Source organism: Borostomias antarcticus, assembly GCF_949987555.1.
Source record: "Borostomias antarcticus genome assembly, chromosome: 3".
NCBI lineage: Eukaryota > Metazoa > Chordata > Actinopteri > Stomiiformes > Stomiidae > Borostomias > Borostomias antarcticus.
In genome coordinates, this window is record NC_140236.1 from 9,980,276 (window position 1) to 10,032,788 (window position 52,513).

The 52,513-nt window shown below is 45.2% G+C and overlaps 3 protein-coding genes across 6 annotated transcripts; 2 read left to right on the forward strand and 1 right to left on the reverse strand.

The window, feature by feature from the left end:
* Positions 1-1,084: 1,084 nt before the first annotated feature.
* LOC311307571 (uncharacterized protein) lies at positions 1,085-12,948 on the reverse strand. 2 transcript variants are annotated; one of them, XM_084436392.1, is made up of 7 exons: positions 12,703-12,948; positions 6,282-6,503; positions 5,950-6,007; positions 5,455-5,533; positions 4,669-5,228; positions 3,617-3,757; positions 1,085-3,498 (listed from the first exon to the last, which is right to left on the reverse strand). In XM_084436392.1, exons 2-7 carry the CDS (start codon positions 6,413-6,415, stop codon positions 2,947-2,949), a joined length of 1,524 nt encoding a protein of 507 aa, XP_084292518.1. In that variant the 5' UTR covers positions 6,416-6,503; positions 12,703-12,948; the 3' UTR covers positions 1,085-2,946. The 2 variants fall into 2 exon arrangements, with proteins under 2 accessions (XP_084292518.1, XP_084292517.1); XM_084436391.1 differs by having other exon boundaries at positions 6,282-6,510.
* An 8,574-nt stretch (positions 12,949-21,522) lies between these two features.
* nkain5 (sodium/potassium transporting ATPase interacting 5) lies at positions 21,523-24,482 on the forward strand (the record flags this gene model as incomplete). The annotated part of the gene is made up of 6 exons (XM_084436348.1): positions 21,523-21,576; positions 22,615-22,752; positions 23,179-23,259; positions 23,693-23,890; positions 24,156-24,216; positions 24,427-24,482. The coding sequence occupies 6 exons, from the start codon at positions 21,523-21,525 to the stop codon at positions 24,480-24,482; spliced, it is 588 nt and encodes a 195-aa protein (XP_084292474.1).
* A 1,798-nt stretch (positions 24,483-26,280) lies between these two features.
* On the forward strand, positions 26,281-36,687 carry ythdf1 (YTH N6-methyladenosine RNA binding protein F1). Of its 3 annotated transcripts, none has more exons than XM_084461792.1 (6): positions 26,281-26,694; positions 27,045-27,069; positions 27,505-27,599; positions 27,693-29,381; positions 29,721-29,765; positions 34,030-36,687. In XM_084461792.1, the coding sequence occupies exons 1-6, from the start codon at positions 26,668-26,670 to the stop codon at positions 34,054-34,056; spliced, it is 1,908 nt and encodes a 635-aa protein (XP_084317918.1). In that variant the 5' UTR covers positions 26,281-26,667; the 3' UTR covers positions 34,057-36,687. The 3 variants fall into 3 exon arrangements, with proteins under 3 accessions (XP_084317918.1, XP_084317919.1, XP_084317920.1); XM_084461793.1 differs by having other exon boundaries at positions 34,333-36,687; XM_084461794.1 differs by having other exon boundaries at positions 27,520-27,599.
* The last annotated feature ends 15,826 nt before the right edge of the window (positions 36,688-52,513 follow it).

A 52,513-nucleotide genomic window follows, 5' to 3' on the forward strand; every position in this document is an offset into this window, starting at 1 on the left:
AGTAGGCCTATCACAAGACTGGAGGGATAGATCTGAGATCTGTTTCAGGGGTTATATCCTTCAGACTGGGTGACACTGTGATCATGGATGTCATGCGTTGCACGCTGTATCCTCCAAGACAGCAAAAGACTCGCCTGCCCACGTGACTACTGCCTCAAGGTTAAGCTGTTACTATGGAGACAAGTCCACCAATGAAAATCCAGCAGACGGTTGCAATGTTGACTGCAAGCTTTTTGTTTTAAGTGTGACCTATTTTTTCCAACAGCTAGGCCTACTCAGACGCAGACTCCACTACTCACGCGTGCACACATACGTGCTCTCACATGCACATGCCATGTACATACGCGCGCGCGCACACACACACACACACACACACACACACACACACACACACACACACACACACACACACACACACACACAGTATCAAGAGGATGCTATTTATAAGGTTGTGGTAGAGCATAGGCTACATGTGCATAAAATAAAAAATGTCGGAAATTATGCGAATTAAATCTCATAGCAAAAAAAGCTTTTAAATGAGCAGGAGATACAGCAGATGTTAATGACACTACGCATCGACATTAGGCTGTATGAATGAGAACAGGCCTTGGTGAATAACTTGTTAGCAGGTTATGATTATGAATGACAGATCATCACAAAGGACACAATCATTCTAACATCTAGCCTACTAAAACACATTAAGGCTTTTATTAAGCCAGTGTTGGCCTTTATGGAAAAATTACTTTTCCTATAATAAAAGTCCTCTGTCTTGTACATCCTTTGTCTTGTATGCAGCAAAGACAGGGTTTTTCATAGCTGCTTCTGGTTACTGGAATATTCTTAGGACGAGCATAGGAAAGATTGCCGTGTGTTTGATTTGACACTTTTCATCATTATTTTTGGAACTCTTTTTTTAAATTTATTTTAGAACTCTCAAATTATCATAGCTAGTGATTAGGCTTTTTTGGAGACCAGTAGACTGTGCTGTGGTCTATTAAATCTGTTTTATGGCACAATAGTTGGATTGCAAATTGAGATTATGCAAGGAGGACACGTGTTTGTTTGTTTTTTTGTTTTTTTTAAAGTGCCACTTTATTACAAAAGTATAAACTTGACTGACATGTTCATGAATAATAATCTTGATATAAAACATTACAATCTTTTGCACATAGCACTTAATTACACGCGTTGAGTACAAGACCCTGTAGTCTGAATAGCAAACACACAACATTAGCTGCCACATTAAACTTAGCTGGGCTTTCAAAGAACACACCATAGCTTAAATGGCTTGAAAAAGAACAAACGAAACATCAAAATTCACATTGTAGCTGTTTTTGCAAGTTTTGTAACCAGACAAAGTCATTCCGAAAACACAATCAAACATAATAGTAAAAGATAGATTTCTTGACACCAATGATATATTTATTATTCTTTCTCTTGTAACATACATACACATTGCATCAACATACAGAATAATCACATTGTGCTGTGGGGATATTTGGTCAAATGAATTCCTCTTTAGTGTCCAAGTTTAGATGACACAATAACACAACTTTTGTATCTTTGTAGATTTGTTATAATCTTGCTGTTGACTTGCTGTTGTATTTTTTAAGGACATCACTGACAGAGAGAGAGAGAGAGGGAGCGAGAGAGAGAGAAAGAGAAAGAGAAGAATGCTCATGATCATTGATAAGCCTGCCTTGCTTAGAGTTTGCTACTGTAATACTCACCTGTTCAACCAGCTTCCAAGGCTCCAGCAAGGAGCAAACCCCAGTATCAATGCAGCATGATGACACAGCAAAGACTAGCAGGCTGTATGTTGATTGGTCCACCCTGTTCAGACTGAGGATGGGGCATGGGAGAGAGGTCCACCTGTCTGACCCAGCAGTTCTGACAGTCTCCTGTTAACAAGCCAGGAACCTGCTCCACTCACCGCCTCCATCCCAGTGACCAAACATGTGCTGAATGCTAATTAACATTCTGCTCTCGAAGAGAAACAAAGCAACACTAAAAATAACTAAACAATCAACAACGCAAAAATAAATAAAAAAAATAAACCATTCAATATAGGTACCACATGACAGTGCTTGATTTTTTTTTCTTTCTCTTTTTTTTTAGCATGCAACTTTTAGCAGGCAAAGTGCAGAAACAGGATAGACAAATTAAAAGACTTCATTTACAGACGGCAGTGGAGACAGTTTTCTCGTTCATGTAATACTGTATGAAACCAAATATGAAAAGGGATGAAATATCTGGTCTATTTCCACATGTGAACATGGTCAAAATTATCTTCATGGGAGGAATGCAAAATGTGTGCAATTTTGTTAACTATACTCTCATTTTACTCTTGGTCCCTGAGCATTCAAGTATTTTTGATTAAATATTTCATTCCTTTAGATCGTCATTTTAATTCCTTTCAGAATCCCATCTTGACCGACTACAGGGAAGGTCTGCCCCAGACGGATTAAGTGCTACCAAAGAAGGAACATGATCCTATTGTGCTAATTCCTAATAGGGGTCCAAGTTCGACCAGGACAACAATACTCTTTTATCCGCTAAAATGGAGGAAGAATTTAGGCTTTTCCCTTCAATTGTGCTTTGCACAACATTAAAACAGAAGTGCTACTATCACCCATTACAGAATCACCCTCTGCAATCGCGTTGTGCTCATTTCATCATCGTTTTTCTACCTTTGGATTCCTTAAAAGGTATATGATTGCACCCAGGGCCTCTGTAGCCCGGGTCGTCAACCCCGTTGACCAGCTTTATCGCCCTAAGGCCTCGGTGGCCTCTGGAAGGCAGGATGTTGTGACTCGAATGTAAACAGCATGTGTGAGTGAGCATGAGACGGTTTCTCCACCTGCTCTCCCTGTGCCGAGGAGGAGGAGGAGGAGGAGGAGGAGGAGGAGGAGGAGGGGGAGGCGTGAGGCCACGGCGGTCGCGGCCTCAGAGCCCCGTGACGTACATCTCCATGCCGTCGTTGAAGGTGAAGATGGTGGTGGTGCTGGATGTGGTGGAGCCCTGCTTCAGGTCCCCGATGCTCTCGTACAGGTTCTCCCCGGGCAGCAGCAGGGCCTTGGCCGGCAGGTGCTGCAGCTTGGGCGTCTGCTGCGTCGGGGGCGGAGGAGGGGGCTGCTGCTGCTGCAAGGGCTGCTGGGACTTCTTCCTCCTGGGCCGCAGGGTGGCGCAGGTGTTGGGCGGCCTCTCCCGCTGCTTCCAGGCGCCGCCCCCGCCGCCGTCCATGGGCTCGTAGGCCGCGTCGCACTCCTCCGTTCCGAAGGACTCGTAGCAGTGGTCGTCCAGGGCGCCCGGGACGCCGCCGACCGCCTTCCCCTCCAGTGGGGCCCAGGTCTGGGGCTTGACCACCACGCTGAACCCCCCATCTCGATCCCGGTCGCCGCGCCCCAAGGTCCGGAAGCCGGGGTTGGCCGGCGGAGACCCAGGCACGGCTCTCTTCTTCTTACTGGTCTTGCACACCTTGGAGTACATCTCTGCCACCTGCAGCCAAACAGGACATAGCCTCAGTACAAACCCCGGAGATGTGAAAGTAAACATTAAACACACACACACATACCCGGTAACACAGACACAAACAAACACATGTAAAAAGACCTACCGCAGCAGTGGACGGTTGTATGATATTCTCTCCACTGTGAGGACTGAGAGGGCCTAAAGGCTTGTTTTGGAGCATGGCGATTTCATCGTCCTCCGGAGGCTTCCAGATGTACTGCTCGCCATTACCCATGAACACCGCTTCCTGTGAGACAATCAAAGGGGGGGTGGGGGGTGGGGGGTCAGTCATCAGATCTGGACCACACGCATGGACATAATTATGCACCTCATTCACAAACACACACGTTCACTCACACACACTGCACAGTTTGTTTCAACGCCGTGAACTCTTGTAACACCTCCGCCAGAAGACATATACCATCTTGTTTAAGGCAGTCTGGTGGCTGCACTGACACCAAGTATCCACAAATCACACCGCTAGAATGAGAGGCGCTCCCATTAGCAGCCTTCTACAGCTCTACAGGTGGTGTGTATATATATTTGTGTGTGTGTGTGTGTATACACACACACACACACATATATATATATATATATATATACAAATACACCACCTGCAGAGCTGTAGAAGGCTGATATATATCAGTATGTATGTACAGCATCTAGTGTCTAGACCATAACAGTGGGTGTTTATGCAAAACCGTCGTTTCTGGATACTGTGCTATTGGGGATACACATTTTATTGTGCCAAAACATCATGGTTACCAACGGGAGATTAGAAGTGCATTTGTACTACATGTACATTTCTCAGAATGGGAGGCGGAGCTTGTCTTGTGGGAGGCGGTGCTCCAGTACTATAAGCAGCATTGTCCATGTATGCCCTGCAAAGGCTGTTTCAATGAATTGCGTCATCCATACCGCCATCTGCTTTGAGTGAGCAGCACTGCTGAGAAGGCAGAGTACAGACCTGAAATCTATAGAGTAGGCACTAATGCACACACACACACACACACACATACACACACACAAACACACACACACACACACACACACACACGTTGTACACACTCCATGCATTTCCATCAACTGGGCTAACTCGCAGCACGTGGCGAATCTCTGTTCATCACCAGCGTCATGCCGTACGTTCGTTGCACTGACCTTGGGGAAGGAGGGAAGGTTGAAGGCCTCCATGTTCTTGCGGGGCATCTTCTGGCTGTGGGGGTGCGGCGGGGGAGGGGCCGGGTGGGAGGGCGGGGCGTGGCGTGGGGGCGGGGCCGGCGGATCCCCCATGTCTGTCCCGCTGTCCCTCTTCTGGGGGGCCTTGTCCGCCTTGCGCAGCTTCCGGACGCAGGCGTACTCCGCCGCCTCCTGGGGGCGGGGCTGGGGAGGAGCCATCGCCTGGGCAGCCGGCTCCGGCTCGGCGATCCCGCCCTCCGCGCCGTCACCGTCCGGGTCGGGGGGCGCGGGGGTGTTGGCGGGGACGGCCGGCGGGGCCGGGGTGTCCGTCTGCCCGGCCCTGCCCACCATGGCGTAGAGGGTGTCGTCGGGGCGCTTGGGCGAGGAGCGGTGGCCCACCTCGGAGTAGGTGTGCTCGCCGTCCTCCCCGGCGCCGGAGGGGATCTGGGGCAGCTGCCGGCCCTGGGAGCGCAGGTCCGAGTTGGACCGGCGGCTAGGCAGCAGCAGGAGGTCCATACTGGCCGGGCGGTTCTTCTTAGCTTCTGTAGAGAGCACACGGACAGCGCCACACAGACCGTCATCACACCATCCAATCAGAGGAAAGGCCGTTTGGCGTACTTGGTGCTGGGTACTGACAGGAGGCTAAGGGTATGAGGATCGTTCTGTTTCGGGGGTGAAGATGGTTCTGAGGGTTCTGGACTGAGAATGTGTCTCTCGCAATCGATAGACGGTGTGAAACAAACTACAACAAAAACACGTTGGACTCACTCTTGCCGTTGCAGTTGAGCTTGTTCATCTCAGTGTCCGACTTGCTGATGGAGCGCAGCTTGGACTGCCTGAGTATACCCTGACAACACACACACACACACACACACACACACAGATCCACTATGTCATAACCTGACAACACACACAGATCAACTGGGTGTACCCTGACAACACAACACACACACAGATCCACAATGTTTACCCCGACAACACAGCACACACAGATCAACCATGTTATAATCCGAAATATAATCCGGAAAAATTTCAAAGGGCAAACATGTCCAAAGATGTCACTGGACGTGTTTGCCCTTTGAAGTTTTAGCCCGATTTCTGCGATTCCGTCTTCCATGTAGGACAACAGCTAGTGATTTTAAAGGCCTGTGCACATCATTTAAGCATTAATCCAAATAATATCAACTGAAACAAGGGTGACTGTCTCCCTGAGGTGAGCGTTCTCGCCAGGTTGAACGGAGCGTAAAGGCCTGTGCTGCTCACCATATCCATCAGTCTGTGTTTGCCACCCTCGCCAGAAACATTGTGCGTCTTCCCTTTCCTACACAATGAAGAAAAACAATGACAGTATGTTAAAAAATACTACCAGCACAGTGTGTGTGTGTGTGTGTGTGTGTGTGTGTGTTTATGTGTGTGTAGATGTGTGTCTCTGTTTTTTTGTTTGTGTGTGTGTGTGTATAGATGTGTGTCTCTGTGTGTGTGTGTGTGTGTGTGCGTGTAGATGTGTGTCTGTGTGTGTGTATATGTGTGTGTGTGTAGATGTGTGTGTGTGTGTGTGTGTGTTTGCGTACAGTGCGAGTGCCAGCCGGTCTCACCTCTGGCAGCCCACGCAGAGCACCACGATGAGGATGGTGACGACGAAGGCCGAGGCGGCGGCGATGGCGCCCAACAGCAGAACCTTGCCGTAGGGGGGAGTCGTGAAATTCAGCCCGTCCTGCATGGAGGCCATGTGGGAGAGCAACCGCTCACTTGCTCACTCACATACACACGCTCACACCCTCACACACACATGCACACAGGGGAGAGCCGCAACCTCCCTGGGATCTACCAGAGAAGAGAGGAGAGAGAGAGAGAGAGAGAGAGAGAGAGAGAGGGAAGGAGAGAGGGAGGCTGGTTCATATTCTAATCATCAGATTTTTGTTTTTAAACAGGAGCACGTTGAATAGCAAGCCTGCACAACTGGGGCAAATAAATACCGAGTTACAACTTGGTGAAAAGGAACAAACTAGTCTCGCATAGACAGATCTATCTCCACACTTCGTTTACGCTGACATATTACCATTCTGCAATAGGGGGGAAAAAAACGCAGTATTTCTTTAAACCAATCACAGTCGTCTTGGGCGGAGCCAGCCCCGGACGCAGCGACGGTGCTCTTGCAAAATAGTCTGGATCGAATCTGATTGGTGCCGAGAGAATCTCTCGGCCCGAATCAGATTAATTTGCGTCGCCAGTCTCGCCACTGATTGGGCAGTGTGACAACGAATGACAAGGTTTATTGCCAAAACCTACATCCGTTGAGTCAGACTAGGAACACACCAACCACTGTTCCCCAAAGCCAAGAAACAATTAAGTCTGTTTTTGTTGTTGAATAAACACAGGCCGTACGGAACAGCCGTGCCAAAGACTCCCACTGTGACAGGACGCAGAAGTGGGCGACAGCACAGTCCCGACGCTCTCCTCAAAGTTGTCATAATGGATCAAAGTGTCGTCCCTTGGTACCGCTGCACAATAAACATGGCGTGACATGAAAATAAAAAAAAATCCTTAATACAGTCAATCCTCTCCCTGCCTGATCTCACTGCAAGTGGACGTCTTTCATTTATGTCCAGCACAACGCAGGCAAACCTCCAGCCTCTTCCCCCCTCATCCCTCTCCCCCTCATCCCCTCTCCCTGTCCTCATCCCTCCCGCCTCTGGTGTGTTCTCTCTCCCCGACAACTGCTCTGTTCCTCTCCCCGTGGCGTCTGTCTCTCCCCTCCGGCTTCTGAGGGTTTGAGGGAACCTTGATTTCCTAAGTCCCTGGCTGATTCACACGCATCAGGTAGCTCACCTGTCCACAGCGAGACTGAGGAGGCGGTGGAGGCCGCGTGTCATCGTTCCCAAGCTAGAGCGGAACGCCAAGGAACCATCGCTCCTTTGATGGGTTGTCTCTGTGTTTTAATTGCCAATTGCTAAGACGTTAGTGTAGGTGGTTTGATGTGAACCGACGGACCACTTCCCTCTCTCTCAACCCACCCCTTTTCCCAACACCCACAGCCAAGCACGCACCCACAGCTTAACACACACACAGAATTTCACTAAGCTGTGTAGAGTCCCTGTGTGTCTCAACCTTAAGCCAGTGCGGGGGGGAGGGGTGTGAGTTATTGGGAGTCCAGTGGAGGGGTATGGTTGTGTGCTTGCATCATCCATTCTCATATAGAAACAGATGAGGTTCTGAATAATGTACCACCATATGGTAATATAGGGTTCCACTTAGAGATCCTTCTCAACCCAGACAGCTATATTTATTTTGTACCTCCAAGTAAACTGTATGGATGTGTTACTGATGTGTAGGCTGCTATATCTGTTTATGTGTCCAGGACTGAGTACAGTGTATGGGGTTTGCTTGTCCATAAATGTCTTGTGTTCGTTTGGGCACAGAGGTAGTTAAAAAGGTGCCCTGATCAGTGTGGTGCCTTTTTAAAAACCTATGTCCCAATTTAGTATGCGCTAACATGGATGGTATTGTAGCTCATTAGCATACTAGTCAGTGGTGATTCCAAAATGGCTGAGGCAGCTCAAATAAATTAGCCTTAGCATTGCAGTGTGGTGATCTGGAGGGTCCTATGAGGGAATATTTTTACATTGTAAATTAATGGAAGAAGAGAATGTTCTCATGCCTCCAAAAAAAAAACCAAAAAAACATGTTTAGTCATCTTCAGTACAGAGTGCCCTAAACCCAAGCACAAACACAAACTGTGCCCTTCCACGACTCACAAATGAATCAAGGGATTTATGAATATTAATACAAGTTATTAATAGACTTTTTTCCAACAGAAGACATCCGCCCTACGGTGTTTATACAGTTCATAATGCAACAAGCACATCCAAGTGAGTGACAGAAGGAAATGCCCTGGAACACATCTACGTCTTCACTTTAGCTCCTCACGCTAATGGGTAACACAACAATAAACCGCATGTCATTTATTCACACACATACTGAACATGGCATTTAGGATGTTGTGACGTTTGCTCAAGAGCTCAGACTTGCTTTAGAGCCTGATCTATCCTCAACTGATTTGATCCCCACAAGGCTCCGGGTTATCTGAATGACACCTCAATCCCATGAGATCCTCCGATAAGGCTACACGCTCTTCGTTCGAAAATGCGTCCAAACGTCATCGTGTCTCTATTCGGACTACCTGGAGGACGGAGCGCGGCGGAGGGGAGGAGGGGGACGAGGGGAGGAGGACGAGGCGGGAGAGCGTAGAGGCGGAGGGACAGCGGGACGAGGGACGGGGAGAGAGGGGCGGGAGCGTCGGTGTGGGCGCGCGTGGGAGGCCCCCGGCGGCGGCAGGTGTTGGAAGGAGCCCGAAGGAGAAGCTGCTGACGAGAAGACGAGCCTGACACGTTTACACTGCCGGGCTCCCCCTGCCTTCCCTCCTCCCGCCTCGGTCTGTCCACCTCCCCACCCTTTCTTCTCTCTCTCTCTCTCTCCGTCGATCCCCTTGCTTCCCCCTGCGGTGCTCAGGCAGAGTGACGCCTCAGCACTGCGGTGTAATCTCTGGCCCTGGAGCAGCTTTTCCTCCGAGCCAACCGATTGGACGTTCCCAGAGCAGAGCAGCGAAATGGCCCTCCACCAGCAGCTCGTCCTCCCGGTAAACAAAGGCCCTCTCCTCCAAAAGCCACGGAGGGTGTCATTAGCCCCCTCGGTCAGACTGTGGCACTGGCAAAACGCTCAACCCTTCCATATAGATCTAGAATACTGGAGATGTCAGTTTTGTGTCATATCACTCATAGGATGCGTGGCCGTGCGTGGTCCTGTACCTGCGGGCGTACCTGGGGGAAAGAGCCAGCCGTGCTGGGGGGGTCTGGAGGCTAGGGGATGGGGGGTGGGGACGGGACTGCTGGGGGATCTGGAGGCTAGGGGATGGGGGGTGGGGACGGGACTGCTGGGGGATCTGGAGGCTAGGGGATGGGGGGTGGGGACAGGACTGCTGGGGGATCTGGAGGCTAGGGGATGGGGGGTGGGGACGGGACTGCTGGGGGATCTGGAGGCTAGGGGATGGGGGGTGGGGACAGGACTGCTGGGGGATCTGGAGGCTAGGGGATGGGGGGTGGGGACAGGACTGGAGAATGAAGATGCTGGATCGTTATTCATCATTCAGCTCCATCCAAACTGCCCTTCCTCTGCTGAAATCTAGGACTTCGGTAAATAAAAACAACAATGTCCAAACACCCTCTCTTCACCTAAGTAGTTTGCAGAGGAACTGGGGATGGATGGATGGATGGATGGATGGATGGATGGATGGATGGATGGATGGGTGGGTGGGTGGATGGATGGATGGATGGATGGATGGATGGATGGATGGATGGATGGATGGATGGATGGATGGATGGATGGATGGATGGATGGATGGATGGATGGATGGATGGGTGGATGGATGGATGGATGGATGGGTGGATGATGGACGGACGGACAGACGAGGGTTAGTTGGAGAATTAGGTACAGGTAAGTCAGGCATGCAACCTCAACTTTAACACAAATGGAAAAGTGTTCCAAAAGAGGACCACTTTCACATCTATTCCACTTTCATGGGGTAGTACAGTCAATCAAGTCATTCTCATTCACATGTCCATATACATACAGTACAGTATACTGTATGATGAAAGACATCTGTGCTTTCCTTGGAGGTGTGGTAAGGTGCTGTGTAAGTGGCAACAAAGCATGGCAGTCAGGGGCAACGCTAGAAATGTTGGGCCCTATGAAAGAATATAATATTGGGGCCCCAAAACCTAGACCTTATGATGACGATGATGATGATGATGATAATAATAATAACAATAATAATAATTAGAATTATTATTATCATTATTATAATAATAATGGCTTATGGGGCCCCTGGCAGTGCAGGGCCCTTGGAATCGTCCTAGCTTTTCCCCCCTAACAGCTCCCTGATGACAGTGTCTCTACATTATTGATATCAAGCCAATAACATCCTATGATGAGTTATATAAACACTGGGTTGAATCAATTTTGGTCCAAAAGTATAGGAGGTACAGTATACTATGGAACATTCCCCAGTCTTACTGGTGGTAAATGGTAAATGGACTGCACTTATTTCGTGCTTTTATCCAAAGCACTTTACAATGGCCTCTCATTCACCCATTCACATACACACACCAATGGTGGAAAACTGCCATTCAAGGTGCTAGTCTGCTCACTGGGAGCAATTTGGGATTCAGTGTCTTTTTCTAAGGACCCTGCAACATGTGGACAGGACAGGAGCTGGGAATCGAACCCCCGACCCCACGATCATTGGATGACCCGCTCTACCTCCAGAGCCCCATCAGAGATCTTCACCTTGATGTTAGGATTGCTGTTACACTTCCAGAATGTCCTCACAAGTCACCACCCAGTCTCCAGTGGAAACGTCAAGGGTACATTCATGTTTCCTATTGGTTTCTTATAATGAGTGTTGATGGTTCTCCCTCTTCACAATAATAAGCATAGCAGCATCTGCTCGGGTCCTGATAAAGCCATTGGTAGTTTATGAGCACAGCCTTCCCTGTGAGTCACTCCTGATACACACGTGCACGCACGCGTATAGGCACACATTTTGTTGTTGTTAGGCAGCATCTGTTGGCTATTGGATGTGAAGGGGAAACCAATGTCTCTGTTTTGTGTGAGATTGTATGAGAATGGGAACTGGTTCCAAATGTTGGGACATACGTGTCTGCATTTCCGATCTATTCATCCATAGGCAGGCTACGAATAGGCTAATTAAGAGAGTTGCGGGCGGTACAGCTCTGCCCACTTGACTGAAGCGAGTCTCTTTCATTGAGCTCCAATTGGGTTGCACGTGCACCCACTGGTGCTGAAAACCTAAAAGCATAAGTGTTAGCCAGCCTATAGCTAACGAACCCAAATTCTCTATTTCATTTTTTCTTCTACGGATAAGCACATACGCAAAGGCGCTGCATAGAAAGGGGTCGTTATGTTTCCTCTTCAGCCCCTCACTGAGAGTCAATCATACAGGATTTGTGGTTTAATGACTCGCGCCCATGCTGCCACACCGCGCCTAGACTGAGCTTTACCGTCTCATCAGCGAGAAAGGACCCACATCTCAAACTGCGACGGCTATGAGGACAACAGGTTATTAAAATATAATAATAATAGTAATAATAATAATAATAACAATAATAGGCCTAATAATAATAATAATGCAGAGAAGCCTCAGAATAATAGGAGCCGACAGCCATACCTGGGTGTGAACAGAGGGGAAGTGATGCAAGTCGAATTTGGCGTGCCCATGTAGCCAATTTTGCAATGAATGTCATCTTCAGCCCTGCTTAAAAGCGACGCTGTTCTCTCAGCATCACTTCCAACGAGCTTGTGAGACACGGAGCGGTTGATCTCCTCGCAGACATGGTGATTAGTCCACGGTCATCAAGGCGTTATGAATCGTTTCAAGATCAAAGTGGAAATGTATACGCGCGTTGTTGAGTCCCTGAGGTCAGGTTGCAACGCACACGACAAAGACAGCCCCCCACGCCAGCTTTTAGGAGGGGAGGGGAGGGGGCAAAACATTAATGATATCTGTCTAATGTTAATGATCTTATCTTATGTTAATGATTCACAGAGTCGACTCGGAATAGCATACATAGCATAGGCTACCAATTAATCGGAAACCGTCGCTTTTCATGTTCTACGCATGCAATTACCATGAAGTCCCCTGATCAATCGGTTTATAGGACGTCGAATCACAAAAGGCAATGCAGTAACAGAATGTATCTTGCACACGTGTCGGTATTAAACGTATAACCACAGAAAATTTGGTCTCGGGTCTATGGACACAAATAATCTACCTGTGCAAACTGCTTGAGCAGGCCAAACAGAGATCCAATATATGAATATGCTTTTCGACCTGATGTATATTAAGAAAAATCTATAATCTTGGTATGGGAAGAGATGGGCATTCTCCCGCTGACATAGCAGACATTTGGGCAGAGCATTGCGCTAGGGACGCATACTCACTCAGCTCAGAGATTCGGGAGGCGCGACGGACGCGCGGCATCCACTCCGGTCGGTTCCTTCAATTTCTGCTTCCACTCGGACCGTGCACTCTCCGCAAGCATAATCAATCAAAGTCGATAGCTTGGGTCTCGTGCGCAGGAGAAAAAACAAATGCAGCATTGCATTGGGCATCATATATGGCGCCTCCGACCCCTCGCGCGCCCGGTCAGTCACCTCCGTTCCCGAGGCAAAGAGCAAGCAGGCAGCGCAACTATGTTCCTCTGTTACGTGGAACCGTCAGATTCTCCACAGATGTTCAAGCCCCCTCCATTTCAACACTCAATTCCTCGGCTCAACACTAGTTCAGTGTGACAGAGAGAACTGGAGACCCCCAATTATGTATTTGTCGTTTTGCGTCTAGCGTCATCATTCGGAAGGGCCGAGAAGTGCCGTGGTGATTGTGAATGAATGCGTATACATGAATATACATTCATGTGAATGTCTTATGGTCTGTGGTAATGTCCGCTGGGCAATTACATAGGCCTATATGGAATTATGGATTTTTTTTTATTTTTTAAGTAGGCTATATAGCCTACGTGGGGGTTGAGATTACAGTGTCACAAAAAAACAGGTTAGACCCTATTCCTTTTGGCCATCTGCAATGGATAGTGACCTATCAGACCTACAATCTGATTAGCCTATAAAAAGCTATGATCTTTATATTCCCAGCCTCGGGTAGGCTTACTATAATAGGGGAAACTAGCCTTTTTCTTTGTTTTCGTGTCAGGCAAAAAACTAAAAATTCAGCTCGATTTCTTGTTTTCGTTCTTACTGACCAAACGGAAAACAGACATTAAGCTCTATTTCCCCTTTACCCGTTTTTAATAACCAAACGAAAAACAGAACCAGTTTTCACTGACAAAACGGAGTTACCACTCAATAGCCTATTTCGTTTCACTGGTGGGTGGGCCTTCAGCGCTTCCTTACTTTTGATTGGCTAGTGTGCCCTATCAACAATGTTTTCGCTGTATGCTTCAAAATAAAAGTTTGGTTCTGCCGGTAGAGGTCTCTTTGCCTTTAGATAGATGGTTAGATGAATAGGCTATATAGATTGGAAATTGTATCGGGAAATTGTATGTATATTACCAAACATAGATAGACAGACCGAATGCACCAAAAGTAGTTACAGAAAATGACCAGCAGGTGTCGCACTGTGTGAACCTATCAGTTAAGTTTAGTATGGCTCATTGACACATAAATACTGTATAAATTAAGCTCCCCACCCCCCCCCCCGCCCGGTTATATACGCAGAGAATTTCACCATCAAGAACTCCCGAGGCCCGGTCCTCCATCTCTAACCCTGCACTGAATGGCCAGCCTGCTCTCTGGTAAATACATACCATTTTTAATTCATTTAAACTAACTCAACTTTAACATTATTGAGTTGAATTGCTTACATTGTTGAGGCACCTGGCACCTCATACAATCCAGATTGTGTTTAAGCACACTGGAACATACTGTGCAACAGCCCAACTCAAACAGTAGATGAGGCAACAAATAGAGCACCATTGGCTCTGACAAATGATGTTCTCTTTATAGGTTTACCCAGAAGGCTGAGGGCAACCAATTATCTTTGGGATTGAGACTTGAAGGATGCCCTTGATTTGGTAAAGCTGATGTCCTAATGGCGGACCCAGGAACCAAGCTCGGCTTCATCTTATCTTTGTGCTTTGTACAGTATTAATATCACAATCATGTTAAAGCAAAACCAGAAGTTGTTCCTCGCCATTATCCGATCTAAATAAAAAAACAGGAATGCATTCATCAGGCTTCTGTACCATTATGCAACCTCTGATGTTAGTAAGTGACCATGGTACAGTATGTGTAATATCAGTTACATATTATCATCATGTATCTCAATGCACCTCAAGCAGTGTGTAATGCTGGGATGGGCAATATGGACAAAATCATATCTCACATTGTTACCTAAAATTAGGTCATGCCTGTTACTGTTATTAATAACATAAGGGTTTTGATAAAGAGGTACTAGTAATGTCAATGTGACTGCTAAACATGTGAATCAAAATAAGATTTATTTTGGCCAGGTAGATTTTCATACATACACGTTTTTTGTGCGTGGCTGGCCAGCCGCGCAGCTAGTATAGCGTTTGTCAGGTTATCACTCCCTCCCTCCCTCCCTCCCTCCCTCCCTCCCTCCCTCCCTCCCTCCCTCCCTCCCTCCCTCCCTCCCTCCCTCCCTCCCTCTCTCCCTCTCCCTGGCACCACAAGAGGCAGTAGTCCCAGCACACCAAAATCAAGAAGGACACCAAAATCAACCTGCCGATCTCTTTGGTTAGGTGGCCCCAACTGGGCAACATACAGTAAGACCCATCCCAGTCCCAGCTTTAAACTCTGTGTGGGAGCTGGGGTGAGGGGGCTGTTGGAGGTGTTGATAGGGAGTGATCAAGAGGAGGAGGAGGAGGAGGAGGAGGAGGAGGAGGAGGAGGAGAGAGTCTCTGGGCTGATCTTCCTGCTCCTCAGCAGAGTGATGTAGAGGTTGTCATGGCTCCTCTTGATGTGCATGTGGAGGTAGATCTGAGAGGCGTGGGAGCAGGAGAACGCCTGAGTCTGGGACAACTCTGACTTCACTCCTGCAAGACAGAGAAAGAGAGAGAAAGAGAGAGAGAGAGAATTAAAAAGGATTCTCACACCTGCAGTACAAGATCAAATTCAATGATTGCTAGTGGTCGGAATCACAACCGTGCCAAAACCTCAGATTGAGGAGAGGAGAGAGAAAGAGACGTAAAAGAGGTTCTTCTGGCTGAGCTTGAGTGATGGAGAGCGACAGAGGAGAGGAAAAAGACAGGAGATGAGAGAGGGCTGTAGAGGAGAGCTACCTGGACAGCTGCTACTAGGCTGCTACCAGACATCTTGTTCTTTCAGCCGTAATGAAAGAGGTGGATGAGAGAGAGATGGAGGAGAGGTGCTCTTATTGTCCCAGAAATAGTTGAAGGAGATGCTCTTGACCGAGGGGGCCGGGGGGGAAGGGGCGTTGGGGGACTGGTGAGATGAAGTTGGGTAAGGGGGGATAAGAGAGGGAGGGAGAAAACAAAGTGGATTAGATGAGGGAGGGAGGGATGGAGAGGAAGTAGATAGAAATCAATCACTTGACTCTCTTTCTGATGTGAGAACAAAGAGGCGTCTTATGGGAAAAAAAATACTTTTTATTGAACATTAATCGATGAATTCAGGATCATCAATCATCGCCCCCACTCCTTCTCATACCAAGGAGTGGCCTCCTCCTATCACCTCCCCCTCGTAGGGGCCGTAGTAGGTTCCCTTAGCAACCGCCTCCCCACAGTTGAGAACCCCCAGCCCCGCCCGGGTATCCCTGACCTCCAGGCTGTGTGGGAGTCCGGTATGAAGGGGGGGGGTGTGAAGCTCAAACTCCTCCATGAAGAAAGACACTACTCACAGTATGGAGGGGGAGAAGAGGAGAGGAAGAGGAGTTTAAAGAGATAGATGAGAGAGAGAGAGAGAGAGAGAGAGAGTTGAACAAAGGTGTGGGTTGTGATGGGGGGTGTATGTTTGCGTAGTCGAGGCACTGAGGAGGCTGGGTGTGTGCATTTCAACACAGCAGATTTGTACTTACAGTTTTTGTTCACAGACCTTGTGGTTGACTGTTAGGTTTGGGTGGAGTGTATGCGTGTGTGTGTGTGTGTGTGTGCGTTTACCTGCTTTGGTGGTGCTCCAGGAGGAGGGGGCTCCATGCCTGAGCCACTATGACTGTAGTTATGCAGATTCGAGGGGTCTCCTGGGCTTTGCTCCAGGGGCAAGTTTCCAAAACGGTAACAGTGATCACAGAGAAACTTTCTCACAAACTCAGCCCAGTTCCTCATCTAGAGGTGATAGCATGTGCATGACACTGTGTGTTACCTCAGTGTAAGGAGGGTAAGTACAGCATAGCCTCCCAGTAGTGTGTGTGTGTGTGTGTGTGTGTGTGTGTGTGTGTGTGTGTGTGTGTGTGTTACAGAGCATGAGGGGGACTGAATGCGTCAGGGCCTCTGAGAAGAGAGCGTCCACTCTTGGGTTTATTTTGGGTCTGTCTGGAGAGCAGATTTTGGACCCTGATTGTGGGCAACAGTTATCTACTGTTTGTTGTTGGGCAAATGTTAGAATTAGCATTATCATTCACTGTAGCATTTTCAGAGTGGACAGTATCAACATTATAGATATATGGAAAAACTCTTGTGAATGTGTGTGTGTGTGCATGTGTGCAGGTGTGTGTTAGTGTCAGGGTGAGAAAACTGTCCTTCAATCCTGTCCAGCTGCACTCTGACCTTCTGTGGACTCTGGTTCACTGTTAAGAGAGACCATGTTCCTGAGCCGCTATATTTATCACCAACAAGATCAACACTTTCCTCCAGACTCTTCAACCACACCCAGGCTCCAGTCACTACTCTTCAACCTCAACATCCCAGCTGTGTGTCCCTGAGTCAAAGCCCTCAGAGCCCAGTACTACAGCCCTAGTCAACCCTCTCTGGGAGCCTGCTGTGTCTCAACATTGTAGACCACAACGGTCAGATCCTCAGACAGGATGAGACATCGGTGGGCAGTGTTGGGGTCCAGAGTCACAGGAGCTGAACAGCAACTATAGAAACATGAAGCTGAGGAGAACATACCCATACTGCCGTGTTTATAAACGTGAACATACCCATACTGACGTGTGTATAAACATGAACATACTGTACCCATACTGCCGTGTGTATAAACATGAACATACACATACTGCCGTGTGTATAAACATGAACATACCATACTGACGTGTGTATAAACATGAACATACCCATACTGACGTGTGTATAAACATGAACATACCCATACTGCCATGTGTATAAACATGAACATACCCATACTGCCGTGTGTATAAACATGAACATACCCATACTGCCGTGTGTATAAACATGAACATACCCATACTGCCGTGTCTATAAACGTGAACATACCCATACTGCCGTGTGTATAAACGTGAAAATGTGCGTCTTTACGTTTTTTATGCATACAGGTACATGGTGTCTCCATTGGATGCCACTGTAATGAGGTTCACTCTAAATCACTCACTGTATTGAACCATGTCCTTCATCTTTTCCCAGACTCTGAACTGAACTACAACTTGCCCAGGTACTTAGCCAAACCTATCAGAGCTCATGGAACGTTCCCTGGATCTGTGCAGCGTAACCTGGCCTCTGGAAGAACATTCTGGAGTCAGTGCTGCTGTGGGGTTGGTTGGTTCACAACTATGATGAGCACTAATGGATGAGTATGAATATGTTATTAAAGTGTCACTCCACAATGATACATACAATTCACTTTATTAATGTACAGAATGGAATACAACATTGCAGACCACTGGACAAACAAACATACATACAAACAATATACCAATAGTGAACTATGCTTAGATACTGTAGAGGAGGCAGCTTACTTACTGTAACTCTCCATGGTTGCTTTGAAGCTCTGCAGATGAACATGAAAGATCATTAGAAATAAATATTTCTAAGGACTTTATAATAAGTTGTTTCACCTGTATTTAATTTAATGTAGCACAGTCCTCACCTGCAGGAATGAGACGTCATCAGTTCTCAGCTCCTCCATGGCTCTGATTGTGTCTGAGAGTGATGTCTCTCTCTAATAGTCTCCTCAATCTTCTTCTTCATCATCTGACTCTTCTGCTCCTCTTCCTCCCTCAGTGCAGCTATCCTGGTTTTCTCTTCATCTTGTAGAAACTGGTGAAGCTTCTCAAACTCTGGACACAAGAGAGAAGAATATACTACTACTGACCACCAAGTCAACATCTTATTCAGAAATCCACATGATGGAAGGAATCTGTATGGACTTGTAACATGGTTGTGAATATATTGAGTTGATGTTCGTCAAAATAAGTTGTGGAATTGAGTATTACTTTGTTTAGATAGGAAATGATTAATGTTCTGTTTTGTTTCTCAAGGAGGCCATACATTTTAGGTTTGACTGTTGTTTGGGCGCCCCCTAGTGGGCGTGGTTAGGCTGTTAGGTATATCAACGGGTAGCTTTCTCGCGCCCTTTCGTCAACATCCCTGATGAGTATGGTAGGTTGATATTGTGCTCTGCCCCACTTTTTGATTTCGTTTTACAAATACATATGGTCAGAAGATTATATAATTCCATGCACATATGTTTCTTTCATGTTTTCTTTTGATTATCGTTCGGTTTTGTCATGTAGGCCTATTCTGTAGTTATTTTATGTTTGAGAACAAGGCTATTAGCTAGGCTACTATAGCTATGTCTCGCATGCTGCCATTGCCAACCACATGTTGTTTTGATTTATTTACCCACAACTTGTATGCTTTGTTCTGTATACTATCATAATTATAATTTAGTTTGTATGTTGCAGCTTTCTGACTGCTCTCCTGTAAGAAGACCTGACACAGGTTCTTGAACAGGCAGTTCCATGGTGGATTCTCTGTTGAAGACTTTTCCCTGCACAGTGGACACGCCTGTGATCCCTTCTGTCTCCAGATCCCTGCAGACAGGTTCTACAGAAGCTGCGGAGAGGAAAACAGGATCTTTAAAGACGTCACAGCACACAGAAGAGGACAAATCATCTTCAGAGAAAGACAGTTTAGAAGACATTTTATGTCTGTCTCTGTCCGCCTCCTGTACGCTATTGGCGTCTTTTTCTGTTTTGAAAACCTGAATGTTGCCACTGTTGTTGTTCTCTACTAGCCTAGTTCCTGTTTGTCATGTGGTTCAGGGGTGGAGCTCTCTGCACCCTACTTCACATACACCTCCCTCTCTACTAGGAAATTAGAACCAAATCCAAAATGCTAAGTACCGGGTACCCGTGAAAAGAAAAAGAAGAAAATCGGTTCAGCTGCTAGGTTCCTAAACGCGATAACCGCTTATTATTCCAAACAAAAGCTACAAATCTGCAAGGATGTAAGTAGCAATCTGCCAGGACCTGTACGTGACTACGCCACGCAACCGCGTAGCACGCACGGATACGTCACAACAGTGTCAAAGATGGACCGTGGTAAACGGTCAGATGTGGCTTCACTTCAGGAAAGTAAAGACAAGACAAAATGCAGTGCATGTGGGAAGATAATTGGCTCAAGTCAGGCTCGCATTAGATCTGACCAAACAAGGCAGCATGGCGTCTGAAAGACAATGTTTGATTGATTGAAAGAGAGGAATAAACAGAGCAGCGTCCTCTTCCAGAGGTAGTGGTCTCTCTTGGCTCCTCAGTGTAGTTGACTGGATCTATCTATCAGGTTGACCTTTGACCTCTGCCTCCTCAGACACTCTCAGACATGCTTGACTCACACGGACCCTTTGAGATCACAAGGTCAAGGGTGTGGCCTCAGTTTTGTGAGTGGGTCCAGTAACGTGTTGACTGAAGTCCATTGAGTTCAAGAGGTTGATAAAGTCCCTGACCTTTGAATCACCCTCATTATCAACATGCAGATTAAAATAGCCTGTGATGATAATCGTATCATAGTTTGTGTAGATGATGGACAGGAGTTCAGAAAAATCTGCTTAGAAGGTTGGACATTGCTTGGGTGGCCTATACACAGTAACTGTCAGAACTGGAGGCTGGCACTTTAAAATGACAGCATGATATGCAAAAGAGGTAAACTCATCAAAGGAAATGCTCCTGCTGCTCAGTATCCACAGCTATGGCGGCCATCCCTCCTCCTTTCTTCCACTTCTAGTAGACTGAAAGAAACTATAGTTGGGAGGAGGAGAGGCTTCAAAAAGGGCAGCTGACCCATTTTCATTTAGTCAAGTTTCAGTTAAAAACACATGTAACTCACCTGTGTTGTAACAGCTATATTATAACTCTTTTGTAACAGGTCTATCATTACTCAACTGTGCTGTTGTAACAGGTCTTCATCTTTTTCTCCTCTCAGTTTTAATGGCGGATCGTGAACCAACATAAGGTGCATGCCGCCACCTAATTGAAACAGGTCTATTATATACCAGTGCTTTTGTAACAGGTGTATTATAACTCACCTGTGATGTTGTAACATGTCTATTGTAACTCACCTGTGCTGTTGTAACATAGCATTATAACTCACCTGTGCTGCAGATGTGCTGGGGGGCGGAGTAGCTTTCTGGAACTCTGGTCCCCTGGCAGGGGGTCTGAAGCTCTGAGGGGGTGGGAGTGTGTGTGCATACAAGTGTGTGTGTGTGTGTGTGTGTGTGTGTGGGAGGGGTGACGACAGATAAAGCAGTTCCATTATATCATAAAGGATAGATCTCTCTCCTCTCCCAGATGATGACACTAACAGTAACCCATGTGATGGTGGACTGTTTGGTTTCATTGGGGTTAGCCTTTACAACTTAATTTTGTGTTTGTAAATACAGATTTTTATAAGGTATAAATAAGTGAGTAGGCTAGAAAGGTTGAGATAGCCTAATTGCTGATTGACTTTTTAAATTACACTGAAGTAGGCTAAACTTACAAAAGTTACAAGATGAACCTGGTGAATGATTGGGCACCACCACCTACCGGCTGATTTCACTAGTGCACAGGGAGTGAACTAAACCCCCACCTCTGAGGAGAATCAGAGACGAGTGAGTAGGTCTACTATTATCTACCCTCCCCCTCCTCGCTTGAACACAGGATAGCCTACGTGTTTTCCTCCCCAGTCTGTTTTGTGCCCGTGTTGCGAACCATCGAGCCTATACTCGCACACATTGCGTTATGAATTTGGATATGGGACTTTACAATTTGCCAGTCAGAAATTGAAATAGTTGTAATCATTTTCCTGGGAGGATTAAGCGTCTTGGACCGAGAGAATGGGGTGCTGCTCGGGGCGCTGTGTGCTGATCTTTATATGCACCCTCCAGTTGGTGAGATCATTTTCCTCTCGTGATGCTCCGACATTCAAAACACACCTGCATTGCCTCGATGCAGTTTTCTTCCTTTTCTATAGAAAACCATAAACTATAAAATACCATCACATTTGCTTGATGCTGTTCAGAAATAGTTACCTACAACCTGGCACGTTTTTGTTTATTTTATCAGCCTATTTTATATTACTAGCCGAACAGAGTTTAAAAAAGTGCAATATAGGCCTATACAAGTTTGTGTATTATGACCTAAAATTGTAATTGTCTGTATATTTATATTCGATTATAGGTTGTTAATACTGAACAATCAATCGACCAACCAAAACAATCAGTTGATTTGAATTTATACATTTCCGTCCCTTCTAAATAAATGAGACAACAGTCGTGAGATTGAACTATTGAGGTTTCTTTTTCTTTTTTAAATGTTGGAAAATAATTTCTTTGCTGGAAAAATGCATTGCAATTATAGCTAGTGAAACGTTTATTCATAATCAATTAACTATAGGCTATTTATTATGAATAAGACTATATAAGAATATTTAACATTCATTCATACCTCTGATGTTTCATTCCATCCTTTCTCACCGCGTCTGACCTCTCCCCATTTTGGTCAACACTGAAACCACATTAGAACTCAGAAGCGTGCGTGTGTGTGATCACTTGTTTGAGGAGCAAGTTGTGCAACCCCCACCCTGAAAGGCTGCTCCCACGTCGTCCCCATTCTTTCATCTTCACCCCCCCCCCCTGCTTGACTGATTGAGGGGTGACATCAGAGGACTCTCTGCCTGCAACATGCTTTGTCCCCCGTGGCTCTGTAACCTTGACAACTCATGGGGAAAATGAGTGCAATGCCTTGTGGGATACAATGGAGTAGATGGTTGGCTAACAGGGCATAAACACAGCTCATAATCACGTTTTCAGATTCATTTCATGTGTGACAAAATTCTTGAAGCCGGGTTACTGAAAAAAAAAGTTTCTCCCATATCATCTACCCATCTACTCCTCACTCTCTCCTCCTGTCTCTCCTGGCGGCCACAGATAACTGCTCTGGAGAGGCAAGTCTTCGACTTCCTTGGGTACCAGTGGGCACCTATCATGGTGAACTTCCTGCAGATAGTCATGGTCATCCTGGGACTCTTTGGTACCGTCCAGTATAGACCACGCTATGTTGCCATGGTGAGTAGCATCTGCCCTTATCTGCACGGTCAGCTGGCTGACATCATTGACTTGATAGCATTTTGTGAGGGATATATCAGCTCAGCTGCTGTTACTGTTCATTTCGAATTATTTAATTTCTGAGGTTGTTTGATGGGCATCTCTAACTCAGATTTCGACATAATGGACATTGGACATAATAGATATAGTGTATCAATATACCATTATGTATGTTATGTCCATAATGTTGATAATGTTTGAGTGTATTATGAATATTACCTGTTGATATTTAATATGTTTTTTTCTGCTTTCTTATTTTCTACTCATTGTATAGGCCTCCTATAATTGCACATTGAAGGATAATTTACACCTACTGTAAGAATTTCACTCAATAAAGTGACTTGACTTCTCTAACATAATTTGATCCTCTGGTATCTTCATCCTCAGTACCTGCTTTGGACATTGCTGTGGGTGGCCTGGAATGTGTTTGTCAGCTGTCTGTACCTGGACCTGGGAGGCCTTTCAAAGGTAATGGTCACATGTGTGTCTTAATAATTAGAGACCCACTACTGACTGGTATGTGTTCCTGTAGCTCCTCCGCACAATCTCACAACAGCTTTTTCTGCAACACAACAGAGATCCACACGTTTCTGTTGGTTATTGCTCAAAAATGGTAAAATAATCTATATGTTCTAAAAACACTCTTTAATAAGATGTTTTTATCCTCAGTCCATTAGTACTTTTAGTCACTAAAATATGATAAAATAGTTGTGCCTTAGTTGTGATCTTACACAATGTAAAGTTAAATTATGTACAGTATATGGAAAGGTTGAATAATATAAGAGTTTAATAATGCATTAGTGAATCTTTGTAAGCCAATGTCATTCTCTCTTTACATAGCAATAATGCACCATTAGTGCACTCTACAAAATTAATTGACAAGTATGGTGTGCCATTGTAGGACAGTGATGTTTTATCTGTGGGAGTGTCCTCCCATCGTTCCTGGTGGAAAGACAACGCACCTAGTTGTGAGAGCAGAGACCTCCCTGCCACTGGGTGGCAGAGTCTGGAAAACCCAGAACTCATCACTGCTCTGGGCTGCTGGCTAGAATACCAATACATAGAGGTCCTCCACTGCATCGTGCAGCTCCTGATATCTGTGAGTACACACACACACACACACACACACACACACACACACACACACACACATCAGCTCACATGGCCCACCACTTTTCATGTCTACAAAGCACAAACATTTACATGTACACAAAATGTGCATCCACAGGTTTTATCAATCATTGAGATTAATTAGTTTGTGCACATTTAAGTGTATTAGTTTTACATATATGCCAAATGTAAAGGTTGTATATGTAGGCCTAGGAAATGTGATGCTTAACTGGTCTTTGTGCTTGTCTCTACAGCTCCTGGGATTTGTCTATGCATGCTATGTAGTCAGCAATTTTACAGAGGAGGAAGACAGCTGTGCGTATTATATTCTAGAATATTCTGTCAACACACAAACATACAATTAGCACACATAACATTACATACAATCAAAACAATATACAATCATGTACAATCAGTATTATTCACGCCTTGTTTTATAGTTGTTCTTTTGATACCATTATTGCCCTTCATGAGTTCTCTATGATTTTGGTTCTCAACATCAACATTTTGTGCCCCCCCCCCCAGTCAATTTCATTGGGGAATTCCATCATCCTTCCAAACCATCTCAGCTTATCTTTTAGTTTGTAGACTGTAAGTATTAAGTAACACCACTTGTTCATGATGAGACACATACTGTACACTCACTCAGAATAGCTACCTTAAAAGGACAAATGTGTGCTATAGTTTTATTTATCTTCCCGTACTGTATATATGTACAGTGTAGTATCAGTGTGTCCTGTGACTGCTCATTTATCTTAACTTTCATGCTTTTTTTTAGACTACAAGTAAAGACGGAGGTTGGAAGGAGCCAGCAAGAAGAGCAGAGAATGAAGCAGCATATGAAATACTGTACAGGAGCTTGGGATCAAATACATGCTCAAATAGAGTTAAAACTTCATATTGTTCTTGAAAAGTTTTAAATTCTTCTGTCCTGTACACCAGCACTCTTCCCACATACTAACACCAGCTGCTGTTAACAGACGTGTCCTAAATGGTCAACATGACCTTTGGAGAAAACTGATATTATTATTATTGATACATAATATGCATATCAGTGCATGATACAGAAGCACTGGCAATAGATTTGTGCATATGTAGCCGAGATGAACATGGATTGAAACCTATGCCTAAATCATGTGTTGTGTGCATGAGTGTGAGAAAGAGAGAGAGAGAGAGAGAGAGAGAGAGAGAGAGAGAAAGAGAGAGAGCAAAGAAATACTGTACATCTCATCACTGGAGCAACATTTTATGAAATTATCTGATTCTAGCAACCAGAAGGAAAGCTGAGAGAAATATTGTTGTAATCTCCATGGTAATGTGATGAAAATGAGCTCTTAAATGTCTCCTATTTGTCTCATAGGTGACATTTGTATTAATGTAGTTAATTTATGTGGTTTCATTTGAAAAGTGAGTATAAATCATGTGAACTGTGAGCACTTCTGTCAGCCTATGTTTATGATTTCATAGAGTGAATAAGTCCTGTTAATGTTGTGATAACATTATAGACGAATCACAAAAAAAAAAAAATGTTGTCTATTATAACTCCTGATCACAAGCCTTCTCAGACATCTCAGACAGATAGACACAACATTAATTTTGGACCCACCCACATTTTTTTATAAGGATGCATTCATAGTCCTTCATTTTTTTTGCGGGGGGGAAACAATACTTTTATACCAGACCTTTCTAAAAGCTCTGTGGGTGTATTATTATTACTACTACTATTATTATTGTTGTTGTTATTATTGTTATTATATTTTAAAGTAATAATTTCTCTACATAAAATTGAGGTTAGCAACTTATTTCGATATTCTCCTTTTTTTGAATATGAGTAGAGAACAACTCCTATAGAACATCTCAATGGATTGCAATTTTCAACCATGAACAGAAACTGAATATCCTACAAATCAATAATCAATATCGAAAGAAGAACCCAGTAGAAATTACATTAATTAGAAATCATCTTGGTTTTAGAAAATAAATGACTCCACAGAAGACAACAGCGAGTAGACCAATCGGACAGGCTTGGGCTTGACTGAAAAAAGTGGCTGCTTTCAAACTGAACACAAATGAATGCAAGATCATTATGCCTCCATCAACAATTTTGAAATTGATCAGATTTGCTTATGGACATAATTAAGGCAACACGATCGCACATCATTGGTTAACGCGCTTGATCGTCGACGCGGCAGCGCAAGCGAATCGCTCTCACATTGCTGTGGAAGAAACGCGCTTAGGCTACCGCTTACCGCACCCATCCCAGAATGAACTTACGATGTTTGCCGTATTGTCGCCGTACCGCGCCTGGTTTGTCGTCGCTGACGTAAATTTCCTTCACTAAAGGGCCCGGATGAACCTGCCATTGGGGGAAGTGAACAAGTGAACAGGGCCATCAAAGCACAATAACTGAAACTTAGCCAGTAAAGCGGGGGTTATAACATCCAGAAACCTTACTGGGTTAATGCCAACGGCGGACTCTCACTTTAGTACCATCGGGATTCCCTCCAGGTTGGATTCAAGTTGAGACAAGGACACTTGCAGCGTTGTGCAGCAGGGGGAACTGGAGTTGGAGCTGGCAAGGCTGCTGCTGACTGTAACGTAGGAAGCAAGACAAGAGCTTGTACGCTTAGCGAGAGGCCAGCTAGCTACAGCAGTAGCTAGAGCTAGCTAAGCTAGCTACAAGGATCCGAAGAAAACGCAGTCTCTGCGGGGAAGACGACCAAATCAAGGGCCTTGAACCGAATCTCGCGGCTTGCTTGATGAATAATGTCTGCCACAAGTATTGATCCTCAGGTAGGCAGGCCGTGTTTTGCGAGTAGAATTCAATTCACTGTCAAGGCCTCGGTTTTTATGGCTGGGAAAAGGGGGATGTGCGTCCAACCTATCCAAGCCTACAAGCAGAGAACTTCAGTCAGCTAAGCTAACAGTTACCTCGCTAGCTAGCCAGGCTACCCAGTGCTAGCTTGCTTTCTAACGTTAGCTAGCTAGCTGGCTTGTTGAATTTGACAACTCAGTTGGCGACACCAATCATATTTTAGTTAGATAGCTAGCTAGCTAACTAGATGTGTTTTAAAATAGCATGTACGGACTAACGACGTTTCTACTTCTCCTTATTCACATGTCTTTTTCTCATGGGGATGAAGACGTCAAAAGGACAAGATGGTAAAGGTAAGCATTCAGCTTGCTCCCCGTAAGCTTGTCTGACACCAGATAATATGATGTGTTAACTAGATAACATCAGCTAGCTAAATGTTCCGTTCCTGTCTGGCTATCTAACTAACGTTTTTATTTGATATGACCATATCGTATGCCGATGTAATTATGTCGTTGTTATATCATTGTTATAACTCAATTCAACCCTTTAGTCTTGTTACACGAGGAAATCCATTTTTAAATTCCAGACATTATCTAGAGAGCTCACTCGGGATCCATTTTCCTGTATGCATATTTAACATAGACCAGAAATCTATAACCGACATCTAGCTATTTATTTGCTTGTTTGGTGTGAAACGAATCTTGTGTGTTCATGTTTGCTTGTTTTGTGTGAAACTAATCTCGTGTTCATTTGATTTGACTATGTTAATAATCCCAACTATCACACAGTCTTTCCGGTTTCAGTGCAAAACGGCTCCCTCCACCAGAAGGAAAATGTCCACGATAACGACTTTGAGCCATATCTCACTGGCCAGTCCAACCAGGTGAGAGCAGACCGCTGTCTTCACCTACATACTTTCTCATATGTATCACAGTTTGCTTAAATGTATTTAACATTTCTATATTTCTTTTTGTAGAACAACAGCTATCAATCCATGACCGACCCCTACCTATCCAGCTACTATGCCCCCTCCATCGGATTCCCCTACCCTCTCAGTGAGGCCCCCTGGTCCACTGGTGGGGACCCCCCTATCCCCTACCTGACGCCCTATGCGCCCCTCAGCAACGGAGACCATCACTTCATGCATGACACCGTGTTTGGCCAGCCGGGGGGGCTCGGCAGTAGCATCTACCCCCACAGGTTTAACTTTTTCCCAGAGAACCCGGCGTTCTCAGCCTGGGGCACCAGCGGGACCCAGGGCCAGCAGACTCAGAGCTCTGCCTATGGGGGGAGCTACAGCTACCCGCCCAGCTCCCTGGGCGGCACGCTGGTCCCCGACGGCCAGACGGGGTTCCACAGCGACACCCTGAGCAAAGCGCCGGGCATGAACAGCCTGGAGCAGGGCATGCTGGGGCTAAAGATAGGCGTCGGGGACACGGCGGGCAGCGGCGGCTCCGGGGTTAAGAGCGTGGGCTCCGTGATCGGCGGCGGCAACGTGGCCGCGGCGGTCGCCGCCGGTAACGGCGGGACGCCTATCGGCATGCCTCCTCCCAAGCCTACGTCCTGGGCCGCTATCGCCAGCAAACCGGCCAAGCCCCAGCAGCTGAAGGCCAAGACGAAGCCTGGCATGCCCATGCTAATGGGGGCGCTGCCACCGCCTCCCATCAAACACAACATGGACATCGGTACTTGGGATAACAAAGGGCCTATAACTAAGGTGGCCCCCCCACTGCCCGGCCCCCACCACCAACACCAACATCAGCACCAGCAGCAGCAGCTCCACTCGCACGGCCACCCTCACCTCCCCCACGGCCTGCCGCCCCCCCCTCAGCAGTCCCTTCAGTCGGCCCAGTCCCTGGTGCAGCAGATGACCATGCAGGGCCCGCCCCCCCCTCCCCAGTCCTACCAGAACCACACCTCGGCCCCGCCCCCGCAGACCCGCTGGGTGGCCCCGCGCAACCGCAACCCGGGCTACGGCGGAGGCGGCATGGACAGCGGCGGCTGCTCCTCCGGCGTCGTCGGGGGTGTGGGCGTGGGGAACGGTGGCGGAGGAGGAGGGGGCGTGCCCCCGGGAGCCGGTCCTCTGGGCGGCATGGCGGAGTCTCACCCCGTGCTGGAGAAGCTGCGCGCCGCCCACAGCTACAACCCCAAGGAGTTCGAGTGGAACCTGAAGAACGGCCGCGTGTTCATCATCAAGAGCTACTCGGAGGACGACATCCACCGCTCTATCAAGTACTCCATCTGGTGCAGCACAGAGCACGGCAACAAGCGTCTGGACGGGGCCTTCCGCGCCATGAACGGCAAGGGCCCCGTCTACCTGCTGTACAGCGTCAACGGGAGCGGCCACTTCTGCGGCGTGGCGGAGATGCGCTCGCCCGTGGACTACGGCACCAGTGCCGGCGTGTGGGCGCAGGACAAGTGGAAGGGCAAGTTCGACGTGGACTGGCTGTTCGTCAAGGACGTGCCCAACAGCCAGCTGCGCCACATCCGGCTGGAGAACAACGACAACAAGCCGGTCACCAACTCCAGGGACACGCAGGAGGTCCCTCTGGAGAAGGCCAAGCAGGTGCTGAAGATCATCGCCAGCTACAAACACACCACCTCCATCTTCGACGACTTCTCCCACTATGAGAAGAGGCAGGAGGAGGAGGAGGAGGTGCGGAAGGTGGGTCACGCTCTCAAACCGCGGTGCTTAGGTGTTGCGCTCTCAACACACCTAGATGTGTTGTAAGGGACTTGGCCTCAACTGGGTAAAAACATTTATGTGGCTATGTTTGTTCGTTTTTTGTTAGTCATTACGGTTTGAAGCTGTGTAATGTGGCTTATTGTCTGACAATGCCTTCATGTGTGAGGTCAAGTGTTGTGTGCTGGTCAAGTAATCTGTACGTCAAGTGTTGTGTGCTGGACTGACTCTCCTTCTGTCTCTCTCCTTCTGTTTCTCTCTCTCTCTCTCTCTCTCTCTCTCTCTCTCTCTCTCTTTCATATATATCTCTGCTATTGACAGAACTTCGAGCCGGCGCCCATCCAGACCCGGTCTCGGCTGGATCAGGTAGAGAACCAGCTTCTTTGTCTTTTTTTATCAATAAATTGTAATAAACTGTTTCATGGAATGTTTATACTCAAAACAATAACACCACTTTGGTCCATCTCAACATCATGTTTGCCGTGACGATAACACTGTCAAGTTACAACATTAGCAGCAGTAGCTAGTTAGCTAGCTAACATTAAAAATGACAAACAGCTATTTATTGAGCCTACCAAAGGCTAAACAGTTGAGATATGTAAATAGTAATCCCACCACTAAACAACAAGGTCCGAAAGTTAATTTGGTTGTAGAGTTGCTCAGCACATCTACCATCCGCTGGTGCCGGACAATATGATTACGAAGAATGCAAAAATAATGTAAAAAGTTGAGGTCCGCACTGACAGCTGCACCAAGGGATATTTATTACTTGAGGACAAAAAACAATGTTTCGACCCAAGGTGGGTCTTCATCAGTTAACCGAAAGTTATTTTGCACATTTTGAAAAGGTTTTTGACTTGCTAATGTTTGACTAGCCCATTATCATAGATTGTTGTTTTTTGCCATGTCACCTGATGCAGCGGAAGCTTACTTAAACCAAGTTGTTGCCCTAGTGACCAAAAATCCCATGAAAGGGTATATAGTAATCTAAACTAAACAGTAGAGCTGTCAAACTATCAAAAAAAAGAATCTAATTAATTACATGATCGGTAATTAATGAATCTAGTTAATGGCAAATTGATTGCATATCAATTTTTTGCTGGCAAAAGCCCCCAAGAGAATGAAGTGTTGTGGTCTGGTGATTGTGCAGATAGCAGACTTTTACTGTGCAGCTGCACTGTATTACAGACTCACGTGAGATGGTGACCGAGGGGTCGACTGGCTCAATCAAAGACAGCGGAATTGGCGAGGAGTGAATTCGTTTGACCACTCATAGAGACTCTTGCTAGAGGCATTTTGGCTGGGATTACTATTGAGTTATAGGAGCTGATTTTAAACCTGAACTGCCAGGACGCTAGCCAGCCAGTTGCTGGAGTCAAAGCACAGGCTGTCAGCATTGAGATGAAAAGTTAGGCCTGAGCTGCTCCAATGCCAGGTATGCACATTTTTCTTGCAGATTTTGCACACGACCAACTTATTAACTGTCCCATCTGGGAGTTTTTTTAAAGTTAACTTTTCGTTTAAGTAGTGATGCTTTTGCATGACATATGACCCTACGGGTTAATTCAGGTCCAAATTAAGTTTGTTGCTCCAATAATGTTAAATCAGAAAATGATTTCAACTGTGCCACCTACAGCTAGACGAAACAAGATTTTTATTAACACATTAATGTTTGCATAATTAATTAATCAATCAATCTCATTAACGTGTTAAATTGACAGCCCTAATTAACAGTTAACCTTTTACATGACATTTAGGTGGAGAGGCATATTGGTTCATAGGTTAATTCGAATGTGTAACAATTTCCATTGTTAAAGTGAAAACATACTATTATGCTGCGTTCCAGTTGTATCGGAAACAATTAATGTCAACTGAACTCTGTTTTCCGCCATTTTACTCCGGGGAGAAAATCGACCCCGACCTGATCGACTTCAGCTGCTGATGTCAAATCATGATGGCTGCTCCGCGCATCAACAATAAGTGAAATCTGTAATAAGACTGTTTATTAGCACTTCTGTCTCATTAAATCAGCTGTACACAGTACTGTATGTACAACGCATTTAACTGGTACATGAAGTCCTCCTGGGCGCCAAATCACGACCTCCGACACAACGGGAATGGTGTATTAGACAGCTCTTGGTTACCAGCACCTATACATGAGCCATTATCACTTAAACAGTGTTACATGATGGGCTAATGTCATGAGTTTTCTGTTCAGACAAATCGATGAAGGCTACAAGGCATTGCCATTTTTAAAATAAAAGTTATACATCAGTGAGAATTGACCCCCCAAAAAAATAGTCAATAACTTATCATCGGTTCTTGATTTAATGTTTGTCCATGCAACAGCGTTGGTGACGTCCATGTCACATCCTCCCTAAAATTAGGTCTAAATTAGATCTCATGTCATCCTTTCTGCATGGATGCTGCAAAAAGCTTCTTCCTCTAGTTTACTTAGTGAAAAAACAAGCTCCTTGTGTATCCACGTTACCTCTATGACCAGCAGTATTGGGCCATTCTGGAGGTGGACGAGGGTTGAGCAGAGCTCTCTTAGGATTTCTCTCATTACCCTGGCTGTTCAAAGTTTTAATCGTCAGTTTGTAGGCCTAATGAAAACCAATTTATTCTACCCATGCCATTCAGACAGTCTATCCATGTTTTCCAAACTTGAAACTCTCATCTCATTCAAAACTAACGAGTGCAACAGAATGTCAAGGCCCATATTACGCAGTGCACAGCTCATCCAAGAAGGCCTACTAGAAAAAAACAACTTGAGGTATCCCATGCATTTCTTATTGATATTCATGTTAATGTGTTTTGGCTTTATTGACCCTCTATAGATACACCTCCTAAAATGTCAGTATAGGATAGACACGTATTATTGTTAATAAATACACTAAGCATATACTTCAAATTGCCTTAAGAAGTGTTTGCCAACTAGCGGCACTAGTTGGCAAACTGGTGGACTCGGTAGTTTCCCCCATTCAACTTCTAAGGTGGCCGGTTTGATACCCGTATTTCGGGTTCTGGGTTGGATGGATGTAGGCCACGAATATTTGAACTGGTGGTTGTACACTGAGCCCTTTCAAGGCCTGTATGTGTTTCGTTCATAGTCGGAACCTGCGGCCCATATTGAGCAAAGCTCACCCCCACAGACCTCTTATGTCAGACTGTGAGCCTGTAGACAATGTACCAGCACTCACAGCAAAAACCCAACAGGGTATTTATTCAATAAAAATCATAATAAAGGCATGGGTGCCCACTCTGGACGGACGCTTCAGCACTGGACTATCTTCAGCGTCCAAACAATGACAAACAAAGGAACAACTCAAATAGTAGGCAATACAGGTGTGACAGGTGACACCAATGAACACTGATTAAAGTCACATGATTCAGGCTCTCATTTGAAACAAAGGTAGTGCATTCTATCCCCTCTAGGGGCTCACAAGAAACAATAAATGGAAACAATGTCCAATGGTACTACATGTGAAAGAGAATGCCTTAAGTTCACTAGAAAAAAGAAAATAGAAAATAAGAAAATAAAAGGACAATGAATTAAAAATAATGAAAAACAAATAAAAAACATATACAATCTGGAGAACAGGCAAGAATATCTCCCTGTCTAGATCACAAAAAACAACCTAACAATAGCTCCTCATTGAGTCCCTATGTATCCAAAAAGCTTCACGCTTTAAAAGCTTATTGTCTCGGTCGCCCCCCCCCCTCCATAAAGGAGGTACTGTTTCGATGCCCTGAAACCGCAAAGTGCATCATGTCCTACTGTGTTAGTGTCCTAGAGGTACAGGTGATTTGTCATTCTTATTCCTGATATTACTCTTGTGTTCTGTAACTGAGACTGTGAGCCTGTTTCATTCAACTGTGCCTCACCCATGTCATCATGTAGACTTGCAAGCTTTTTTACATGTCCGAACGTTTGTAACTAAATGAAAGGATTTGGTGTAGTATGATAGATATGTAACTTCTTTGACCATAGTGTTACATTTGCCCTGCGTTATCAAACTATGATTGTACTGTAAAACAAATATGAAGGTTAGAGAAAAAGGCATGACATTATTTTCAATGGATTCCTTGAGTGTTGTGGTTATTTTGAGTCCATCCCATATTCGGTCAATGTTTCAGCTCGGTCTATGCCTCCCTCTGCTGTCCGTATTGTGTTACTGCCACCATATATGCTAAACAAGGTGTAATAACAAGCACCAAAAGAGCTACTAAACACCTCAAGCTCTGAACTCTTTGGATTTAGAAAGTAGGCTAGATGACCCCCTGAGTAGAATAGACTACTTTTATTGAGACACCAAGCATAGTTTTATGTTTATTTTTTTTATTTTTTTTACAAATTGTGGTGAACGCCCCCAAGTGGCGGATTCTGGTACATGTGACAGGAGCCAAATGGGTCGATCTAACGTCCACAACTACTAAATCGCAACACTATCTGATGAATTGTCTGAGACGTTTTTGTTTGAGTACCTTCTTTAGAGGATGATCAACATGGTGCTGAGCACCAGAAATAATGGGAGACTCAAAATGTGTGTCCACCAGATATTTAGTTTATTTCACAAACCATTTGTTTTCTATCTTTCTAATTGACCTTGTGTCCTCTCTCCCACAGGAGCGTCAAAACAGGAGTAAACAGTAGAAGACATTTATCCTTGGCTTGATCAACACTTACACTAGGATGTATGATTTAAAAAGACAGAAGAATATGAAAATACAAACAAGCCCTCTTCTTTTCTATTTAATCCTGGTGAATCTCTGCCGCTGTCAGGACTCGTGCTTTCTGCCCCAGATAACACCCACCACCTCTTGTGCAGGGATAACAAGCTGATTCCATGTATTACCTAGCCAACACCACACTGTTTAGTTGAGACTTATGATTTTGCGTTCTCTCCATCTTGTACTTTTCTCTCGTCAGACTGGGTGTGTCTAGTCCCCTCCTGGCCCCTCCCTTCTCTCTCTTCAAATTGAATCAGGGTTTGACTGCACCACGGAGGAAAGAAAATCTGCCACTTTATATTTCAATACAATCAGGAACTGATGTGTCCTGCCCCTGTTTGTCCATTGGGGGGCGGTGTTGCCATTCTTCAGAGGTTTAACTGTGCCAACAGGGTTGGAGAATCCCGAAGGCAACGTCGGACTTGGAACTGTGAGATAATAAGACTTCAGTGGTTTATCTATTTTTCATTCAGATCAACAAAAATATATTTTTTGGCTGACTACTGACAATTTTCAGTTCAGAAACCTGCTTTTCTGGAGCCTTAATGTTTGGTTTTCTAGTTATTGATGACTTCTCAAAAGAACGGCTCTACAACTGACAGTGCTGGAGATATCAGGGATAGCGTGAAGTCACAGACTCGAGACTTTTCAAAGGAGGAAATGCTAAGACCTCTGGGAAGGAAATAACTGATGTGTTCTCAACAGCGGAATTCACGATTTGGATCAAAAAATTGTACTATTTACATCCCTCACACCCCTCTGCTTTCGTTTCTTTTGATAAATGATGTTCGTCTTGAAGGGGTGTTGTATGTTACATAGGGAGATTCTGTTTGTGTACGCAATCCAGTCTGAGAGAATTGTAGCACCCACCATTTTAAATTAATTGTTTTATAATTAGAATTTTCAATGTAACTGCTACATTTGAATGAATTGTTTGTTGCTTTTTTCTTTGGAAATCACATTGGTTATTTGTCTATTCACCATTATTCTGTCTTAATCCTTTGTGTTTGTTTTTTCTTCTCGAATTTGGTTTGCTATAGTCTATCATGTCCTTCGTAATGCTAAGCTTTAACGTAGGAGCCTATAGTCATGGAGAAAGCCTAAAATGTATAACCTGAAATTAATGTAACTGATTTACTATCAAGAGTAAGAAAAAAAAAACAAGAATGAAATATGGTTTCTGTGTGTTTTTGTTGTTGCTGAAATTAGTTTGTGTCTTTTAGAATTAAGCCATTGATTAATGTATGGAGATAGAATCAGGTATATTTGGAATATTGAGAGGAATTATTTGGAGGTTGAGCATTAAAAAACAATAATTGTAGAATGCAATCATGCAAGCAGTCGGTCCTGATTACAAGCTGTTGAAACCCAGACCTTGTTGTGAGTGATTGACTAAATGGTGTTTTTATTCTTGCAAAAGAACTAGGCAATGATCTTGTCTTTTTGTCACTAGTGTCAGAACAGTCAAATTCCCAGTCCTACCCTGCTCAGAGAATGGCTTAGATACACACCTCAGTGCAGTCCAGCCTGGGTTTATTACTTTCTGGATGGTGTAAGGTGTAGTATATATCTCTTAAGTGAAGGTGTGTATTGGATTGCACATGCCGTGTGTGTATGCGTGTGTGTACACTTTGGTGGGATGGACTGTGTACCAAATAGACCCTCAGCCCAAACTGTATAGACATTGGTCCCCTATCTGAAAGGGGTTTTTGAAGGTGTGTGAGCAATATGTTTAAAAGTGCATGTATACCAATTGAACCATCTATCCCATGCCATGGTTACGGGCTGCCAAATAGTCCAGGGGATTCTCTGCATCAGGTCTGTTATCTGTGGTATTTATTCTGTCCAAAAGTGTCAGGTCTGACCATACCCCTTATAACTTAGTTGTCTGGTATTTATTCTGTCCAATAGCTTCAGGTCTGACCATACCCCTTCTGACTCTGAGGTGAGAGAACAGCATCACGTCTCCTGAGGTCAGTTCAGCCGGTGTGACTGATTCACCTCAGCCCTCTCAAACTGCTGTGTTTGTCTTCTACTGGCCAGTGTAACCCCCATTTGGGAGAACTAACCAAGATTCTAGTCGATGGGACATCAAGAGGGCGTCTCAGCATGTTTGGGCTGAGTGGGCTCTCACTCTTTATCGTCTGTTCTGTTCTTTCAGGGAAACCCAGTAGCAGATACTCCTTTCGGTTTATCATTATAATGCACCTCAAATGTGAAGGTCAATTTGGTCTTGATGTTCTGGCTCTGCTTCTGTCTCCCAGTCACCACCTGACCCAAGTCAGAGCGGGTTAGATTAAACGCTCCGTTAAGATGCCTCCACTGTTGTCTATGCCCTCAGAAGCATGAAATGGTTGTGATGACTAATAATAGTACAGGACTTGCATACAGTATACCTGCTGATACTTGATAACTGTTTCAAGATGTTTGCGCAATAGCAGGCCACGTGTATATGGTTATAGAAGAAATTATATCAACAGTAAAGGAGTTAAGACAAAATACTAAAGATTAATGAAAATGTATTATATAGACAAGCAACTCAAATAGGCCATATTTGTATGGATTTTATGTTGATAAATCTTTCCCCTTTAGAAGATTTCAAGCCTTAATAAACAGTCCATTCAGCAAGCATTTTGTTGTGGTCTCTGTCGTTTGGTAATTTGGGTTACAAACCGTAAAAAAATGGCTCCTGTGTTCTGCTGCTACAATGTCTTTCGCCTATATTGACCATTTCCGGAATAATAAGGAAACGATTCCATCTTTACCATTCACCCCAGTGACACGAAAGGTCATCACTATACGAACTGTGACGAGTCTAGCGGCTAGAGACTACATCTAGTTTTTAAATGGCTCTCGAGGTCTATATTTTAACAAAAAATTGTAAAGGCGACAACACATTGTGTCGGCAAAGCGTTTCCATTTCCTTAATGGTGATATTGATATGATTATATTGATAAGATCCGTAGGCCCATCATCAGCCCGGTAAGCTACTTTCACGTCGCTAAATGTCGGGAGCTGTCCGTGGTGCTGATCTGGCTACTGGAATAGGGGAATGCTGACGAGGCCGTTTCACCGGATTTCTAACTAATTCTAATCAGACAAGGCAAACAGAAGCTGATAAATCCTACACTGTTTATGTTTTAAATAGATAAATAGAGTTGTAGGCTATTTGAGGTTCACAGATGAAGTTGTTGGACATTTAAATCACGGGCATTGTTCGTGGCCTTGCTGGTAGCGTATCCTTAAAATGTGGAGTTGGTGAAGCATTCCATTTCCAACATTTTGACTGACTGAAGTGTTGATCAAAATCAGAGCTCATAACATAAAAAACATAATAGGCTAGAATGATAAAATCACACAAACGAGGAGATAACATCACCCAACTTTTATTTGTCATCATATAATACAGATTACTGTTAGCCTATCAATTCTATTACTTGTGTTTTGTAGCCTACAGAAGAAAAATGTGTTTAACCTAATTTCTTTACGAGGCCCAGTCCTTAACCTTGTCCCATTTTCCTTGTAGGCTAATATAGGCTACTGTACTTACCTGATTAATAGTTCAACAGTCATCAGAAAACCAAACTGTGGAATAGGTTACTAATGCTCAAAACAAAGAGTCTTCGTTCTGTGGAGCTCCAGTGGGATAATTAGGCTAGTAACAATTAACCTTATTCCTTGCATGTAGAAGATAACCTACACAGACCAAATAATTTGGGAATTATGTATAGGCTATTGCTTTTCGGTCTAGGCCTACGTAAATTCGCATATTATTAGCTGCTGTGAACATACATTGGGCTACTTAAAATGTATTTGGTAAGCCAAGGAACCTCCGTGCCTTTCACTGCATCTCAAAACACAAATCAAGCCTATAGCTTGAGTTGCCAGAATGACACCTATAGATGGCATTGAATCACAAGAAAAACCAATGACAGGGCAGTATGGAATGGAAGCGCATTGTGTTGCCTCTGTGTATGAAATGCGCTATACAAATAAAGCTCTGATTGATTGATTGATTGATTTGATTTGATGGAATAGCAGCCAGTAGAGAAGACCACGCGCCTTGGGAGGTTTGTACAAAATAAGGCCTGTCCCTTGCACCGATTCCCATTCAATGCAATTAACCCAAATAATTATTACATGCAAATTTTATAAAAACACAGCACTAAATCTTATCTTAAAAAGAAAGTTGTCCTATGCACACATTTTGCCCCATTTTAACATTAAATGGTAAATCTTGCATTTAGCTTACATTTGGATTTAGTTTTTAAAAATGGATTAGCCAACGTATGAGTAAGTCATCCTTTGAAAAATATATCAATTTTATCAATATATTTTCATTGAAAGTATTGGCAATCTTTACACTGCGTTTCATAATCTTCTTAGTAGGCTAAAAGGTCCTTGTCAGTGAGTCCTTTCTATTTGGATTGATCAGCAAATTTGACGCTATAATTCGATTAGGGAAAGATGGAAAGGCCTTTATAAAATGCCGTGTTTCTGTGAGGTGATAAATGCTAACATGATAGGAGTGTATATTAAATCCAATCTTTAGCATAGCTGGAACCCATCTTAGAAATATTTAGCCTATATTAGGTTATAGCCTATTTTAGACAAAAAATGTTAAGACACGTTTAATCACATCAGTGCGTCACCATAGCCCATAATGACAGCTCATAGGCGTACGCATCCCATTAAAACAGCTATGCAGAGGCCTCCTGGTGTAAATGTGTTGTACTTATAGTTAGACTACGTTAACTTATGAGGCCTATGATAGCAGTTTTCCCGTTAATTGTAGTTTTCCCGTCAGAAGCCATGCCTACAAGCTGTCCTCTAATTTACGCATTGCGCTTACACCTACACACACACACACACTCTCTCTCTCTATCTCTCTCTCTCTCTCTCTCTCTCTCTCTCTTTCACACACACACGCACACACACACCCCGCTACATTAGGCCTAATAGTTACAGTATTGAACAGATTGAGTAGCCAGTAATGGTGAGCTATTACTATATTAGCCAGTCAGTGGTAGGTTAATATGAATACTATATTAGCCAATCAGTGGTGGGTTAATATGAAGCATGATGCTGCGTAGATTCCTCTCTTGGCATTCACCGCGTGCCTTAATTGTATGGACATTAAATCAAGGTCCGCTGTGAACACGCAGAGCGATAACCCTTCATGACGTTGCGGTCATCTCCAATGGAAACGAACACTGATCACCCCAGTGCTACGTCAAAACCAGAACCCTAACTGACACCCACATTCGTGCACTAAAAGGAGCAGCGAAAGACTCAGGGTCCCAAGAAGATGCAAGTCCTGGACAGAGTGCTACAATCCCCCCGCCCCCCTTTCTATAGTACATGGCGCACGCACATACACACGCACGCACACACACACGATTTACCACTCACTGCTCCTCGCTAACATCGCGTACTAAATGCACATACTTAAAACACGCATATTCAAATTACAATATCGACAGTCTGTGTGGAAACTCACGAGAAAATGATGAAATAACAGACACTCGCTCATAAACAAAGGCATAGTATGTCCGTTCCACTGTATAAAGCCCTAATTCAGTGCCGCGCTGTTTGTAATTCTCGTTATATTATTCTACAGCCATGCATAGCCTAACCTACATCATAGCCATGCAACATATGCACTTGGCTCTCATTCTCTTCTTTTGTGTGCCTTGTCTTCAGCCTCTTTTACGCATTTGTCGACATGACTGCATAGCTCAGAATGATAGAGGCTTTCTCTTTGTCCTTCACCAAAACCACGCACATTTCAAGCCCCGCGCTCTTGCACAAAACATGAAACGAAAAACAACAACATGGCTTGTCCTTCCAGTACAAACAAAAAGAAGATGTTGGCGCAATGACCCCGTTTGGATAAATCATATACATCCGAATGAGAGAAGCAGGAATGCGCTCCGCGGCATATGCAGTTCCCCACTTGTCCATATTCAACGCCCTCCGACAAAACTGCGCGATGGCGCTCCTCTCTTTCTGTTGACAGGTTATGTACCGTTTTAAACTATGCGTTATGATTCTGCGAGAAAAAAAAACAGTCCACTAGGAAAGAGCCACAGCCTGCGTATTCCTTCTAACAGGAATAGCAGACGCACGTTTTCTTGGGTCCTCATGTGGGGGGGAAATTATTCTTTTCTTCTCCACACCAAAAAAAAAGAGAAAAAAGAACAGAGTTCTGCGTGCCATCGGTGTCCTTTCTCTCCGCAGACTCGCTCTCCAACGCTGCCTGCGAGGACTGGAACCCGTCCCCTCTCCTTCCGTGTCTTTTTAATCTGACCCATTTCGGGGCACAATCCAGCCCTGGATGCCTGCGTCTCTCTCTCGGGCTCTGTGATCCACTGTCTCGTGGATTAGAGCGCCCCTCTTCCCATCCCAGACAATCGCGAGCCTTTGCTGATTGGGCTCAGCGCAAGAGGATTACATCGACACACAATGACGTCATGGCCCGGGCCCAAGTTCTCCCCCCATTAACCAAATCCTCATCAGCGAAATGTCCTTGAAACCGCGGGGCTGACATTCTGCAACGCGTCATGCGTTTAGCACATGCACAAGGCCTTCCTTCACAGACACACTGCATACGTGCCCTCGACGCGTCCAGTCTGGGGTGTCATATTTAACTGCAATCAAAATGTTACTATTAGAGTCCTGTTGACAAAAGCCCACGTTGTCTGTTGCCGAAAAGGCCTAAATGTCCTTGCAGTTATGAACATTTACACAAGCTAGCTGGAGCTTTCCTCTTTCTGCTGGTGACCTTAAACTATAAAATGGCTTCTTTGAGATGATTTTGAGAGCGACTGGAGCAGTCCGCGAGGCAGCCTGTGCGCTAAATAGGACATATTATTGTTATTCAGCATGATATCTGCTATCAATTGTGTCTCAATTCTAAACATGCCAAAATACATTTTAGGTGACAAATACATTCCCTTTGTGTAGGCCTACTGCAAATCAATTCAAGTCATAGTTTGATTTAAACAAATTAACGTCCCCATTCTAATGATATAGGCCATCCTGTGACAATGTAGCTTGCATGGGCTGCAGGCTGTTTGTCATAGCCTTTGTTATAACCTATAGATAAACACAAGTAGGCTACTGGCCTTTTTTTTTGGCGTAGCCTCAGTGTAGGTTTATTCTTCTCATTTCAATTAAGAGCTGGTCTGACATGGTCTTCTTCCTTGGAAAATTAAATTATTTGGATCTTAGAATCTCCGAATTTAATTAGGCCTATTTTAGGCTATTTATTGTTACATTTGCAAGTGGGTTAGATTTGTCAACTTGCCACAATGTAGAAATGTTTATTTGCATTTCATTGATTTTTAATGACTGAAAAACATCCGTGCATTCATGAATGTTTATTATTTTTCATGACTCCATAGCGTGCAGCCTATAGCCTGTCGTTTATGTTGGCCCACAACCAACCTATATCAAAGGCTACGCTATCTTTTTGACCAATTTGAATAGACTGTATATCGTTTGAATAGTTACTTACTTGACTTTAATATACCTAAGCCTGCATCAGGAATACCGACTGCTGTCCCGGAAGAAAATAACACATTTCCAAACGTTTTTCCCCCCTACCGCCCACTGCTGATTGAACAAAGAGATGGAGAGAGGAACAGAGAGGGAGAGAGGAACAGAGATGGAGAGAGGGAACAGAGAGATGGAGAGAGGGAACAGAGAGATGGAGAAAGGGAACAGAGAGATGGAGAGAGGGGATGGAGGGATGGAGAGAAGGGATGGAGGGATGGAATAGTCAAGCGTTGCCGCGCTTCAATTGCTGTCCCTATAGATTCAGAAAACCAGTCTTTTCATATTAATGTAGTTATTAAGCCTCTCCGTTTTGTTTAAGCTAATGTGTTATAGAATCCTCATCCTATTTTCAAGTTAAGACAAGCAGCTTCACTTCCATTTATGCTAATTGTGGTGCAGGCCTGCTTCATCTCCTCCTGTGCTGTTTCCTGGCTATATGCATGTGACATGTAGCAGCCCCCCCCCCCTTTTTTTTTTTTTTTTTTTAAACCAAATGTTAGATAACTATTGCGTCCGTGCGAGCCTAAAAGACAACATTATACTATGAACATATATCTTTAAAATAGGATGGAAGGATACTCCTTTAAAAAACGCACAGTATATGCTTGGTTTCCTTTTCTTACGCAGGGCATTGTGAGGGTTTTCTCCAATAATGCTTCAGTAGCTCCTCAATGTCCTCATTCGATTCGACGGTGTTGTGCGCGCTGCAGCGCCAGCCCCTGATAGTTGACAGAAATCACCAAATGCTGCTGGATATTAGACTGGTGTAAGGAAAACGCATGCGGCGAGGTAAGCGAGAGAAATAAATTGAAACAGCGGTTAAATGTGGCTGGGGTTTTCTCTGCCCTCTTCTCCCTCGCTGCCTGCCTAGCTGAGCGGCCTCCACATCTTAAGCTGAATGAAGGGGGAGTTGTCCCGGTGCATTACAATGACATTCAGGCCTCCATTCATTCAGCCACTGTCTAACGGTCTTTGGATAGCAACTGCACTCCCATCGGGGGGTCGCAGCCCCCTCATTACACCCCCAATCCCGACACGCAGCCCCCACAATAGCCCCAACAAAGGAGAGGGGGAGTCGGCCCCAGTTGTGCGCGCTGCGGCTCCTGAACTTTTAGGGGAGGCTGGGAAAATATTCTCCATACGTTTGAATTGCACGATGACGCGCGTGTTTAAATAGCCTAGGCCCTATTTGTGGATATTTACTAGGTCTACACAAACCGAAACCACAAACCGAAAAAAATAGATATTGCTTATCAACCCCCGTCACTCTCGATTTCGTTTTTCCATATTTAGCAGGTTTGAGTAACCTATTGTCTACAGGTAGCCTACTCAGAACTGGAATGGTGGCGATGTTTTCATGGTAGCAGTTCACCTCAGAAGCAAGTTGCAACAACTAGGCTAGACAAGGCAAATCACAGCATAATAAGAACTCGATTCCAGCGAAATTGTCTACTAAAATAATTTTGTGAATTCCTTGGTGAATTCCTTCCCGAAACATGTTTTGCTTGGTATTATAAGCCTATCTAGTGATTTCGTCTACACAGGCTCGATAAACTGCTGACATGGCGTTGACACCCTTCAACCATTGGTGACGCCTAGTTTCTGCCTGCCTCCATTCTGCCCTGTGCAGGAAGCTGACGCACCTGCCACAATTTAAATCATCATTAAAAAGGTAACGATCGACTTTCAATAGGCTATTATAATGTGAAAAGGTTAAAAGTAGCTTAGCTGTTTTTTCTGTAGCCTACTAGTAGACGTCCGAACGTGCAGTTGAATCGATCGGTCCAAAAAATCGCAGGGAGTGTCCTGCATTTAATTTCTATAAGCTATTGGCCTGCCAGATAGACTATGGCTAAACATAATTACAATAATCTATCTTATTAATGACAATTACGGTAAATATAACAATAACAAAACCAATAGGCTAATAACTATAGCCTAATTGTGAATTATAGCTTAATAAGCATGAGAAGAATAAGAAGAAAATGCTTAATGGTATAATTATTCCAATGACATATTAAATGTTCACTGACATTATATTAGCCTTCACGGAATAAGGGAAACGAAATGTCGACGCCAAGTTGAAGCTGACGTAGATGTTGTTCCCGCCAGTAGGCCCACTTTCCCAGGAAAATCAGACCGATTTCCGAAATGCTGTTGAAGGCCCGGATAGGCACAGCTGGCTAGCTGCTTATGGAGCTATTCAAGTGGAGGGAGAGGTCAACGCTACGGCCTGGTGGGCAGGACAGCGCGGGAAAGCTCATATTCATCCATCTGAAATCAGAGATGGGTGCAGATGATTATTTTCTTGTAGGCCCAGCTATATATATAGGCCTATACATAGGCCTACATATATGCATACATACATACAAACAACCACAAATATATTTACTCTATTTTTTCTAATATGTCTTTGCATTAGGCTATACTGTTTTATAAATTGCTGGTGTTACTGACCATTGCATTGAAAATAATTAAAACGTCTAGGCTACTTCATGCTGGCCTGTGCTTATTTAAAAATGGCCGATCTAAATAAAATTAAGAAAAAACACACAAAAAAGTTGTTTTTCTTTACCTGCACTGGCTGCACACTTCTATGTGGCTACTTGTTTTGAGAGGGATATAAAGAGGTATAATTTTGCAAACATGTCTTAAGTGTAGGGCCAGAAGGACCCTCAAGTATTGTCCACAGAGAGAAAGAGAAACACCTTCACAAAAGAATCCATTGTTCCCTGCGAACAATCCAAGGGGCCTAGTAAGCTGTCCTCCGCGATCATGCAGCCGGCCGCTGATTTGAATGCAAGGGGCCCGGCCCATGCTACACACACACACACACACACACACACACACACACACACACACACACACACACACACACACACACACACACACACACACACACACACACACACACACACAGGGGAGAAGAAAGAGTCCGCTTGCTTACTCTGAACAGTGTTGCCCTGTGAGGCTGGTTTGGTCCTGTGGATTGGAGGTGGAAGTGTGCTGCGGTGTGGATCAAGGTGTTGTAGTGTCTCAGCTGCACTGTGCAGCCGCCGCGGTGTCCACGTGGTGACAGGTAAGACCTCCGCGAGACGAATAGGAGACGATTATTCAAGACGATCACGTTTGCTTCTGGTTCGAATTGAACATAATGCTGAAAATAAAACAATGCTGCTAACACCAGTCACTGTCCAACTTCTAATTCAATTCCACGTTTGGGCCAAATAAAAATGATAAAAAAACATACGTTTACATTTTTTTTTTTTTTATATAACCAAACCTGTATTCAAGATAAATTGTGGAAAGAAAAAAATCGGCCGCCAGTACGTTAAATAGGCTATAGGCCTACCTTTCCTCTTCATAACCCCCCCCCCCCCCCCCAACACACACACACATCGTACCCAGGCAGAACAGTCCCAGTGGGATGTGTTGGCCACGTTTGTCTCTCAAATCTGCAGCACCGCTTTTACTCGAAATCGATCGCTGCCAATATTGACAGTCGATGCATGGGCTTTTCCCGAGACCAATTTATGCGCCTATCATTGCATTCACAAAAGGCTGTAAAACACACGCGCACACACACACACACACACACACACACACACACACACACACACTCACACACACAATAATTCAGATTTCTGAGGATACTACTGGATAGGGTCACGTATCAGACAAGGGAGTGGAAGAAGCGGATGTCACATGATAAATGATCGTTAACAACGCTGCAGAAACAGGTAGGCTAACATGTCTCAGAATTAATTATGTGTCTTGTGCGCGCGCAGGCACCTACACACACGTTCGTGCGCGCGCTCGCGTGCACCCCCCCCCCACACACACACACCGTATGAGATGCATCATCAGTATTTCAATTAAAAGAATACACCTTCAACTTCAGTTGATGTATGCAGTCTAATGTATGCAGTTTATGCATCGTTGTGGTTGTTTGAATTGATGGTTGATATTGAACCAGCTGATCAACACACACACACACACACACACACACACACACACAGACCACCATCAATACTAATGTAGGAGTCAGTCCTCAACTCTAGGTGATAAATGTCATGAATTGTTTGCGGCGTTCCGTCTGCGACACATCAAGCAGAAAAAACTGTGAGGGATAGGAGTCTTCATAGAGAGGTGTGTGTGTGTGTGTGTGTGTGTGTGTGTGTGTGTGTGTGTGAGAGAGAGAGAGAGAGAGAGAGAGAGAGGGAGAGAGAAACTAACAACAGTGCTAATACAGATGAACTATTACTGTAAATCAATTATATCATTTATTTAGGATGATTTGTGATGGAACAGAAATTGTGAACAGAGCTGGATTTCTGATGATTTGATTGGCATTAAAGCTGGATGTCTTTGTGTGTACAGTGTTGTGTAAGTCAATGACACGCTGGTCCGATGTAGTCTGCATGTGGTATAATTATACTTGTTATGATTGTGCATGTTTGTGTGTGTGTGTGTGTGTGTGTGAGAGAGAGAGAGAGAGAGAGAGAGAGAGTGTGTGTGTGTTTATGTACAGTACAGGTATAGATTTATGTGTGTGCATGCACAGGCTTATTTTCTTTACAATATGTTAATGAATAGAATAGAATAGAACATTTATTTACCAAAGCCAGTACATGAACAGGTACATTGTAATTCTTGTTATTGCTTGTCCTTACTGAAACTGGGCTTCAGGTCATATCCATGCTCAAGTGGAGGAAACGTCTGCTCGGGTGTTCCTCAGCTCAGGGTACAGGGGGTAATTGGGAGCACTAACTGCCTTCTTAGATATGTATTGATGTCTGTTGTAAAACAAGTAAAATCAGAGTGCGTTGAACACCTTTGTGGGAATGAAATGACAGGGGGCGGAACTGAGACAGAGAGCTAGAAGGCCCTGAGGTTAGTTTCACCATAAAACCTGCGTGGCAGCCACTCAGATAAAACCAAAATTTAACCTCCCTTCAGAGCCCTGCTTTCATCCACCAGGAGGTTTTATATGAAGGTGAATGCAGTTTTCCTGCACAAGGGGATCTGGACCTTAGCTGCATACGGTATGTGCAGAGAAAGAGCACTGCACACAAGTATGTATACACACACTATTTGGTTCACTATGTTTACAATAGTTATTTATTTTGCCAATAGAAAACAAAATGCTTGATTGAATCCCAGCTATTGTAGGTCTCTGGATCTCTGAGACATTACCTGTCCAACACACGATTGACTCTCCCAGGGTCCTCCCCTTTACCTTCCCAGCAAATTGGTCTACTGTGTGTGTGTGTGTGTGTGTGTGTGTGTGTGTGTGTGTGTGTGCGTGTGTGTACAGTATGTGTATGTATGTCCGCAAGTGTGCATGGTGATTAGGGTCAATTTAATTTAATAAATGTAATGAAAATCAATATCATTTTGTTGAATATTTCATAGTTCAAAGCATTGGATTTCATTTGTTCAAGGGTTTAAAATGTTCTCATTTGGATCTCAATTTAATTGAAATTGAATATAAATTGACCCTGCTGTGTGACTGGAAATACTGACTTGTGCAAAACGTGTTTGAAAATAAAAGGTGTGTGTATGACAAACTGTGGATGTACACAAAGGAATGCTCTTTAGAAATGTGATATGCTACTCAAAAAATATGCTTTTTTCTTTCTTTGTTTAGTCCATTGTGGAAGATAAAGATACAATAATAATAATAATACTAATACTAAAACAATTTATAACAATATTCATAACAATAACAACAACAATTCTACTACTACTACTACTACTACTACTACTACTACTACTACTACTAATAATAATAATAATGTAATATTGTGACCTCCACCATCCCCCCATCCCTCTGCTGATTGGCTAGAGCCCCAGTTGAGAGGTTGGGGCAGAAATACTTTGCATACAGCTGAGGTCAGAGCTGAGACAGGGAGAAAGAGAGTGAGCGCAAGTGTGTGTGTGTGTGTGTGTGTGTCTATGTGTGTATGAGAGAGAGAGAGAGTGAGAGATAGACAGAAAGAGAGAGAGAGAGAGAGAGAGACTATGACTAGTTGACTTGACAGTTGGGTCTACCTTTTCCTTCAGCTGTGTTGTATGTAATTCTCTTCTCGAGTGTTGTGGTGGAGTGAGTGAGCTGGTCTGAGGAGCTGGGATGCTATCCATCACCTCCTACTCTCGGCTGCAGGTCACGAGGACGTGAAGGGATTCATTTGCAATCATTCGCAATGAGGACATGAATATTTTCCATGGCTTCTCATACTGTACATACTGTAGTGGCGCCTGTGTAGAGCACCATGCATTGCACCATGAACTATATGCACCAGGCCTCTATTCACCACAGTGCAATCTCCCAGAGCTCACATATTGAGGCCACAGAATTATTCTCTAACAGGGTCAATGCGATCAGTGTGGTAAAAAAAAAACTAGACTACCAAAAATGAGATTATGCAACTCAGATTGATTAAATATCCCATCTATGGATGTATATTGTTATTCTGCTACTGTATATGTGATCGTACTGTCGTGACAGGGGCCCTCGCGCAGCTGTCACCAACGTGTTCAAACCGGCCGCGCTAACATGGGGGTGATGAGAGACGGGCCCCAGCCCGTCTGTCCCCTGCCCCCGCGCCCCCCGTCCCGGGCAGGAGACCACGCTCCATCGCCCCATCGGCTCCATCCAAGTCCTGGTGACTCGTTAGCAGAGAGTCGAGAGTCTGGGAGAGCTCTTTAAGTCCTCCATAAGGAGATTAGGGGTGATTGGTTTTATTGAGCGGGGCCGCGCTGCCTCTGCTGCTGGGCCCGGCGCCGTTATCAGCGCCGCTCGCTGCTCTCACCGCTCCTCTTTTGTCCGGCCTGTCATTGTACCCGCCAGGCGAGGACTCAACACGCGCCGATATGAATTTGATATGACAATAAAGTGCCAATTATATGTACATATACTGTACAAGCAAGGCCCAGCTCCCTCTCACCTCCGCACGCGGGGAGAGAGGGAGGAGAGGGAGGAGGTGAGAAAGAGAGGGGGGAGATAGCGCTGGTTGAGAGAGAGAGAGAGAGAGAGAGAGAGAGAGAGAGAGACGGGGGGGTATTTAGCTGTAACTGTGCAGAGTCTGTTATTTTCATGATTCCTGCTTTGTCAATAAAGCCTGTCTCTTCCAAACATGGCCCCCAGTGATAAAGGGTTTACACTCTAATGTTATATTTCACGTTTTATCAACGTCACTCTGATGGCCCCGTTATTGTCCTGGTGGCTGGTGTCGTTACAGTAGCTGTACACACTGTGCTTCCCTCTGCATCTCGGATACTGAAAGTTTTTTGCAAAAATGTCACTGAACCTCTCTTTCAATACTGTAGTATCAAATGATCTATATTCTATATCATTCTGCCTTTCTTTCCCCTGGTGATGATATATTTGTGTTATAATCCTGCTGTTCCAATTTAATGTGAATTTGATTAATAAGCCATGAACTGTACAGTGCATTTCACTGTACACTGTGTGTGTGTGTGTGTGTGTGTGTGTGTGCATGTGCATGTGTGTGTATGTATATATGTGTGTGTGTGTGTGTGTGCGTGTGTGTGCGCGTGTGCTTGTGTGTGTGTGTGTGTGTGTGTGTGTGTGTGTGTGAGAGAAAGAGACACACAACATGTGTTAGTACAGTACAGGTTTAAATGCCAGAACGCGGGACCAGACAACCCTCCCTTCCTTTCATGCGCTGTTCTTTGTATTCTCCCTCCTGTCATCCTATCCCTGTCACTCCTTCCCTGTTAAAAGGTGTTCACTTTTCTAAATTATTCCCGGCTATTATATCCAATTAATGCCTCCTCATGGTGTTTTATTGTCCTATAAACTGCTATTGCTTGTGGTTCAGCAGACAAACACAATGTGTGTGTGTGTGTGAGTGTGTGTGAGTGCGCGCTGCCACCGGGGGCTGGCGCGGGCCCTGGTGGGGAGGGACAGAGGGGGACTTGGCCACTGCCCACGGGGGCCCCGGTGGGGGGGACAGAGGGGGACTTGGCCACTGCCCATGGGGGCCCATGCGAGCCACTCTAAATCAGTTAGTTTTGGAGGAGATCCTAGTCAGCTCCTTAACAGGCTCCATTATCAGGTTGTTAAGCCTCAGCCGAGGGGGGAAACGCTGTTAACCACACACACACACACACACACGCACACACACACACACACACACACACACACACACACACGCACACACACGCATGCACGCACACACACACACACACTATGCACACACGTGCGCACACACACATTCTCTCTCTCTCTCTCTCTCTCTCTCTCTGGGTGTGTACTGTACATTGGAGTGTGTGCTCTGCAATCCCTCCACATTGTCCTCATCCCCCCATCATTTGGAGTGTGCCTGGGTCTGTGTAGGTGTGAGTGAGTATGGATATCGAGGTGTGTGTGTATGTGTGTAGGGTAGGTTTTATAATGCATCGTACATGTAGCCATCCTGTATGTGCCTTTATTACAACACACACACACGCACGCACGCACGCACGCACGCACGCACGCACTCCCTCACACACACACACACACACACGCACACACACACACACACACGCACACACACACACACACACACACACACACACACACATACAGTAAACACACTTGCACTGTCTTTAAGAAGTCTCAGTCCTACAGTAGTGTACTATACCTGCTGTCAGTCCGACAATAGTGCACTAGTCTCAGTCCTAGTGTACTGTACAGCTACCCAGTACACTTTCTCTAAAAGACTATTTCCTGAATATATACACATATTTGGGGTTCGTTTTGTGTAAAGGGGAAGTGGGTTGATAGTGACGATCGCTGTGTTTTTTTTTGCCCGTTTGCTCGGCGACACGGCGGCGTGGGTTGAGGCCGGGCTTCTGTTCTCCGAGGCGAGCGGCGTCGGCGTCGGCGGGCGCCACGGTTATGCGGTAGCCACACCTGAGGTGCAAGCTAATGCTCCCCCCTCCCCGGCCGTCTCCACGCTCCGGTCCGTCGTCAAGCAAAGGTGCCTCTCCGTCGCCCTGGAAACCACGCGCCTCCCTCCCAGCATCCTTTGTGTGAGTGACAGGGAGGTGTGAGGAGGAGCCGTGTCGGCCTCGAGTGCCGGTCCATCGGGGCCTGGAGAGAGGGGGCTGGGATGGGGCTAGGATGGGTCTGGAGAGAGAGGGGGGCTAGGATGGTTCTGGAGAGAGAGGGGGCTAGGATGGGTCTGGAGAGAGAGGGGGCTAGGATGGGTCTAGGATGGGTCTGGAGAGAGAGGTGGCTAGGATGGGTCTGGAGAAAGAGGATAGGTTCCCGGGAGGCTGTCTGTAGGAGCCCCTTTAGTTTGGAGGTACGAGACGCCATGATAACCTGGATTCAAATCGCATCGTTGTTGGTGAGACATGCCGTTGGTACATACCGTATCTCTCTCCCTCCGTCTCTATCTCTGTCTCTCTCTCTCTCTCTCTCTCTCTCTCTCACACACACACACACACACACACATGATCTCTGATGTGGTTTTGCAAACCTCAGCATGAGCTTCGACCCCCTCGGGATCGTGGCTTTAGCGAGTGATCCTCCCCGACCGACCGGAACCAGTCCCTCTCTTTCTCTCCCTGTGTTCCCTGTAGGGGGCGCTGCTTCAGGAAGGCCAGGACCAATGGCGCTGTAGAGGGGAACGTGCTGGACAAGCAGCCCCCCTGATTGGTCGGAGCGGTTCGAGGCCTGGACCAGCAGCACTCCTGATTGGTTGGAGCCTGTGCTCATTTCCCTCCCCTCTGTGCTCAGTCAGGCGGTCTGTGACTGGATCGTCCTTGGAGAACGACTGTGTGTGTGTGTGTGTGTGTGTTTGTGTGTATCTATGTACGTACAGTATTTGTGTGTTGTGTGTTATCCATAGCAAATGTCATACTGCCCTTAGCATCAAGGAGAGGACATACATACAGTCTCACTCTGTTTTTTTGGTGTGTGTGTGTGTGTGTGTGTGTGTGTGTGTGTGTGTGTGTGTGTGTGTGTGTGTGTGTGTGAAGTCCAATTCCAGAGACCTGATTAAACAGCAGATATTGTGTCAGTCTGTTGTATAACTGGTAACCCATGTTACCCTAACAACCGCACAGATAGGAACAAGGAAGTCTGTCCGCAAAAGAACTCGTTTTGAAAACTGTCCCTCATAGGCTTCGGTCCCTCGACCTCCTACGCTTCCAGGGCTTACAATGGGAGGCTAGCAAAGGCTCAGTGCGTGTAGTTGTATGTTTCCGTTTGTTTGTGCGTGCCTGTGTGTGTGTGTGTGTGTGTGTGTGTGTGTGTGTGTGTGTGTGTGTGTCCAAATGTAAAGGCATTCGTGTTCTGTGGCTTACTTTGATCCAACGGGAGACTAGTCATTTGAGAAGAGTGTGCTAATTAGCATGCATGCAGGCCCTGAACCAATTTCCTCAAAGAGACAGAACAAGCATGGAGTCTTGAGTTCTGACGCCCTGCTCTGATTGGAACCGTGGTTTGTAAGGGAACATGGTGTAATCCTTCTGAGGTTGGAACTAAGGAAGGTTGGAACCCGCGCTAAGGAAGGGCGATGTTAGGGTTCTCACTTCGTTCTCTTACCTCTGTTCCCTCCTGCTGTTGTTTCCCTCCTGCTGTGGGATTCTTGTCCACCTGAAATATGTTTCTGTCAAGCCGTTCTCGTTCTCGTCCTCTGTCCTCTGCTCACCTCTCTCTTGTATTCCTCTGGCCTTCCTTCTTCTTCCCTGTATCTTCATTTGTCCTTTTCGGTCTTCCTGACCTCTTTTCTCTCCACTTTCCACATCCCCTCTTCCAATCACTATTATCCTTCCTCTCCTCTCCTCCTCTCTCCATCCCT

What these genes read in the sequence shown, in the direction of transcription:
- LOC311307571 (XM_084436392.1), bottom strand. Translation starts at nt 6,415, where the DNA reads ATGGCCTCCATGCAGGACGGGCTGAATTTCACGACTCCCCCCTACGGC. An exon ending in AACACAGACTGATGGATATG is followed by an intron (nt 5,534 to 5,949) that starts GTGAGCAGCACA and finishes GTGTGTTGTCAG; the next exon opens with GGTATACTCAGGCAGTCCAA. An exon ending in GCTCAACTGCAACGGCAAGA is followed by an intron (nt 5,229 to 5,454) that starts GTGAGTCCAACG and finishes TGCTCTCTACAG; the next exon opens with AAGCTAAGAAGAACCGCCCG.
- ythdf1 (XM_084461792.1), top strand. Translation starts at nt 26,668, where the DNA reads ATGTCTGCCACAAGTATTGATCCTCAG. An exon ending in AGGAGGAGGAGGTGCGGAAG is followed by an intron (nt 29,382 to 29,720) that starts GTGGGTCACGCT and finishes TGCTATTGACAG; the next exon opens with AACTTCGAGCCGGCGCCCAT. An exon ending in CCCGGTCTCGGCTGGATCAG is followed by an intron (nt 29,766 to 34,029) that starts GTAGAGAACCAG and finishes TCTCTCCCACAG; the next exon opens with GAGCGTCAAAACAGGAGTAA.